This window comes from Humulus lupulus, chromosome 6 (assembly GCF_963169125.1).
Source record: "Humulus lupulus chromosome 6, drHumLupu1.1, whole genome shotgun sequence".
NCBI classification, from domain to species: domain Eukaryota; kingdom Viridiplantae; phylum Streptophyta; class Magnoliopsida; order Rosales; family Cannabaceae; genus Humulus; species Humulus lupulus.
In genome coordinates, this window is record NC_084798.1 from 114,270,977 (window position 1) to 114,343,065 (window position 72,089).

The following is a 72,089-nucleotide window of genomic DNA, read 5'->3' on the forward strand; positions in this document are numbered from 1 at the left end:
TCGGCTGAATGAGTTAATGTAATGTGGTTCATATGAACTGGTAATGGGGCAGAGCATTGATAATGCTGAGTTGAGACCCTATAGTTTTCCATGTTTTGGAAAGAAACTAGAAAACAAAGAGAATAGAGTGGGAACCTTGAGTTATTGGTTGATTGTAGACGGAATAGCAATCTGAAGACTTAACAGTTATCTTAAGGGATTAAGCATTGAGTGTGCCAATATTTGAGATATTAAGGAAAGCAAAATCCTTGATGAAATAGTCACAGTGATGAATGTTGGGGTACAGCTAAGATGACACGGTATAGGACATGGTGAGATAAAAAGCAAGGGGTACTGTTCTGAGCAAAGAAATGAAGGGTAGTGGTTACTACGGTTCAATATTGGTTCTGGGGAAAACCAAAGAAGTTGTTGGAAATTTTAAGGCAGGAGTATCTGCCTATTTGAAAGGACATAAGAGCTTGTAAATTGTTAACTTTGGAATACAAAGTTCCAGGATGCGAGATTTTTATTTCTCCAAGTAGTGCAAACAAGGAAGAGTATGATATTTTGGGAAAGAAAGGTGAATTCTGACTCCCGATTCGACAGGAATTCTGAGATTGTACCGAGGGTTAGGGCAGGGGCCTATAAGCTGATCTTGCCCTGGCAGGGATGACGAATCATAAGTATTTTTGGTATCAATGATAAGACAACAAAGCGACCGTTGATGAAATAAGCAGACCCTGGAGTTTCAGTAATTTTGATGTGCAAGCGAAGGTTAACAAAAGTATAGTTATCAGACAAGATCTTGTGGAACAAGATTGTTACTATCGTAAGAGTGGTATCAAAGAATAAAATTAAAGATGTTGGATCTTGGGAATTATAGATAGAGGTACAGGGTTTATTATCTGATGTGTGCGAGTAAATTTCGAGGACGAAATTTTTATAAAGGGGGATAGTTGTAACGACCCAAAATTACTAATAAGGCTTAAAGGCCTTGATTAGTGTGTCGGGAGGGCATAATTGGATGTTATGTGAATTACTGGAAAAAATGCATGATTATATGATATGCATGATCCTATGACTATATGGATATGTGGAATGCATGTTTATGAGTATTAGATAAGCATACGGGCCCTGTTTAGCTTGTAAGGGCATAATTGTAATTTTGGCCCGTTAGGGCATAAATGTGATTATTTGTGATAAACTGTTGAGACCACATTATTATGTGGATATATTTATATTTGCAGCATTCAGCACGAGGCGATCCTAGGGAGCAAGTTAGCAGGAAAGTCACAACGGGACCCGATACCCGACTTGGGGCGAGTCCAGGGGTATTTTGGGTAATAGATATTTAGTTGGGTTATTGAGTTGTGAAAAAAAATAATTGGAGATATATTTGAGGTTAGGAAGCTTAGGACGGAATACTGGGGAAATTTACCATTTTTCGCTCGGGGACGTTTTTGGTACCCCAAGCCTTGGGATTAACTTAAGAGGCATAAGTTAGATAAGACAAAGGCAAAAAATGTTTAGAAGTCTGCCTAGAACCGACTCTCTCTCTCTCTCTCTCTTTCCTCTCAAGGAGTCTCTCAAGCTAGCCATTGAACCAAGGGATTTTTTGGCTGGGTTCACAAGAATTGGAGCCCTAGAATTGGAGATTAGCTCAGTAATTGCTAGTGGATTCAAGCAGAGTTTGAGGTAAGATTCGAATTAAGGTTTTAATGTTTAAGTTCTAAGTTTTATGTGTTTTTGGGTCTTTGATGTTGAGAGTTGAATTGAAGCTTTGGGTGAGGATTTGAGCTGATTTCTTGAAAGGTTTTATTGCTAGGAACTTGGGTATTAGCTTGTTGACCCTCGTTTTGGTCAACGACACGGAGTCAGATAAACGACAGGAGATTAGTACAAAGCTTCAGAAAACAATCTAATGGAAAGTGAAGAACACAAGGAATTCTAGTGGTTCGGCCCCAGTGATTGGTAATGACCTACATCCACTTGATACTATTATTAATATTGATCTTCAAAGGTGTTATCAAAGAACTAGGGTTCCCGAGTTTCACAGACCTTAGAAGGAGAAAACAATACAAACGATGGATAATAGTAATGAAATTTGGAAAAAGATCGAAAAGATCCCCCCTTGAGCTATTTCTTGTATATTTATAGGCTCAAGGAGGGTTACATGAATCAATTAGTCATATCTTTCCTTAATAAACGGATCTTCAGGTTATAAGGAGGAAATATTCTCGGATATCATTACAACTGTACAAATTTGTTCATAAATAAACGGTGTATACGACCAGGCTGGTTGTATATAAAACTTGAACTTTGCATATGGAAATATCTCTGGTCGATAGGCGAGCAGCATCTCTGCCACATGTCGGCCACGTGTCGAAAATTCTTGCCACATCATCAACAGCTATTTTTTGGATAAACATTTCCCCCCCCCCCCCAAGTTTATTTATTGCGACCAGCAATAAGTAAAGTTAGGAAACTATCCCTTCGTATGCCCCACAGAAATCTATCAGAGTCCCTTGTGCGTTCTCAGAAACTGTAACCTAATCACGTCCAATCATGCCTTTTCGGTTTCCTAGTAATCCCTCTGACGGCTATTACACTCCCCCATGCCTTGAAAAAGGTAACTCATGATTACCTCTTTTCAACATATCTCAGCCATTATAAATAATCTCCAAATTTACCTTTTAACTTTTTACTAGCCATTTTCTTGCCAAGAACCTTCAAGAACTCCATCTCAGAGCTCAAAAGTTTTGAAGACCTTCCGTCGCTGTTCTAAGGATCCTTCGTTTGCACGTCCAAAGTCGCTTCATTTCAGAACCTCCAACCTTCATCTAGGTAAATTTCTTCAACTTTTAAGCCCTTTGACATGCCATGCATACTGCTATACGACAGTTTTGAGTTCTGAAATTTTTTGTGTTCTTGGGTAGAAATGCATGAGGATTGTGTGAATACTGATTGATGCTTGATAGGTTAGTGTATTTTTGCTCTGTAGGAGTTAGGAGCCAGTTTGATAGTCAAAATCGTAAGTTTAAGGCTTAAAATGAAGTAAAAATTCTATTTTTAGGCTAGCTGAAAAACTGGGTTTTTCTGGCCCCTTCGGAGTCGAAAAAGCTTTTTTCCAAAAACTTTTTATTTCCGCTTTTTGATCTGTTTTTCAAATTGCTCGCATAGAACTTAGTGTTTCCGTTAGAATGCTGCTAGTCGTAGACGCGAGCAACGTTATTCCAACTTTCAACATAAGCTCCCAGGATGTGCGTCTTATCTCCTCCTTTCTCTATTCGCAGTTTACATGCAAGATCCGTGGGGAGGAGAAAGACCTATAGACGACGACCTATTGGCTCAACTGCTCGAGGACAAAGAGCAACCATCGTCACTGATTCCTGACATCCCATTCTCTCGTGTCAATCCAAACACTTCACCTATCCCTGCTCAAAATATGGCTCGTACCAAGACCAAAGCCCAGAAAAAGAAAACCCCCATTCCTTCACATCAGCCTGCTCCTCGGGCTGAAACTCCCTCGACCAGCGGTCGAGATGAAAATGCTCCTGACCCCAACATCCAAAGACACGCCCGACCCCGACATGCCATTCAGCCAGATGTTGAGTGGCATTTAGTTCCTGAGAGCAGAGTGACGATCAGGATGATCGCGAATTATATCAGGAAATACGGTCTCACAGGGGTGACCTTAGTCAGGCCTAACCAAGACCAAAGGGTGAACCTTCCTGGATGCGCCTTCAGCGCCTGGTCAAGGTTTCACATCGAGGTAGGGGTTACCTTGCCTCTTCACTCATTTTTCCAAGGGGTGGCCAACTATTTCGGAGTTGCCTCTTTTCAAATAACCCCAAACGAATATAAGATGTTTGCTGCGCTCTATATCCTGTACAGCCACAAGAAATGGCCCGTGCCAACTCCTCATGAGGTCAACTACTTGTTCGACCTCAAGTCTAACCCCAACCAAGAAGGAACGGGGTTTTTTCACTTCTGCCATCAGGAAACCGGGCACACCTTCCTGAATGACACCACTCATATATCAAATGTGGGGAGGTACTGCCAGGAGTACTTCCTCACAACTGACATGATCGCAGACAACCTGGCCTTCACTCAAGGAGGTAAAACTTTCGTACCACTAGCTGTTATTCTTTACTTAGTGTTCTCCTTCACCATCTCTTAAATTTTTAATGCTTTCAAGGCCCATGGCTGCGACCAGACCCAACTCCAGATATGGAATTGAGGTCTGCCCTCTTGGCCAGCATGACTGACGTAGAAAAAAGCGTCAAACATCTGGTCATAGAGGAAAATCTCAGGCTGCTTGGCCTCTTGGCCCCTCATCAGGACACGAGGGAGTCAACTGTAGGGAGTGCCACAGCTGAAGAGGAACCCGATCAGCAACCACCAGCGTCGCCTCTACGAAGGAGGCTGACCGGGGTCACGATCAGGGAACCTGCTAGCACACCTCCAGCAGACTGGCCCTCTGTCCCCCTGGGGAAGGGAAAGAAGAAGGCTACCGAGCCTGTCGAACACTCAGAAGAGTCCTTAGAAGAGAATGGTATAATTATTTCGCTTTTAGATAGCTTTCCAATTCCCTGTCACCTATTCGACGGGGACGGCAATTTTAAATATGCTCCAAATTTAGGCCCAGACTTTTTCATGTCAGAGAGTGAGTATAAGACTAATAGAGTCTATAGGATAGCGACCAGTAATAATAGCTCGGGTATTTGACTTTGCAATCTTTCTTTATTTCTTTTCCTGATGTTATACACTGAGTCATTTATGCTATCTCACTGTTCGACATTTTGCTTCTTTTTCAGACATGGACTCCGTAAATTTCTTCGATATTTACAGCACTCCTGAGGCTGTCATGGCTCCTCCGAGCAAAAAGAAGACAAGCAAGAGGCACCACGGGGAAAGCAACAAAGCGCCTTAGGCGAAGAAGCCTCACAATGAAGGCCCTCTGGAGGATAGGCCCTCCGCCACCAAAACTCCATCCTCTCCTCGCGAGCAGCAGATTCCTCCTGCTCCAGCCGGATTGACTCCACCTCCTGCGGCCCCGACCGACCAAACCCAGCAGGCCAATCCTGCTTCAACTGGGGGCGACATAACTAGTTGTGCCTTTAAATTGGTCAAGGAGAGGGTCGCTAAGATTGTGAATCATGACCGCTACCGAGAGGCAATGGCTGCGACAGAGGTGATGGATGTTGACCTGATCCTGAACCGCGCCCTGAACAAGTTCACCAGTGTAAGTCATCTTTTTCTGAGAAAACAGGTCTTCTTTATTTTATAGTTAGTCTAACTTCTACTCCAACTGCAGGCCATGCTGACCCTCACTGCCGACCGTATCCGCTCAGGTTCTTTCACCGAGCTGGCCAGAACTTTGGAGAAACGGTACTAGGATGAACTTACAGCTGCCAAGGCAAAATATGCTGAACAGCTGGCAGTGGTGCTTGAGGAAAAGGATAAGCTGGCTAACGAGTTGGAGGAGAAGCAGAGGTCTCTTGACAAAGCTCGTGAGCAGAGGGACCAATTTAAGGAGTCTAATCGCTTCAATTTTCGCGCGGCCCAATAGCTCGAGGTGGACTTGGTTGCGAGCAGGCAGGAGAACATTACCCTGGAGGGCTGGATTGAGGAGTTGGAGAAAGCCAACGCCAGCAACTTGGAAAGGTACAAGAGTTCCACTCTTCGATGCTTCTATGATTTCTGGAAGCATAACTAGGATGCCAACTTTGACTACCTTCCCGAGAATGCGAGAGATGCCGAGCTTACTCGCTACGCTGCTCAGCTGGCCGAGGAAGAAAGGTCAAGGGTTCCTGCTTCCCCTGAAATCTTGTTGGCCGCTGGGATGGATGGGGCAGACAACGAGGCTGCAGGCATCATCGATCAGAACCCTCCCCAAGATCCTCCGGCTCCTCAAGATCCTTGAGCTCCTTAGTCTTTTTTGCTTATATTTCATCTTTTTAACTACACGACCTACGGGTCGTGATGTAAAGACAATATAACTTTTTGTTGCTGCATGGGCAGCTTTTACTTTTATTTGAACAATTACATCCGAGCAGCGACTACTCGCGATGTAAAAGGATTCATTTTGACATTATAATATATTTGCATATTATTATAACATCTTCTTGCATGACCGAACTTAGCATAGCACTTTGGTTTGATTTAACAAAATAACAAAATTTTGAAAAATACTCTAAGTGCCCTAGCATGCTTTCACTTATTTTGCTCATGTGTTTACATACCTTTTAATGATATGCTTTGCTTACGTGTACCTTATATGCCCCCCAAGTGATCGAGGAGCTTTAGGTCCTTGGTCACTTGCCTTGACCAGAACCTGTTCGAACATTACTACTCGTAGCAATATGATTAGCATTCTAATACAGCAAAACAACACACGTAATGAGCAAATACTTGTAATAAATACAATAGTTGGCAAGAAATGACTGGCTGAGCACAGTCCCTTTTATTTCTCGTAATAAATGGACTAAACATGTCTGTACGAGTGATCTATAAGATCTTACACTATTTCAAAACTTGTAAAAAGTAAAATTTATACAAGCCAATTCTTTAAGAAGAATTGTTCATTGGTAATACTTGCGCAGGTGTTCTCCATTGCAATAGCAAGGAACGAGATCTCCATTTAAGCGTGCAAGTTTATAAGTGCATGGGTGAAGGACCTCATCAATCTGGTATGGCCCCTCCCAATTAGGCCCGAGTACTCCAGCAGCTTGGTCGCGGGTGTTCAGAAAAACTCTTCGGAGTACGAGGTCTCCAACACTGAATTTTCTTTCTTACACTTTAGAGTTGAAATACTTGGCGACCTTTTGCTGGTACGCAGCTACTCGGGGTTGAGCTTGTTCACGCTTCTCGTCAATTAAGTCTAGGGATTCTATCAATATCTGGCTGTTAGAGTCTTGGTTGTATGTCAATCTGTGGTGCAAGGGTGGATCTAACTCAACAGGCAACATAGCTTCATACCTGTACGACAAGGAAAACAGGGTATGACCTTTTGCTGTTTGGTGGGAAGTTCTGTACAACCAAAGAACTTCAGGCAACTGCTCTGGCCATGCTCCTTTAGCTTCTTCAAGTCTTTTCTTCAGGGTATCCTTCAACATTTTGTTAACTACTTCGACTTGCCCATTCGCATGGGGATGAGCGACTGAAGAAAAGCTTTTGATAATATCATGCCGTTTGCAGAATTTCGTGAATAGGACACTGTCAAACTGGGTGCCGTTATCCGAGACTATCTTCCTTGGTAATCCATAGCAACAAATGATGTTTTTGATTATGAAGTCAAGCACTTTCTTGGTCGTTATGGTTGCGAGTGGCTCAGCCTCGGCCCATTTGGTGAAGTAGTCGACGGCAACCACTGCATACTTTACACCACCTTTTCCTACAGGCAAAGATCCGATAGATCTATTCCCCAAACTACGAAGGGCCATGGACTCTGCATTTTCTTTAACTCGTTGGGAGCTGCTCGTGGGATTTTAGAAAATCTCTAATACTTGTCACACCTCCGCACGAACTCCATTGAGTCTTCATTCATGGTTGGCTAGAAATAGCCCTGCCTTAGGATCTTTTTTTATAGACTTTGCCCCCCAGCGTGGTCCCCGCAAAAACCTTCATGCACCTCTTTCATCAATTCTTTGACTTTTTCCTTGGTAATATATCTAAGTAGTGGCAGTGAGTATCCCCTTCGGTACAGGATCCCATCGACCAGGATATACCTAGCAGCTTGTCGCTGAAGGGTCCTGGCTTTGTTTCTGTCCGCTGGCAGCACACCGCTTGACAGATACTCTACATATGGTGCCATCCATGTATCTGCCATCTGGATGACCAGAGTGGTTTTTGCTGCTTGGATACTTGGTGCCGATAGGCGCTCGACTGGCACTATGTTCAGAGTATCAGCATCCTTTGCACTTGCCCACTTTTCCAAAGCGTCTGAGTTGGAATTCTGATCGCGAGGTACTTGCTGGAGAGTGTATCTGTCGAACTGGGATAATAGATCCTTTGCTTTGTTTAGATAGGCGACCATCTTCAAACCTCGTGCCTGGTACTCTCCCAAGACTTGATTCACCACTAGTTGTGAATCGCTATAGACGTCAAGCACTTTTATGTTCATATCCTTGGCTAACCTCAATCCAGCTAGTAGTGCTTCATATTCGGCTTCATTGTTAGAAGCAGTGAAGTCAAATCTGATTGCACAGTGAAATCGATGCCCTTCCAGCATTATCAGTATCACTCCCGCTCCTGCGTGGGATTCGTTGGAAGAACAGTCTGTAAACAATTTCCACAAGGGTGCTTGGATTTGACACTCAGGCTCGCTGGGCTCTTCAGTCTGCTCGCCACCCGCGAGCTTTGTGAATTCGGCGATGAAGTCAGCCAAGGCTTGTCCTATTATCGCTGCTCATGGCAAGTAAGATATGTCGAACTGCCCTAGTTCGACTGCCCACTTTAGTAATCTTCCTGCAGCCTCTGGCTTTTGCAGGACTTGTCGAAGAGGCTGGTTGGTTAAGACCGTAATTGGATGAGCTTGGAAGTAAGGCCGCAGCTTCCTAGAGGCCAAAACCAAACAATAGGCTAACCTTTCAATGGGGGGATACCTCAACTCTGCTTCGATCAGCCTTTTGCTTACATAATAGACAGCCTTATGCACACCTCCTTCTTCTCTTACTAGAACAGCACTAGCAACGTAATCCGTGATTGCTAGGTAGATGAACAAAGTCTCTTTATCGACCGGCTTTGATAGGATGGGTGGTTGCGCCATATGCATTTTTAGTGCTTGAAAGGCCTGTTCGCACTCATCTGTCCATTCAAATTTCTTATTGCCTCTAAGTGGATTGAAAAATGGGACGCACTTGTCTGTCGATTTCGAAATGAATCTACTGAGAGCAACAATCCTCCCAGTCAGGCTTTGGAAATCCTTAATCTTTACTGGCGACTTCATCTCGATCAGGGCTTTTATTTTCTCGGGATTAGCTTCAATTCCTCTTGATTTAACTATAAATCCAAAGAACTTCCCTGATCCTACCCCGAAGGAGCATTTAAGGGGATTTAACTTCATCCTATATTTATTCAGGACATTGAAGCATTCCTGCAAATCCCTTACATGCCCTTCTGCTTTCTTCGACTTAACCAGCATGTCGTCGACGTAAACCTCCATGTTTTTGTCGATCAGCTCCTTAAACATGTGGTTGAAGAGTCTCTGGTAAGTCGCACCAGCATTTTTCAAACCAAAGGGCATCACCTTGTAACAGCAGAGCCTTATATCAGTTCGAAAGCTCGTGTGATCCTCATCAAGGGGATGCATACTGATTTGATTATACCCAGAGTATGCATCCATGAATGAGAGGATCTCATCCCCTGCAGTGGCATCGACCAGTTGGTCGATCCTCGGGAGTGGGAAACAGTCTTTGGGGCGGGCTTTATTTAGGTCTGTAAAATCAACGAACGTATGCCACTTGCCATTCGGCTTGGGCACTAGTACGGTATTAGAGACCCACGATGGATAAAATACCACCCTGATGAACCCATTCTCCTTCAGCTTTTCGACTTCCTCCTTCAAGGCCTTTGATATATCTTTGTCGAGCAGCTTTCTTTTTTGCTGCACTGGTGGAAAGCTTTTGTCAATGTTCAGGACATGGCTGATGACTGCAGGATCTATCCCGACCATGTCTTTGTGTGACCAGGCAAAGACATCCTGGTTCCTCCTTCAGAACTCAATAACACGATAAGATAGATGCCCTAGGTAACACGATAGTTATCCTTGATGGGGATATTTATTGGCTAGATCTTAGTGTTGAGACTCGATTCTCCCTTACAAATTAGCATTTATATTGGAGGGCGTGTTACGCCCGAATTGTTTGAAATTGTCGAGCGTTGGTGTCGAATTATATTGTGATATGATATATCTCCTTGCTCTGGGATTTTTTGAGTGCGGGGATATATTTGTTGATAAGATATCATTGTGAAATAATATATTTGCTTGCTCTGGGATTTTCTGAGTGCAGGGATATATTTGTTGATAAGATATAGTTGTGATATAATATATCTGCTTGTTCTGGGAATTTCTGAGTGCATGAATTTATTTGTTTATAGAAAATAATTTATCATTGGTTATCAGGCATGACCATAAGTTTGCCAAGACGCTTTTGCGTTCTTGAAAATGATTGTGTAGGGTTTGGATGTATCTGAAACCCTAATTCTCTGCATGCTTTTGTTTTAAAGTTGAACTTACTAAGCATTTTTGCTTACCTAGTAGTTTCCTGTTGTAGGTAAGAACAAGGGCAAGGCAGAGCAGTGAGCGCTGGAGTATACCTTGCAATTGTACGTGTGGACCGACCCTTTGGGAAGCCGTTTTATTTTTGGAAATGTTTTGTAAGTTTCCTAAACTAGGCTCACTCTACTCTTTATAAAATATGTTTGTAATTATATGTTAAGTACGGCCATACGACTTTTAAAAAAAAAATTATATGGGTTTTTGAGACATTTTGTTAAATGAAAACATTTATATTTCCACATTATCGAGTCTTGAAAATCCGGGTCATTACACTTATCACAATAAAAAACCTTAATATGTTATGATTTAGAGACATATTATAAGCATAACAAATTGTTATGATTTATATAATATAACAAACTAAAAACACTATCAAAATAATTAAATGTAACAGTTGAAAATTGTTATGCAAAAAGTATAAGATTAAACTTCAAATTTATAACCAAATACTCTAACTAAATGTATTTGAATATTATAGCAACTAAAAATGTGTTATTGAATAGTTTAAGATAACATCGAACATAACATTCGAATACTGTTATAAAAAAGACAGGACTTTTAATAACAGGGGCTATGTTAGCGTTTTTAGAAGCATTATCAATACTCCCGGTTAGCAGTTTTTAAGTGTTATGAATATTGTTTTATCTTGTAGTGTATTCACTTTTAGGGTGAACCCTTCGTCCCCTTGCTTCTACCAGCTCCAAAAGGTTGTAGCTCTCACAGAGTACCCTCTCATGGAGGGCTCTACTCCAACAGGGTTTCGTGGAAGAGTGATTTTTTCTTTACTGATAGTGTTTCCACACGACATACCCATTTTCACCAGTCACGTAAGCTCATTTTCTTTTACTTTTTTCGTCATTTTTATTTCCCTTTATCCTTTTCTAGTCTTTCTTGTACAAAAGTTCTTTCCTTTCTTTTCTTTTCAGGTGTTGAGGGGGTAGTTGGTCCTGACTTGGGTCATGTGGCATCCAAGCATGTAGCAAGGGTCCTGGCCGAGCAGTCCACAAGAAAGTAGGCTAGTAGTCCCTTCACTGAGGGCAACCTTCATTTATATGGGTTGATGCCCTGTGATCAGATAGTTTTCTTGTGTTCCAACTCGTCCACACTTTCTAATCTGGAGGGTGCAGATGACGATGATGGCGATGAAGACTACCACTATTCTGAGGATGATCTGATGGATACAGAGAATGAGGTTGAGGTGGACTCAGAAAACTACCCATGCTTAAGGTCCACAATTAATAGGGGTAAGGAGGCAGGAGATAATTGATGTGCTGATGATGTTACCTCTCGAATTCTATCATTAGAAACAGGCGACGAGTTTTTCTTCGTCACTCCTCCTCCTTCTTCCTCTATCCCAAAGAGGAACTTTGTCCTGTCCTCTTTTGATGATACTCTCCCTCCTTCGGGGGCACACTTGGGATGGGGATCCTCAAGTACCTCACTTCCAAAGGAGGTTACTCCTTGCACTTTTTCCCCTCGTGCTTACATTGATGGGTCCGGACTCTCCTGATCCCCTTCTCTATCTAGGCACGCGTCCACAGGTTTGCATACTTCACCTCATCAGGCCAGTACCTTTAACTCTTGGGGGCATCCTCTGGAAGGCTAGTATGGAGAGGCCATGAGCCATCAAATGGAGAGAATTCCTAAGGAAGAATGGAAATCCATGTATGATGTCTCAGATATCGATTTGGGCAAGGATTATTTGTGAGCTTCTATTCAGGTATGCGTTGAGACACTCACTATATGAATTTTGTCTTTATTAGCGCGTAATTGTTGACATTCTGTTTTATTTTCTTATTTTTACTCAGGCTTCCATCTCGGGGCATTGTTTCAGTGCCTTAAGTTCTTCCTCAACGCTTCATTTTTAGTCCAAGCTTGAGGTGGCAATGAGGGACCTTTCCATGGTTAGGACAGAGAAGGATGAGCTAAATGCACAGGTTAGTGATTTGGAGGGCCAACTTGCTGAAGTTGTTCACAAGTGGAATGATGCAATAGCTAAGGCTGATTTAACCTCTCAATCCAACACTAGGCTTAAGGCTACCATCCAAGCTCTCAATGAGAAAATCGATGTCATTGAGATCGAGCTGGTGAATGCTGAGAATAGCATAATTAAGCAAACATTACATGTTGTTTGGAGGACCAACCCCGACGTTAACCTGTCTCCCTTTCGTGACTGTGCTGCTGAGAAGGTTGTTGAATGCAGAGGCTCATCTTCCATCTTTCTAGAACGGGTGTCGTATGACCATTTCCTTTTTATCTTATGCTTTTTTATTTATGCATTTTGTAAATGTATGGAACTTCTCAAGTCCATTATCATGTGTGGAAATTTTATGTTTGGGGATCATTTTAAGTCCGCTTTCATGTGTGGAACTTTTTAAGTCCGCCATCATGTGTAGAAGTTTTATGCTTGGAACCCCTTTTTAATTTTGTAATGACTTTGAGGATGTATTGGCCTCCTAAGCCTTTATCATCCTCCTTTGATATTGTGCGTAAGGAACTTTGATAAGCCATTATTTATGATGATTCTTTATGTCTTCTTTTGCATGATGATGATGATAGTATTTTTTATGCTCCTTGACTATATTTTCTTTTGTAAGGACATGTTAACCCTTCGGGTTTTTTCCACCCTTTCATAATTTTTGCGCGCGCTTGGTATTTTTGTTCAAGAAGCGTCATTCTCATTATTAGGCATGGACGTCATTTGCGCATGCTTGTACTATTTTTACAAGCGTTTCTTTTAGGACCCTTTTTGAATAGACAACTTGGTGACCGCTCTAGGCTTATCGGCGGATGTCCTCCTTGAGGCCTTACTCCCCGTGGAGGTATTAGCCTTTATTAGGAGATTATCCTTGTGAAACTTTTTTACTCCCTTGATATCCATAAGGATAGCTAATCCTCATGAATTCAAGAGATGTTTTGCAAGTTTTTTTTTTCTTTTGCTATGTACCCAGTCCCCCAAGTGGTTGGCGAGATTTATCTCATCAGGAACTTTGATAATTTTGCTCTTGTATACACTTTGACGATTTCAATTGGCAATGGGTACATAAGAGTTAGATACATGTTTGCATAAATGAGAAATGTAATACGCAAATAAGAAACATGTTTCATTGAGGATGAGTAGAATACAAAGGTATGTACATCAATAATGCTTCTACTACATCATGAGGGCAACTAGGTGACCTCTTTAATTCATAACTAACTCGGCATGAAAGACTTACTACTACGTTGGGAGATTAACTAGGGTAACATCTTTGATTCATCATACCAAACATAAAACCTTACTAGATATTCTCTCCCATGTGCGTGTGTTGGTGGGAATTACTTGGGTTGCATTGTAGGTCTCTTCGCCCTCACAACCATTGACATCACGAGCTTTCAGGACTTGGTTAATCTTCATAGTAGGATGTTACAATGTTCTCTAGTTTCCTAGAGTGTTTGTGGGTCTTTATTTGGGTTGGCTTAAAGGAAAGCTCCAGTCTACCTATCCTTAGGTGGTCGTGGCCATCTTCCACTCGGATGTACTTTAAAGCCCTTTCATAGAAGTCACATATCTTCTCTATTTCTCTATTTGGCATACTATCTCACATTCCGCTCTTCGAATGTACCCCTGCGGTGATGGCCATTTTTAGCTTGTCATTAGATAACTTTCCCACTTTACCTCTGCATTGAAGCATTGAATGTACTTTCTCAAACTTTTGTTTTCATCTTGCTTTTCATAGACGAGGCTCGTAGTGGGTGCCTTGTAGTCATGGAGGGAGTGGTGTTTCCAGAGAAATTCCCCTTCATAATTTGTCATGTGTGGTTCTTTGAAGTGGGATGGGAGAAGTTCTGCTTGGATCTCCCTCAAAAGTGGAGATTCTTGTTGAACTCATTGGCTCCAACATTTCCTCCTTGCGCAGCCACTATCTTTCTTCTGAGATCCTTCATTTTTTGTGTCTAGCTTCTTCCTCCTCGCGTTTAACGAGTTCAGAAGGTCATTGGTGGGCAGAGCTTGTGTTTTATTCTTCTTCACGAAAGAAGTTGTGGGGACCTTTTATACCTTTACTCCATCTTCTCTTTGTTGGGACATATCTCTATCTACATCGATGTCTTCTTGGAGGCGGAGGTGTTTGAACCATGTGTTCGCTCCCAATTTCTTGGTTGCATCTTTAGCATGGAACCTCCATGGTGGTCCAAACGTGGGGAATTGCTCCTTGAAATTTGGGGCCCTCCACCGCCAACGGGGAAGGTTGTTTCCTTCCTTCCTTGTTCCTCCCCTGCGTACATGGGGAAAGGTACGTCAAACTTTGTTTGTTCCATGAAGTTGAGTACTTCTAGCATTTTTTGCTAAAATCATTGATTTTTTAGGAAAATGTCTGTTTGGGGAGTAGGAAAATGATTTTAGGTTTCGGGTTACCCTTGATTTTGTTGTTGGCTTTGAAAGGATTATTTGAAAACTCAAAGAAGTATTGTTTACCTTTTAAATCCACACTAGTTTTTGCTGGAAAGTAGAATCGGGTTTCTCGAACTGCTCACACTTAGTTAGGGGCACACATAGGTTGGTCGAACAACTCACCTCTCCTCCACTTTTCACCAGATGTATGCACACGATCATTGGGGGAGTGATTATTCTATTGACCCGGACTTGCTATAGACATTGGTCCATGAAGTGGAATGCATTCGATTAGAGATTGACCTCAATCATGATATTCTGGAACCACTTGATGAATCTGATGAGCACTCTCATTATGATTTTCATTTTTTTCCCAATAAGGAATATTGTTAGATGATTGAGGAATTAGAACAAGGAATGAGGAAATTCCTTCCAAATAATTGGACTTTTATTGTGCTTCCTGACTCTGTTGATCCATTCCCGGTCTAAATTCTGACTACAAGGAGGGAAATGAGCAGGACTTCATTTGTTGAACATGCCATAACTGTTGCTTTTTGTTCTCCAGATATGGCTAAGATCAAGCAAATGACCAGACATAGATCTGTTACAGATCCTCAGGTTTCTAGGTATGCGACCAATGGAAAAAATGTTGAGCATCCCATACAACAACAACCCGAACAGCTAGAAAGAGAACAGCCCAAGCAACAACAACAACCACAAGAGAAACTGCGGGCATAACCCTACGATGTTCCTTTTAATGAGAATGATTTTGAAGTTGAGTAGTTAACCGATGTCATAAGACTCGTCGTGAAGAGAAAAGCCCACTTGAGGAGGCAGGTTAAGTGGTATGTGGCTCCAGCCAGTACCCTCTCGAGTCGGTTACTTGGGGAGTATCCCCAAAGATATGGACATACGGGGGAAGATTTAGTTCTTCCTCAACTTAACCAGTGAGCGCATAGTCATGGTGGTGCATATAATGCTTGGTCGAGATATAATATTTAGGCAGGTGTCAGTCTCCGCCTCCATCTTTCCTTTAAGAGCATCGCAAATTACATTAACGTCACTCCTTTTCAAATAACCCTAAATGGATATTTAATTCTCTCAACATTATTTATCCTTTATCACGAACAAGGATGGGTCGCTCCTACTCCTTATGAGTTCCATTACTTATTCGATTTGAAATCGAACCCATACCCTAAAGGTATTAGGTTCTTCTACTTCTGACACCAGGACAAGACCAATGAGTTCCTGACTGAGCTAACGTTTAGGAGAAATGTGGGCAGTTATAATAAGGAGTATTTTCTAACAACTTACCTGGTCGCAGACAATCGAGCTTTCCAACAAGCAGGCAATTATTTTAGTTTGTGAGGTCGCATTCTTCGTTTTCCCTTGCTTTCCTTGGCCTTATATTTTATTGTTGCATTTTAGGACCATGGGATAGACCCATTCCTACCATGGACATAGCCAGGTGAGCAGTGGTCTTAGACCGGCGTCCCTTGGAAGCAAGGGACTATAGATTGCTCGTCACCAACAAGAATCTGAGGAGAGTTGGTCTGCTTGATACCCACCACGCCAATGAAGAAGTCCTGGCTAGTGGAGGAACTACTGAGGAAGTAGTTGAGGAAGAACTGGGGCATTCCAACTAGTCTCAGGTGGTCCCTGTCCCTCTAAGGAGGACAATAGGGATCAACATATGAGATCAAGGTGATGCTCCTCGACCTCGAGCCTCAAGCACCTTTCATTTACAAGGGAAAAGGCAAGAAGGTGTTGGAAGTGGAGGATGACGAGCCTATGTCTTCTGAAGAGGAGGAGGGGATTCCACGTAATATAGTTATTTCTTTTTATTGTGTGTGTATGTTGTGGTCATAGGCTATTTTGAAAAGTCTTCTAAGTCATATAACATTTTACATAAATGTATTACTTATTTATATATTTCCATAATTTTATACAATTACATTTTTTTACTACAGCCATGTTTGATTCAGAGAAGTTCAATCTTTATGCTTCCCCTCAAGCTTTCACCAAAAAAGGTACTATGAGGAAGGTGGCTCTAGGTGTTGGTTCGAGCAACAAGCCGACAGTAAAGCAACAAAGGAGTGATCCTCCTACTCGTAAATCTCCTGTTGCTTCTCCGACAATGTCGTCCTGCCAACCAGCAGGGCACTCCATCCCTTGGCCGTGGAATGGACCCCGTCTCAAATGAGAGGGAGCGAGTAAAGGAAAGATTGAAGACAACTGCTTGCTTCATCTGCTCCTGGGTCCAGACCCTTGTTCAACACCCGATGAGTGTTGATGTTGCCTTTAAGCATCGAAACCCGTTGATCAACTCCATTCTTGGTAGAGCACTGTCCGAGATCCTTTCAGCAAGTCTTATACTCCATTATTCCTTTATGTGCTTAATCTCGTCTTACTTTGTTTCTGTAGGGTGTTATTACTCTCACCAACACTTGCACTGAAGCAGTATAACTCGAGGAGGCCTTGAGGAAATCGCGGGATGTCGTGAAACATTTTAATGACAACCACACTACCCTGTTTCAAGCAACTCGAAAATTGAACTAGGTTATTGGTCATTTATTAAGGGAAAATGTGCTTGATAACAACATAACTAAAAAAAAATTATCTTCGTAATAATTGGTTGTAAAAAAAATGGACAATATGTGCCTTACAACCAAAAATAACAATTGGGCAATAATTGTGCCTTTACAATTAAAATGGATCAAGAATAATGCTAGTCAGAGTAAGTGGGCAAAACGTGACTTCGACAAGTATTCATTGATAATATTTTCGCAAGTGTTCACAATTCCAATATCATGCAATTAGTTCAACATTCAGTCAAGCATGTTTGTATGTTCATGGTTGTAGTACTTCTACGATCTGATATGGTCCTTCCCAATTTGATCCCAAAACTCTTGTTGCATGATACCCAGAGTTTTTGTTAACGACACTGAGTCAATTTAAATGATAGAAAAGAATTATAATGAAATGAAATCAAGAAAATGACACAAAATATTTTATAGTGGTTCGACCCCAAGAGTTGGAAATGACCTGCGTCTACTTGCACTTTTATTTATCAAAAAAGTCGTAAACTCAAGATCAAGAAGAAACAAGGTTCAATTGAGTTTTTTAAGCAAAAAAAAAGAATACAATTCGAAGGGTTTTGTACGTAAAGTTCTTACAAAAGAAATCGCTAGCTTTTCTTCTCGTAATTTTTACTTAGCGTTAATGATTGAATGAACCCCTTATTTATATAAAGTCTTAGTGGGCTATGGGCCCTTACAAGCAAATCTAGGCCATACACATGTAGGTGTGGGATCAGTACATTCAGTTACATATTCAAATAATATAGGAATAATACAATTTAAATATCAGTTACATAAATATCTTGGGATATTTGATGGTGTCTTGTGAAACACGGATCTTTGGGTTAAAGCGTCCTGCTCATCGAGCAAGTATTGTACTCTGAGCAGCTTCATTGGATGATACTAGTCTGCTCCTTCATCGAGCAGGTTACTGGATTTTTGCTAAAAAAATCTTTTATATTTCTACGTTGCCTTCTCGAGCAGCTACTCCTTCTGACCAGCTCTCTGAATTTAATGTTGTGTGACGCCACATGTCTCTTTCGTAGAAGCCACGTCATCAAGTCAAAATTGGGTTAAACACAGTCAATTATCTCAATTTCCCTATCACAATTAATTAAAGCTAAGCACTCATTAATTAATTCTTTTTACCATTCAATAAACCTATTAAGCATGTGGTTTATTTAACTCAGGAAAAGTATTACATTCAGTGGAAACAAGTTAATATAGGAATCAAATTTATTAAGCATGCAATTCATTTAACCTAGGTTCTATTTTCCATCATTATTAAAATACTCGTCACAATACTTAATTGCAATTTATCACTCTACTTTGAACCCTAAATTATTAGGTGAATAGCAATCCTAAGATGATAATAGAATGATGCAACACCCAAATTAGTTGGCCACATAACAAGATATCACAAGATTCATAACATTCAATTAAAAGAATAGAAGCAATTTAATTCAAGGGAGTATAAGAAAAATGAAAATGATTAAAACCAAGAAATCATATTTAGGGCTTTGAAATTAACCTTGAAAATAAACACAACAATAAATAAAAAAAAACTAAATTTACTAAAAGAAAAAGAGTGGAAGAGAACGTCTCTCTAGAAGAGAGAAAGTAAAGAGTGTTATGTCAAATAGAGACAGATCTCTATTTATAATACTCTCATACTAACTAAAACTAATATAAATAAAATTTAAAATTTAAAATCTAAATCTAAAACTTAAACTTAAACTAATAGATATTAATTTTCTTTTAATATTGATGTGATATCTCCAATTTTCGAATTTGGAGTAAAAATATATGGCAATTTGTTGCAAAATTTGAGTTTGAATCTGTTATTTTGTATTCCTCAAGAAATTGATTTTTCTAGCGTAACTAATCGTACTCTAGCCATATCTCTCTTGGTATAACTCGATGTTGGATGATTATTTTGGTATTAAAAGAGCAACTCAAAGAAATGTAGCGGGCAATGGGCCCTTTTAAATAATTATTAATACCAGTCAGGATCATACACACATATATACATTTATATAGTAAATCACATACAATCACATTAGAGATTACCTCTTGTAGCCTATCATGTATCCTCGAAAATTTTAGTATAAAATCAACGATCTTCCTATCCAAGTCCTGAAACCCCACAACTTGATCTTCCAGACCAATCCTCAAACACACAAGGACGTGTGTGGGCACGTAGGATTCAAAAGGTTGATTTATGACTCTCTAGATGTACTCAACACATGAGATCTAGACAGGTTTGATAGAGAGAAGAGGAATTGAATAGTTTTCAGGTTTAGAAAAACTATTGCATCTATTTCATAATGATAGTCTGAGAGTCTATGAAAAACAATGACTTCATTAAAAGTATCACTTCTATTTAGGTTTATAAAGATAATTATTTAATTCATTTTTATTTTATTAAAATAAAAGTGATCAGTTATAACCTATTTAATTATTTTATTTAAATCATATTTTAAAATAAATAATTAAATATAGATAAATAAATAAATATTTTATTTGAAATTCAAAATTCAAGTCCCAGGGATAGGAAATATCCCTATGTGGCGCCACATTAGGGTTTTCCCTAATTTTCTCATTTGCTTATTTAATTAATATTTAAGAAAATATATTTATCCAAAAAAAAAATATGAGTTAATTCAAAATTAATTTTATCTTAACATATCAGTTTTAAATAAATAAATAAATATCTTATTCAAAATAAGACAATTATTAATCTCTCTTTATATATTAATCCAAACCAGATTATTATTTATTTTAGCCTATAGTTTTCCAAATTAAAAACTATATAGTTAAATAATTAATTCATTCATAATTAATCAATTGCCCATAACTATCACATAATTATTTCATTGCCCTAGAAAATTGATTTCTTCTCTATACAAATATTTCTTTTGACATCCTTACCCTTGACAGTGTAGGATAGAGCTGATTTGAGGTTCATGGACCTATAATACAAAGCTCCAATAAACCAGATTATTAATCAAACTCTTTAATCCAATAATCGTATTTATTAATTCCATGATTACTCCACTATAAATATGGAATTTCACTCTAAGTATTTATAGAATTATATTTACATAGTTTTCTCCTGTAGTCCATTGATATAATCAATATATATAGTTTTGTCCTCCATTATTGGTTCGTTAATTAGAGCTGGTCAAAATTACCGTTTTACTCTTATAATTACATCTTGATCCTTAAGTACCATTAATTCACTAGAGAATAATTAATCTATAATTAAATTATAGATTTGATCTCAATAACTATTCAGTTCTAGAATTAACCCTTAAGGGAACCAATATTCGATTTGTTCAGAAAATATGGATTCCATTATTATAATTCATGTTCCCAGCCATTCATGATATTGAATCTCCACAACAAAAGTCATTAGCCTCATTATACTAAGAAACCTTAACGAGTGAATCAAAATATCCAACAAACACAAACAAGAGTTCATGAATACTGAGTTTTTACACTGATCTACAAATGATCATCTATTATGATAAGAATCAAATCTTTATGTCAAACAGAAAGTTTATAAAGATAATTAATTCTTATCGATCCTATCATATATAATCTCTATTATATACAACACATTTACTAAGATGTCTATCCACATCAGTAATTTGAATCTAGATCACTTGCATTATGTATGCTTAGTAAACCGCACTAGTAACCATTCATTTAAGATTCCTTACTTTAATATATTATTGACTATTTTATTCATTATATATGATCTTGATTCTCTCGTACTAATACAAGATCATATTCTCCTGAGTGAATAAGGAACTTTCTTGATATTATCATATAATTAATTCAAACAATAATTATTATATTCAAATATAATAAAATTGTTCTTTTTATTTAATTCAATAAAATGTATTTACATGCTTTTAGGGCATTAATCATAACATATTTAATATGATATGGAAAGCTAATATAAATATCTACAACTTTTATGTGTGGCAGATTTCCATAATATGGCTACAATAATATCAAAATCGCTCATGAAGTCTCAGCTCCAGCTCTGGCTCTGGCTCGAGTTCAGACTTTAACTCTTATATTTTCTTTATTGAAATATTAAATCAAACTCAACTTATTTTTATATTAATAGATGTGTATTTTAAATGATAAAATTATTCATAGCCAAAAATTCATAAAATAGCAAGAAAAAAATTAAAATCATTAAAATAACTATAAAAAAAAAATTCTAAGCTTATGGAAATTAAGAATATATAATTAAAATTGCAATTATCACCGACTATGAAGTGAACGGCTAACCAAGCCTTCTCCATGGTCCTGAGCCTGGGGTGGTCATTATCTTCCCTAGTTTTGATGTTGAGGGGGTTGTCACACATAGGACTAAGATCTCTCGGGATTCATAGTGCTCCTGGAGTGACGAGGGGTCCATTGCTCCACCCCTTCTCCGTCCAGGGCATGGGGTTTTCCTGAAGGATATGGGCAATGCCTCACCGACATACATACTACTGTCCCGAAGGTGAGGGTAGTCTCATGTTGGCGTTGCTCCATGTCTCATTGTTGGGCAGTCATTTTTGCTACAACAGTGACAATCATGGTGTGCAACCATTCCATCTCTTCTCTCAGGGTGGCGACATCCTCCCAGGCTGCCTGTGGCTGTTGGGGGATGTGGTCGCCATTGCCTTTGTCTAGGTTCTCATGAGGGTACTCCTCAATGTTCTACGGAGGAGGAGGATTTAGTGGGGTTGTAGGGCCGTTTTCTTTTGTTGGACCAAGCCTAGGTGCCTTGACTAGCGAGGGGGTGGGCAACCTTGGGTGGTAGGTGAGAAGATCGCACTTTGAGACTCACACTCTCAATGAAAGCACCAAAATGTTGACTCGGTTTTTCATCAACTTGCACAGAGCAATAAATGAAGAGTTATTTTGTGTGTAAAATCTCAATGCAGAACTTAATGATGAACAGTGAGCCAAAGAAAAGAGAAATAACTACAGTAATAAATGAACAAGACAAAGATTTATAGTGGTTCAGCCCGAAAAAGATGATCTACGTGCACATCACTAAGTATTATTTTTGATGAACTTTGAACCCTCAATAATAAGTTGAGTTTGGTCTTGTTCTTGGGGCAGTTACAGTAATGGAGAGAAGGAGCTCTCTCCAAAAATGAACAATTACTGACTTGTTTTTCCTCCGACCCTTGTTACATTTCAATTTTCCTTATTTATAGTCTCAGAGATGGGAAGAGCTAACAGTGGCAACTTATTTCCCAATCATGATAAACTTCGAAACACTTGGCAGGAGACAAGTTTCTATCTCACCAAAAATGGTAATCAAATGTGTCCTGTTCATTTAGAAGGTTGAAGGCGCACTCTGGTGCGAAAGAAGGCTCGGGTGGCGAGGGCCACTTGCAACCAGCGAACGTGGTTGACGACCGGCGAGGGCCTTGGGCGACCAACTACAGTTGATGATGACTTAGCTGGTGCTTGTGATTTGTGTTATTCCCACTTGTGCATCCGGCTATGACGATTGGCTGAAGTAAGTGGGCTTGGCGAGTCATGCCTCGTCTGAAGTGTTGAGGAAGTGGCGAGGACCCCTCCTCAGGGCGGCTAGTGGTGACTGTTGTGCCTTGCCTCTTTGTCTTGACACGTCATCACTTCATGAGCTGACATGTAGAAGTGTCGAATTTGGGGTATAACAAATACAACATATTAATATCAATAAAATCGCCCAATTGTCTATAAACCTCTCTTTTTTAGAATTTCCAATTAAATCCAAAACTTTTTCTTATTTCTAATTCTCACCTAATATCAATAAATAATTCACCACTATTTATTTATGTTGACCCAATCGACTCGATATTACTAAATGATAATTAAATCAATTATTTGAAACTATTAGATCTAATTTTATTAGAGACGCCATGGGGACCATGGATCCATGAGCCCAAGCTACAATAAGTTTCCGTGAGTGTATTTATGGTAAAAAATTATCTCACAACTTATTAATTCTTCATAACTAGACCGTAAGGTAAGATGGTAAATAACAAGTCAAAACATTTAAATAATATATTTAGCATAATATTATCACTCAAAATTTCGATCGACTTGACCTATGGTCAATGTTGTGACATTGAATAGATTTGATAACAACGATATTTATTTATCTATCAATAATCAATATCGATCCTTGTTTGATATAAACAATTACATCTGATCTTATCTACTTGGTCAATGCCTTGGACAAGACATCACACCCTGAATGTGTAAGTAGATCATATAAGCTTACCAAATCAATGAAAATCCAATGCAATGATTTAATCTTAGGACTCATTCTTTTGTACACATAATTACAACTATAATACACTATGACCTAGTCACTGTAATTGTAACTCTCCATATGTTTAGGATTTTATGAATGGTTGTATTAGTTGAATAAACATGTAATAAAATAGGTGAACAATGCGATTGAATAAACAAAATGATTTCTAATATGAGTGGTTTATCCATTTCTGGAATAACACCGAGATCCGTGTAGAACTTCTTTAGCAAGAATATTTTATTAGTTGCCTCAGATGCAGCTATGTACTCATCCTCCACGGTGGAATCTTAAATGGTCGACTGCTTAACGCTTTTCCAAATCACAGCTCCACCCCCAAGAGTAAACACCTTTCCAAAAGTAGACTTCCTGTCATTGATGTCCATCTTAAAATTAGAATTTGTGTATCCTATCGGGTCCAGAGAACCACCCAAATAGACCAACATATAATTATTTGTCCTTTGTAGATACTTTAGTATGTGCTTGACCGCTGCCCAATGTTCTCTACCAGGATTTGACTGGTACCTGCTCACAGCTCCCACTGCATAGCGTATGTCAGTCTAGTGCACAATATAGCATACATAAGACTTCTAACTGTGAATGATAGGGAATTTTTTTCATCTTTTCTTCCTCTTGAGGAGTTTGTGGAGACTGCTTCTTAGAAAGATGAACTCAATGTCGGGATGGCAACAATTCTTTCTTCGAGTTCTTCATAGCAAAACCTTCAAGAACCTTTTATATGTACGTTGTTTGAGATAGCACTAACATCTTGTTCTTCCTGTCCCAAATCATCTAGATACCGAGAAAGTAACTAGCTTCACCCAAATCTTTCATATTAAATTTGGTCCCGAGCCAGTTCTTTATGTCTGATAATTTCTTGACATTGTTGCCAATGAGCAAGATATCATCTACATAAGTACCAAGAACACTATCCCGTCATTTTCCTTAGTTGGTAAATACAAGGTTCATTGACGTTCTGATCAAAAGCATAGATCTTAATTATTTCATTAAACCTTAAGTTTCAGGAGTGTGAAGCTTGCTTAAGTCCATAAATGACCCTATTTAGCTTGCAGAATTTCTTTTCTTGTCCAGCTACTACAAACCATTCTGGTTTATACATATAAATGGCATCATCAAGAAAGCCATTGAAAAATCTTGTCTTGATGTCCATTGCCAAATCTCACAATCAAGAGTATGTGAATGGATTTTAACATGGCCATCGGAGAGAAAGTGTCCTCATACTCAACTCCTTCTCTTTGGGTATAACCCTTTGCCACGAGTTGAGGCTTATATGTCTCAACCTTTCCATCAACTCCTTTCTTCTTCTTGTAGATCCACTTGCAATGGGCACTTCTACAAGATCCTAAATGGATTTGGAGTACATGGACTCCATTTCCTGGTTCATGGCTTCGAGCCACAGATCCTTTTCAGCACTAACCATTTAATGTTTAAAGGATAGTGGATCATGCTCATGAGTGTTTGGGGGGAAAATATTGTACTTAAAAAACACGAGCTGATGTGTCTTGTTCGTGGTACAGTTGTCCAGCATTTAATGAAGCCTTTTTAGCTGGTACTGACTTCAAGATGTTTAGGTTTGTCCAAGCACATGTCGTCAAGAAAAAGAGGAGATTATTTAGGTAGATCCAAAGATCTCCTAAACTTAGCTCATGCGACTTAATAAGTAGATCGAACTATCGTAGAATGTTTGAGCTCGTGCAGTAATATTTCAGGTCGTGACCGATAGGCTGGAGGCGTAGATACGAATCCTTGAAGATTCTAGATTTATATCCATATAAGGATTAATGCAACTTTGCGTAGTCAATGTAATCAATGTAATAAATGGTACTTACCCATTTTTGTAAGTTACCCAAACCTTGCCATTTTCTCCCTATAAATAGAGAGGGAATGGACAGGAAAAGGGACGAAACTTTTGTATTTCGAAACTGTGGAGAAATTGTATCAAAAACTTATCTTGAGAAAATACAGCAATAACATTGACTCTAGGTGGATTTAACCACTCAACCATGTAAAAAATGTGTGTTTATTATTTACGGTTTATAACAATCCTAATTCTCTCTCTTTTTACTTTCTTAATTCTCAGTTGACGAAAAATCACATAAACAAGTTACCTTTCAAAATTTATGAAATTTTCCTGTATTAAATTTTGATTGAATTTATTTTACTATTCCAGACTTCATATGGCTTTTTCCTTTAAAACTTGCAATTAAAGTGTTAAAGTTTTAATATTATTTAAATTTATATATGTACATATATATTTTTATCAAGAGTCATTCAATGCACGAAATAAAAAAGGAAAACCACCTCCGACATCTCCACTGATCACCTCAATTATAAGTAGCTCCAACATCCATCATTTCCTCTCCTTCGATCTTGTCATCTTATCCTTCTACGACAATTCAAATAAATATATAAAATGAAATATCTATATTTGAATCTAGAAGAATCATCCAAAATTTTGATAGATTTATATTACCTATTATCATGATGAGTTGATTTGTAATTACTGTAAAACAATCGGAATTGACAATCAATTTTTGAGTTGAATTTGAATTAAAAAAAAAATTCCATAATTTGAAAACTACGTCAAAGTAACCAAACTAATTTTTTAATTTCAGAGTAGTAACTAATTACTAGTCTACGAAAAAAAAAGTGGTAGTTGCTAATTAACAAGTAAAATAATATTAACTGGTTACTAATGTTTTTAGTAATAATATAGTAGTTGGCAACTATTTTTTTTTCTTAGCAACTAGCTACTATTATGAAACTATTTAATTAATAGCCACCACTTGTTTTCTTTCGGTTGCAGACTAGTAATTAGATACCACTCTGAATTGAGAAAAGTTGTAGTTGGTTTCTGTGAGTGGATTTCTAAATTTTAGAAAAATAAACTTCAAATCTAAGATTGAACCCATAAATTTGTTGTAAGCCTCAATTATTTTGTAGGAATTTCATATCGATTAATCTTGTTATTGACCTATTGAAAATAATAGTTTAAAAATAGAACAATTAAAAACAAAAGAAGAAGAAGAAGAAAACAAAAGAAAAAAAAATGACAGATGAAGAAAAAGAATAAGGACAACAATAAAAAATTAGAGAAGAAGAAAATGAAGGGGGAAAAGGATAGAAGAAGTAAAAGGAAGAAGAAAGAAACAAGGGATAATGTTGAGTGCATATTTTATGCACTCATTTATGGCTCTTTTATCTTGGTTTGGTGTACTTACTTCAAGTTTTTATGTGGATTTGATGTATTATCTTAAAGTGTGTAGTATTAAGCTTAATTGATGATTTTGTGGCCAACTAGGAACTTCAAACTGAATTTTAGACCATTATTTTTTCACGTTCTAGAAAAACTCCTATAAAGAAAAGTTGTAGATCTTTCTCTTAGATATCCATCGAATCGTTATATTTGGAGTTCGGATGAAAAAGTTATTTATATTTTATAGAACAATGTCAAGTCAGGTGGAAAAAACCGAAATCAAATGATGATGCACTGCCACTTGCACCACAAAAGATAGGATTTTTGTATTTTGCACACGTTTATGTAAAGCGCCTTATTCTATTACTTTCTAAAATGTCTCACAACTCATAAATAAATAGAAAATACCACTTAACATATAAAATTCAATGGGGCCTTGATAAAACATGCAAGTTGGACCCAATAGTTTAAAATATAAAAAAAGTGTTCTTATGCAATGTTTAAAGAAAAATAAAGTTTAAGTCCCACTCATAGTTTTAGAATTAAAGTCCATAACATCATTCTTTAAAACTCGATGCTTATGTTGATCCTTTATTCGTTCATAGGATATCCTCATGCCATACACACTCAGATGTCGAAACTTCCCACATCACAGCGCGTGCCAAAGAGAAACCCTATTTATTACCTGAAAGGGGGAAAGTAAGGGGGTAAGCTAAAAGCCTAGTAAGGAAGTACAAACAAATACAACAACATACAAGGAACCACAATATGAACATATTCGTATCATAAAGCTCATAACATATCATAACCATACGTCATAATCATACATCATAATCATACAACATAATCATACTCTTTATGATCACGGCGCCATTATTGTCCATGTCACATCTTGAGGAAACCAGTAAAAGCATAAAACTGGAAATACCTCCTCTGTGAAGTAAGCAGGATCTCTGGTCCTTGAATAACCTCGGCGTGTCCGCCCTATGAGGTAAGTCATATCCCTTTTACCTCCTTTGTTGTATCGCGTTCAGCACACTAGCAACCATTTGCTTTTTCATACATCATAAAAACACATGAAATCCATTTAATACACAACAAGGAAAAGGGGCTTTCACTTCGGTTTTTAAGCTTGATTTACTTCGGTTTTCGCTAAAATTCACAACCACAGTAGTTCGGAGCGAAGTAAAAACTAGCTAAAAACCGAAGTAGAATCCCCACTTTCTACTTCGGTTTTTACATAATAACCGAAGTAGAAAGTGTATATACGCTAGCATCCTGGGCACTTTCTACTTCGATTTTAGGGAAAACCGAAGTAAAAGGTGTACTTTCTACTTCGGTTTTATCTAAGAACCGAAGTAAAAGGGCACTTTCTACTTCGGTTCTGAGGTAAAACCGAAGTAGAAAGTGCACATTTTAGCACATTTTACTTCGGTTTTACCTAAAAACCGAAGTAGAAAGGTAAAACCGAAGTAGAAAGTGCCCGCCTTTGTTATTTAATATATGTTTCTAATTATTTTTAAATGGATGGTTTCTATTTTTATATATATATATTTTGGCCTAATTTTATTTAATTGATCTAATTTTTTTTTTTTTAGCCTAATTATTTTTCAACAATTTAATTATATGATATTACAATTATATATATTTTTACAATTGAAATTGGTTAAGAATTTTTTTTGAATGAAAATATGATAACTTTTATTAATTAAAAATGTTGTACATAAACATATAAAATACAAGTACTTAAGTAAGATAACTAGCATTAACATTAATACATTTACAAAAGACTAAACTTACAACTAAAAAAAAATAGGCTTACTGATAAATGTATGGTATCAATTTGCCTAACCATTCGTGTTGGATTGGCAAGAGGTCTGCAATCTCACAATATTGCGTCTTCCCACCAAACTGTAAAATTAATAAATATAAATTAATTTCATAGATTATCGATAGCAAATAAATTATAAAAAATGAACTTACTTTTTCTTTTAGGGTAGTCATTGCATTTGATGCCCGTACAAGATCTCTAATGTACTTCAAGACATAAAAACCACATTCATGACTTTGTGGTTGTCTTGGACATGTAACATTGAATATCTTTGTGGGATTGCCGAGTAATGCATTGGAAGAAGCTCTATAATATGCACTATTTAAAAAGAAAATTAACAAAAGTTATTAAAATGTAGTAACATGTAATATTTGTTGCATATTAAGAAATATTTTAAAAATTTTAAAACTTACCTCATTATCATTGAATCAATTTCTTCTGGACGTTTGTGTGATTTCAATGGATCTAAGAACACGATTTTTCCTTTTGGCATAGCAATCACCAACATCCAATGTTCCCTAAAATAAGAAGCGTATGTTAAGTAAAATAATTAAATTTTTAATATATGACTAATCAAATAAGAAAATTTTACACTATTTCTTACCGTATGTTCCAAGGTATAAAGTAAAGTTGACCAACTCTATCCATGGTCATCAACCAATTCGCCAAGTCAATGGTTGATCGCTCTACATCGTTAACATTATTAATGCTAAGACGTTCAATGTCATAATACTTGTAATAGACACGCTGATTTGGAAATAGGGACTCCCAAATGCATCTGCAAAATTTTCTTTAGTGTTAAATATTTTGAAAATTTTCGGCAGAGTTTCCCCTATAAATAGGACTTCCCAAACCTGTAAACATTCAATGTCTATGAAAATTTTCAACAGATCACAGAGCAGTACTCATAACTGATTCTAAATTCCTATCATTCCAAAGAATTAGTTTAAGGGATACCTTAATCCGAATATCATTGCTGAGCCTCCAATCATATGCAAGGTAGCAACTTGTTCCACATCCTCTGAAGTTAGGAATATTGACTCGCGATTCATGAATGTTGGGTCCACTGGAATGGAGACGACTGAGTTTATTCCCTTAACTCTGCAAAATTCTCTCACCATAAACTAAAGGCTAACATGGATGTGATTCATGATGTGATCGGCAATTGGTTGGCCTTCGGTCAGAGTGTTTTTTGGATTAACATGAGACCCAGCTGATGACAGATGCGGGCTAGTCATAGGAGGTTTTGACATATCCTTGGATGAACTTTTTGACATAGGAGGTTTCTTTCTTAGAGGACCCTACGCAACATCAAGTAAAAATAATATTAAAATACTGGACCAACAAATATTTTAATAGGTAACAAATTAAAGAATTCGTTTATACCTGGTCAGTCATAATTAAATCTTTTGGCCAAGGAAGGAATGTGTCATAAGTATCTCGAACATAGTGTATCTCCCCAACAGAACATGGGATTTCAGCATCCTCTTGTAACATTTTGGTGACTCGCACCCTCGCGTATTCGTCTGTCAGTTGAACACCATGAATAGTCAATGGACCCACCCCATCAATGATAACACCCTCTGCCACCACATTATGAATATTATCCGAACAAAGTAACACATCCTGCATGTATGGTGTGTCATCCTGCATGTACGGTGTGTGGTATTCTTCGTCGCTCTGCTCGTCATCATTGTCGTGTTCATCCATATCATCTATCCCACCTGCTTGTTTAGCTTTTTCCTCCTCTAAAGCTTTAAGTTCTGCTTTGAGCCTCGCAATTTCTGCATCTTTCTTACTAACAACATCAGCCATTTCTGTTGCTATTTTTGGTTTTCTTCCAAAGACGGACGAAATCTTCGCAAACGACCTACAATAATCAACCAAATTTATTTTAAAACTAAAATATTATAGAATTAAGTAAAATGCAACAAATAAAAAATAATATCATACCCAAGTGCTCTAACACGCCCTGGGTGCTCAGGTGTCCCTAAAGTTTGCATTAATATGTCATTCCGACCCTTTGCAATGATTTCTCCACTACTAACTTTTTCTTTCAGCTCATTCTGTGGAACAAACCAGTGGTCACTTATATTAGTGACTTATAAGAACTTTATCATTCCTAAATTACTTTAAAATACTTGCTTGAAACCACTTACAATTCTTGCTTCAATTTGTTTGTCCAAATCTGTGACAAGAACCTTCCTCTTTTCTCGTGCTCTTATCCATACTTGGTACCGTTCTACATCTGCCACACCTAGTTCAGTTTTCTACAACATACAACAATTAATTAAAGTTGGTGAGTGTAATATTCTTCATAACAAGTTGACAGTTATAAAATAGTGATGCGAATTACTTACCAGGTCCTCTCTAACATTAGCAAGCCCTCTACGAGATGTACGATGCCTCGAAGTATATTTGAGAGCTCTTTCACGTTGTGCTTCCCGCAAAGCCTACATTAAATAGGTAACAATAAGTTTTTAAGCAATTATTAGTATTTCAAAACTAATAAATCATATACATAATAGATATACATAATAGTACCGTAAACTCAGGAGATAAACGGTGGCTAACAAATGTCCTCCAATCTTCTAGGTCAAGTTCTGGATATTTCTTAGGAAGGATTTGGAGTTCATCTATCAGACCGTCTTCTGCCAAAGGGTAGATGTAGTCACTAGTGATGTTGGTCTTAAAATCTGTCATCATTCTTCCCGCACTTTTCATTAATTATGGTTTCCAATTTTCTGGAATGTTAAAGGCACCCTGAAATAGAAAGAAAATGATTAATGAAATGCAAAGTAATTCATGAAAATGATCAATATATTAAAGTAATTAAAATATTCATAAAATATTTTCTTACATATACATCCTCCCATATTCTATTCTTCAATTCTTGTGGGACTTGTCTCCAATCCTTATAATTGAGAGAGACCGTTCTCTTAGTTTTAACTCCAAGGTACGATTGCATCTCACTATATGCTTTCCCTATAGGTTGACCTTTATCATTAAACTGAATATTTCTCTTTATTCCCTTAGCTTTTTGATTATTGATATTGTTCTTCTTTGTTGGGCCTCGCCTATTTGGTGTGTTCTCCCCTTCAGAAATTGTCATCTGCACATAAACAAGAATTAACGTTACAATTATGACATAAATAAATACATATTTAACATAAAAATGAATACATTACTCACTGGACACATTTTCTTTTCTTTTTTCTTTTCTTGGTTGATCCACAATCTACCCATATTCCGTCTCTAATATCATTTCTAATGTATTCCCCATCATCATCAACTTCATGGAAATCATGGATTTTCTCAACTTGCTCATGTATTGGTTGTCCAACAATAAAATTGTCATGGAACAAATTGTAACGTCCTGCATTTTCGGGTACCTTTAAACGACTCGAGTCGGGATTTTTCCCCCGGGTTAAGAATATTATTTTAAATAATATTATATTTTGTTTGTAAGTATTCCATGAGTTATTGCTAGCCAAAAAATGAATTTTGTGATTTTAAAAGTCAAGATAAGACTTTCGGTCCTGGACCGACACAAAAACCCTGATCGGGTAAAAATCTCGGAAAATAAAACGAAAAATCATGGCAATTATATTTTGGGCATAAAATACATTCATAAAAGTTAAGGTTTGGTCAAAAATAATAAACCTAAAAGAAAATGGAAATTTTAGGGCATTTTGTGTTAAATGCCTAATTTTGCCGAAATGGGGAATTTTATTCCATGAATGGACCTTAGGTTAAATTTTATTATGTGATTAATTAAATTAAATGTGAGAGACATTTAATTTAATTAATTAATGTTAAGTTTGGTGATTAAAACTTAATAAGAGTGAAAAAAGGTGTCAAAAGTCAATTTGGACTTTTCTTCTTATAAACCTTTATTAACCTTTATAAAAAATTAAAAAAAATTAAAAAAAAATTAATGGTCACATATATGGAAAAGGGTGGCTGGCCATGTGCTATTTTAGAGTGGTGTGAACCCAATTTTATAAAATTCAAATCCCATTTAATTAAGAAGTCAAGTGGGCAAGTGGGTAGAAAAGCACTCAAGTGTTTTGTAATATTTTGAAGAGTTGTGTGAGCCATTCTAACCCCCAAATCCGACCACTCTCCCTCCCTCATTCACTCTCATCTGATTTTTGAAGACTCTCTCAAGTGTTCTCTCCATTTTGAACCCCAAGAACACCAAAGAAACTTGGAAGCTAAGTCTTGGTCTAGGAAGGGTTTTCCCTAAGGTAAAGTTTCATTAATCTAGACTTTTGTCAAGTTTTAATCATAGAGTTTCAAATAGCTAATTACCTATGTTGTTGGAGGAAGTTGGTTAGGGTTTTTGAAAGGTTTTGAAGGAGTCAAAGCTTATAGGAAGGTCCAAACCTTAAGCAAGAACACCAAAGAGGTAAAAAGTTTACTTTTGATGATTTTGTTGTAGGGTTTTTAGTTTTAAGCATTATTTTGTATATCTAATGCTTAGAGTTTCTTGTTGATGATGTAATAAGGTTATGGTAGTTGTTTAATAATTTTTATGATGCATGTGTATTGATTTTTGAAAATGGGAACCAAAACCCCCAAGGGTTTTGTAGGATACCCTAAAACAAAACATGTTTTGAGCTGTGACTTCCAAGGGGTCAAGCAGCCACTGTATATTGTTTTTGTAAAATTTAATTGTACTGTGATGTTGTTGAGATTGCGTACATAAAATTGAGCTTTTGAAACACTAAAAAATGTTTAGAAATGAGTAAGTTATGCTATTTCAAAGATTAGGTAAAAAACTGTTTTTTCGTATTCTTATTTTCGGAACCAAGTTTGGACAGCCACTGTATAGGGCAAATGAACCCAGTTTTTTCTAAAATTTTGTGGACATATTTCTGGCATAACCTATTAGTCCACTGTAAAATTTGGTAAGAAAATATTAAACGGTTTGAAAGTTATTAACTGTCAAAGTTTGGAAAAAATAAGGACTTGAAAATAAGGTCATTTTTACCTCATTGTTGGAAAATGATTTCACCAATCAAAAATGCTCATTTTGACCTAAGATTTTACAAAGACCTAAATGGCATAACAAAAATGGAATTGGGAAATTTTGGTAACAATTGGGTAAGTAAATTTCAAGTTATGAACTAACGAAGTATGTAGTTAAAAATGTGAAAAATAGGTTTTTCACACTTAGTGTAAAAATGAGATTTTGGAACATAAGGTAAAAAGTAAAATTTTGTTTATTTCAAGATATAAAATGGTAAGTCTTGAAATCATATTTTCACTAAAATTTACCCTTTGAGTTTAAATGAATTATTTTTATTAAAGAGTTTTTATTCTTTCTAAAAATAAGAGATTTAATTTATTAATAGTTAATAAATTAAAAGAGGGATTAAAACCCTATATTTTGAGAAAAATAATTAAATAAATTATTTTCCTAGTAAGTAAAATTGATTAATTGCTTTTGGAAAATTAATTAGTCAAGATGAGAAATTTATAACGGTTTTCCTAATTAAGACAAATTAGGCAATTTTCTTAAAACGGTTTTTAGATATTAAAACCTTAAGAAAAATAAAAGGAAAATTTAAAGAGTTTATTTTCTTTAAAAATAATTAAGGAATTTATTTGTATTTTCTGGATATAATACCGGCTAAAATCTTACATATTTTAACCGACTAGTCGAAAGTGCGGGTTAATAGCGATACCTGGAAAGAATAAGATTTTTAGCGGATTGTGGGAAATACCATTGTGATACCCGAGCCTAGGTATCGAGACCTTAGGATAGGTCTCCCCGAGACTTAGGGTTTAGTCTCGAATATTTTGTATAACTTTCCTTAATAGGTTTAAAACCAAATAAGGATTGTAAATCCTTACAAATGACTTTTATTAAAATGACCAAACTGCCCAAAATAATAATAATGAATTATTAGTGCCATAATTAATCCGAGTATACTGTATGGATAACTACAGTATTGGCTAAGCGTAACTGGACTGAACGTTGGAGGGTGAAAACCTGCTGAGCGCTAAGGACTCCAAGTAAGTCAACTTATATTGTATGGCTGCAACATGAAATGATTATTGTCTTGTATGTTAGTATAGGGATACATGCATATATATAGGCTGTCATAGAAAGTTGCTTAGAGACGTTAGTCTAGTGAGTGCTGATTTAGAAAATATGAACGGTAGAAGTCCGTCATATCCTAGACGGTTGATCCCCGTCACACTGCTTGATTTTATTTATGTCCGGTTCATTACCGCGACGAGTGGCCATGAGATGAGGATAAGCTGGTTAAACCTAGGGGCGCCAAGATAAATGGGACCTAGGGGCCCTCATGCTTACTTAATCATTGGACGGTTAGAATCCGAGCAAGTGCTCTGATAAGTTATTCCCGGATAGCAGCCGTGAATATTGGCCATTCCGTGAGAGTGCCTATAAATACTAGGGGTTGCCAAGATTGAGTGAGGTTGAACACCCTAGGGGCAGCTGCTCACCAGCACCACTGATTAACATAGAAGTCTCCGTAAAACCGTGTAAATTGGATTACACTCTTGGATAGATCGCGATGCCCTAGGTAACACGATAGTTACCATTGTTGAGGATATTTATTGGCTAGATCTTAGTGTGGAGACTCGGTTCTCTTTTACAGATTAGCAATTATGTTGGAGGGCAAGTTACGCCTGAATTGTTGGAAATTATCGAGCGTTGGTCTCGAATTATATGGTGGTATAATATATCTGCTTGCTCTGGGATTTTCTGAGTGTAGGGATATAATTGTTGATAAGATATAGTTGTGATATAATATATCTGCTTGTTCTGGGATTTTTCTGAGTGCAGGGATATAATTGTTGATAAGATATAGTTGAGATATAATATATCTGCTTGCTCTGGGATTTTCTGAGTGTAGGGATATAATTGTTGATAAGATATAGTTGTGATATAATATATCTGCTTGCTCTGGGATTTTCTGAGTGCAGGGATATAATTGTTGGTAAGATATAGTTGTGATATAATATATCTGCTTGTTCTGGGATTTTCTGAGTGCAGGATTTTTATCTAGTTACGAATTAATTTATCATTGGTTATCAGGCATGACCATAAGTTTGCCAGGACGCTTTAGCGTTCTTGAAATTGATTGTTTAGGATCCGGATGGGTCCGGAACCCTAATTCTCTACATGCTTTTTTTGAAAGTTGATCTTACTAAGCGTTTTCGCTTACCTAGTTGTTTCATGTTGTAGGTCAGTGCAAGGGCAAGGCAGAGCAGTGAGCGCTGGAGTCTTCCTTGCAAATGTACATGTGGACCGACCTTTTGGGAAGCCTTTTTATTTTTGGAAATGTTGTGTAATTTTCCTAAACTAGGCTCACTCTAATCTTTATAAAACATGTTTGTAATTAAATGTTAAGTATGGCCATACGACTTTTTAAAAAGTTTTTTTTTCTATGGGTTTTTGAGACATTTTGTTAAATGAAAACATTTATATTTCCGCATTATCGAGTCTTGAAAATCCGGGTCGTTACACAAATCATCGTTTTCTTCGTCATTTTCATCTTCTACAAACTGCCTTTCCGGGGTTCGTAAAACAACTGACCATTTATCATCAGCAGGATCAGTTATGTAAAACACTTGTTTTTCTTGGGTAGCCATGATGAAAGGATCATTCTTGTGACCTTTCTTACTTAAATCAACCAAAGTGAATCCAAGTTCATCAATTCTAACCCCAACATTGTTGTCCACCCAAGAACACTTGAGCAGAGGAATTTGAAATAAGGAATAATCAAGCTCCCATATTTCTTCAACAACCCCATAATATGCCATAGTACCAGCAACTGGATTATTGTCTTTTGCACTAGCGAAATGCACTGCTTCTGCCACAATACTTACTCCACTATTTTGAACCATTCGAGCATCATCTCGTGACTTTGTGTGAAATCTTTTTCCTCCAACAATGTAAGCATTGTGCTTTATTACATGAACACTTGGTCCAAATGATATGCATTTTAACTCTGTCGACACTCCATGGTTTTCTTCTCCCAACCTTGCTAGAATAATATTTTTCAACCATCGACTAAATGTTTTATTGTTCTCATCTATAATCCATTTCTGTTTATTTTTAACCTTGTTGGGAATCATTGATTGTAATAACTCCATGTGCTCACTACAATACAAAGTACAACATATTAAAATTTCAATTATACATAAAAATGAGCATAATGTTTATTAAATCTATAACTTACGTTATATAGGGTTGAACTTCGGGATTGTTTTCCAACACAACTAAATGAGCTTGATCTAATTCTGCACGAGATATGGTCACTACTGTTCCTTTCCCTCGTAATCCTCTATCAACTCCATCCGAGTTATTTCGTGGTTTGCTAATTCCGATTGTGTCGATTCCAACCATGTACTCTGAACAAAATTCCACAGCTTCTTCAGCTAAATAACACTCAACAATACAAGCTTCAGGGCGATGGTGATTACGTACATATCCTTTCAACACCTTCATATTCCTTTCAAATGGATACATCCATCTCGCCCAAACTGGCCCACACAACTTGGCTTCTCTTACTAAATGGACCATCAAATGTATCATGATGTCAAAAAATGATGGTGGAAAATATTTTTCAAGCTTGCATAAAGTTTCAACTATTTCATCATGCAATGCATTCAACTTCTTCATTTCCAATTCTTTTCCGCATAGTTGATTAAAGAAGATGCACACACTTGTCACACTATCTCTAACTCTTTTTGGTAAAACTGACCGAATGGCAATTGGAAGTAATTGTTGCATTAATATATGACAATCATGTGATTTCATTCCAATTAACTTCAAATCTTCCATAGACACCAAGTTTCGAACATTCGATGAGTAACCATCAGGCACTTTCATCCCTACCAATGATTGACATACGGCTTGCTTCTCTTCTTTAGACAATGTAAAACAAGCAGGAGGCAAATATGTGCGAGCCCCTTTTTCTTCAGGTGCCAAGCGGTGTCTTATACCCATTTCAACAAGATCTAAACGACTAGACAAACCATCTTTGGTTTTACCTGGGATATCAAGTAATGTACCGATTATACTTTCACATACATTTTTTTCTATGTGCATGACATCCAAGCAATGTCTAACGAGTAAATCTTTCCAGTAAGGAAGTTGAAAGAAAATTGATTTTCTTTGAAAACATCCATTGACTTTTTTGTTTTTATTCTTCTTCCCATACCTAAAGTCAAATTTTTCTACTTCCTTAAGAATTTGCTCACCTGACAATGGCAAAGGAGCAATGTCTCGTTCCACAGTACCGTCAAATGTTTTTTTTTTATTTCTGTCAGGATGACTTAAATGCAAATATCGTCTATGACCCATATAACACATTTTGCGTCCATTTGACAAGCGACGGGCCCTTGTGTTGGTGCAACAAATTGGACAAGCTTGGTAACCTTTTGTGCTTAAACCTGATAGGTTACCATATGCTGGAAAATCATTAACAGTCCATAACAACACCGCTTTCAAATTAAACACTTCTTTTTTAAAACCATCATATGCCTCAACACCATTTTCATACAACTCTTTCAAATCATCAATTAATGGTGCCAAGTAAACATCGATATCATGTCCTGGTTGTTTTGGGCCCGAAATCATTAATGAAAACATCGTGAACTTCCTTTTCATCACCAACCAAGGAGGAAGATTGTACATAACCAGGAAGACAGGCCATGAACTATGCCTACTACTAAGAGATCTGTGCGGGTTTACTCCATCAGCAGCTAAACCAAGACGAAGATGTCTTGGTTCATTTTTGAATTCTGGATTGATATAATCTACCTTCTTCCAGGCCTGTGAATCTGCAGGATGCCGGAGTTTACCATCTTTCACTCGTCCAGTCTCGTGCCATATTAAGTTCTTAGAGTGTTCTGCACTTCGATATAATCGCTTCAGCCGCGAAATCAAAGGTAAGTACCATAGCACTTTCTGAGGAATAAGTTTCCTAATCTCTTTACTTTTGTTAGGTTTGTACCGTGATAAACCACATTCTGGGCAAGCGTCCATGTCTGCATACTCCTTACGATATAAAATACAATCATTCGGACATGCATGAATCTTCTCATACTTCAACCCTATCAAACTTAATGTTTTCTTTACTTCATATGTAGACTCCGGAAAACAATTTTCTAGTGGCAAAATCTCCTTGAAAGCAGCTAAAAATTGACTGAAACACTTATCACTAACTCCATTTTCTGCTTTTATGTTATAAAATTTAACCATTGTGGGCAATCTTAGTTTATTGCAACCACTGAACAATTGTCTGTCTGCATCTCTAACCATACTATCAAATTTTTCTGGATTATGAAAAAACTCTTCTTGTGCTTCATCAAGCAATTCTATAGGATGATCATCAAAATCATTACTCTCAAAATCATCTACACCTCGCCTACCTAATGGATATGGGTCATCATTTAATAATTCTCCATGCCAATACCATTTACTATAACTCATATCAAATCCACGACAAAATACATGATCCTTTATCATGGTAATATTCCCCTTTACTCAATTACCACAATCGATACAAGGACAACGAATTTTTTGTGGATCACTACAATTCTTTAGGCAAAACTCTAAAAATTTGTTGAATCCATCTTGAAATTGTGATGTTTCTCTCCTCTCAAGCATCCATGATTTATCCATACTAATAACAATATTCAATTCCTAATAAGTTAGAAAAAAAACTTATATTAGGTTCTAGTCTTATAAATTTTTTTAAAAATTCAGCAGAGTATCCTCTGTTTCTATAGCATACCGTAATTTCATAATTACCTATAAAATCAATACAAACAAACACAATAATCAAGTATATATGAATCCATCATTATTAGGTTCTAGTCTTATAAATTTTTTTAAAAATTCGGCAGAGTATCCTCTGTTTCTATAGCATACCGTAATTTAAAAATTACCTATAAAACCATTTAAAACAAACACAATAATCAAGCATAGATGAATATATCATTATTAGGTTCTAGTCTTATAAATTTTTTTAAAAATTCGGCAGAGTATCCTCTGTTTCTATAGCATACCGCAATTTCAAAATTTCCTATAACAACAACACAAACAAACAAAATAATCAAGCATAAATCAATCCATCCTTATATCACCACAGCACGCAAATTTCCCAGAGCCTACTTCACTAATTTTCAAACATAACTTTCACTAAATCTAATATGCATGATTACATTAGTCTTATCTTTATACATAAATCTTATAGTAATATAAATACAAAAAATAACTAACCTTCAATATTAATCTTCAATGCACCCGAAATGAACAACAAAGTTCACCACTCAATCAACGACCCTACTAAAACATTACATAATTAGTAAACTACATAATTAATTATCAAATCAATAAATAAAAAAAATCAAACTAGTTAATGAAACTAATGAACAACACTTTGATCATCTTCAAGCTATTTATTTTTTTTCAAATATTTAAAAAACAAATTTATCTATTGTCAAAATTTCTAAAATTAACTAATATGCATATATATATTTATAATAAACCTAATTTTTATCACATTATTTAAACTAACAAAATAAACAAATAATTATAAAAATTAATAAAATATTAATTATATTAATTTTAAATTCGGAATAATAAAAAAAATTAAAAAAAACATAGAAAATTAAAAAATTATCATCAAAACCACATTTTAGTAATCTATACCTGTTTTGAAGCTCAAAATCCCCTTGCAATGTCAAAAATCCGGTCAAAATCCGGCAAGAAACACCACTTTCAAATTGATAAAAAACCCACGGCCAAATGCTTTTTTTTCTCTAAAAAACAAAAAAAAAAAAGATTTTTGGACTATATTTCGGTTTATAGGGTAGAAATATTGCAAGAAATAAAGAAAAAACAAAAAAAAAAGGTTTGGAGAATCAAAATGGGTGTTGGCTCACGGTGGTTAATGGAGGTTTTGGGGGTTTCTTTTTGCAGAGGGTAGAGAGGTTTTGAGAAGATGACCGTTCGGGTCTAGGGAAGGGACTTATAAAGCACTTTTAACTTCGGTTTTTGGTAAAAACCGAAGTAGAAAGTGGACTTTCCACTTCGGTTTTTACCAAAAAACCGAAGTTAAAGGTCCATAAGTCATACCCCTTGTGCACTTTTAACTTCGGTTTTTTGGTAAAAACCGAAGTGGAAGGTACACTTTCTACTTCGGTTTTTACCTAAAAACCGAAGTTAAAAGTGCACAAGGGCCGCGTTTGGTTTGGCCAGTTTTTTGCATTTTTACTATCTCTAAACATAATATAAGGGCTTGTGCAAACAAACACGGCCCTCTCCACTATGAATTTTTCACTTCGTTTTTTTAAAAAAGCGAAGTAGTAAGTAATTTTTTTCAGAGCGCCAATTTGAAAAGCGAAGTAAAAGAGTTTGAAAAGATTTTTACTTCGCTTTTTTTGTATGCTCACTATAAAAACCGAAGTAAAAACCTATATTTCTAGTAGTGATATCAACACAAAGGAAACACATGTTGCATCATATCCATCATGGCATTTCAATATAGAATTTCATACTTCATATCACATGGTCCATCAACATACATAGCATATCATTGTCCTCATAACATACCATTTCATAGCATAAAACATAGAAATTCTATCTAACTTCCTTACCTCAAGTCCGAGCAAAGCAAAATGAGAAAAACTTCACAACGAGCCTATAATCATAATCAAACATCTCCTCTTAGAATCACATGTCAATATTCTTGCCCAACACATACACCCCACGTGAGCTTGGGTCATGCACACATGGTACACGTTGCCCAATAAATCCATACATACACATGTTCACATAAAATCACAAAAGAATAATGTCAATTCTACCTATTATCCCTTCATGGTTACAAAGTAAGAACTATATGTTTTAACAATAAGCATATATTTGAATGTAAAAATGCATTTGCATGTGACATGCATACGTGAGAGCGTTGTTAAAAAATGACGTTTTAAAACGATAATTCCTACATGCTTATTTCTTACTTTTTCAAATAAAACTCAGCAACATAATTTCTTTACCATTATTTGTTTCTTTAAGCCCCAAAGTTTGATTAAACCATTTAATATATTATTTTACTTTATAAAAACAATTCATTTAGCATTTTTCTTAATTTATCATAAAATAATAATCTCATTTATTATTTTAAATAACATAGAAAATAACAAAACTTGTGCACTTAGAAATATTTAATAAATTTCTTGTTTACTTTAAAAAATTACTTTTTCTAAATTAATAAAAATTACATGATTAATATGATAATTTATAATTTTAAAGTGTGGGAAAAATATATTTTCACTTATATTATTTAAGACTTATATTATGTAGGTGTAAGACCCATTAATTTTAAACAAAATAATTATTTTAACTTAATAACATAAATTTTCAGCAACTTTTATTTTGTTTAAAAATCATAAGTGAATTTAAACCCAAACATTTTCTTATTTAAATAAAAAAAAAACTGCACTTAAATAATAATGTGAAAATTCATGGTTACATTTTAAAAATATCATTTTTACATATACATAACTTAGGGCATGATTTATTTGATACACTAAGATTATTTATCTCGTTTAAAAGATGTTTCTTAATTTTTAATCAAAAATTCCAGCAACTAATAATTCATTCAAAATCACAAACTTAGATTAAAAATCACATTTTCTTCATAAAAATCAGCATGTGTGTGGCGTCCCGTAAAATCTCTTAACATAATTTGCGAAAAAACATAACCATTTTCTAAAAATAAGGTAACCAAAAATCAATATAAAAATTTTTTTTTCAAAACATGCAAGAGTTCGAAAGTATATGCATATTTAAAGGTAATTTAAAGTGTCATAATTTTAAGCCATTCAACAAGCCCAAAATTATTTCTTAGTTATCATATGGGTTCGAGCCCCCAAAACATGAATTCCCAAAAGGTTGGTATGCATGTACATCCTCGCTGATTAACTCTGGTGCTCTCTGATCCACTTTGCCTTTGAGCTTACCTACAAGACGAAACAACTAGGTAAGCAAAACACTTAGTACAAACAACTTAACAATTATAACCACATAAACGAAGCAAGAACTTAACTAACTATAACTAGGCTAATAATCAACCAAGAATAGGATTTTGATGAAACTGAACCCTAACATACAATTTAATAACGTGTGAACGTCCTGACAAACTTATGGTCATGTCTCATAACCAAAATTTATACCCTGAAAGTATACCTGCACGCAGAAAATCAAAGAGCATACATACAGTCTTAACTGGTAACATACATACTTACTTACTCAGTCATATCTTAACATACATACTTAATTATTCATTCATATCTTAACATACTTACTTACTTAATCATCTTAACGTACATATTTACTTAGTCATTCATATCTTAACGTAGATAAATACTTAGTCATTCATATCTTAACATACATACATACTTAGTCATTCATACCTTAACATACCTACCTAGGGTTCTAGAGGAACCATCAACATAACTTAACATATCTTAGCATATCTTACCATAGCGTCGATGAGTGTAAACTAGTTACACTAGTTACCCAGACTCCTAGAAGAATTCAGCATACTTTCTTAGTCATAGAGATTTGATTCCAGAATTTACTTTCTTACGTCTCACTGGGTTTAACCGGACTCTTATGTCACAGGTGTTAAACTGGACTTCTTACATGTTGTGGTGAACAACCGACCTTAGTTACATAGTCACCGGTGGAAAACCAGTTTTCTACTTAGTTCCCCGATGGCTAGCCGGAGTTCATAGGTGTCACGGTAGCTACCAAAAATTGGAATTAACTTAGTTATTTATGTCACCGGAGATTAACTGGACTCTTATGTCACAGGTGTTAAGCTGGACTTCTTACATATTATGCTAGCCAACCAACCTTAGTTACATAGTCATCGGTGGCAAAACAGTTTCTTATTTTGTTCCCCGGTGGCTAGCTAGAGTTCATAGTTGCCACGCTAGCTAGTCGAACTTCTTACCATAGTCATGAGTATGCAAACCCTCTAGGACCACGGTCTTGAGTAAACATTCTAACACTAGTTCAAATTATTAGCTTATAACTTAGTTATCTAAACTAGTCATTAACATGTTGTAGCCAAACATATCATAAGTTGCCATACCCCGCTTGTCTTCCCGGTGTCCACGAGTTTTCCGATCTCTCCTCGAAGTCCTCTCATAAACCTCCATACTTTTGTTGATTCAGTACTAACCAGATCTGGTGCAAATCTGCATAAGTGATCAAACTTCCTAGTATATTCCTGGATTCTCAAATTTCCTTGCATCAAAGTCGTAAACTCTACCACCTAGTGGTAAATCATGGTACAACTGTAATACTTAGAGTTGAACAAGACTAGGAATTATGTCCATTCCATTTCAACCACATTATAACCCTTCTTTGCAGTATCCCACAAGATGTGGGCATCTTTTCTCAACATATAAATTGCACAAACCACCTTTTCATGTTAAGCAACTTCGATGAAATCGAATATCCTTTATAGTATGCTGGTCCACTCTTCTGCCACCACTGGGTTAGCAATACCTTCAAAGGTGGGTGGCTTCTGGAGACCAAAACGTTCAGTTATGGGATTCTGTTGGGCCACCCTCAGTGTCTCAACCTGTGGTTCTACCCCTTCCCCACCAGCCAGTGGATCCTAGTTCATTAATTCAGCTGCAGCTACTTCTGGTTCGTTCCGGTTGTTATCTTGAGCTGCTGGGAGGCATTGAAGTAATGTCTAAAACATCTCTGTTTGGTGGGCATCAGAGTCCACCTGCCTTATGGTCCTGCTTGATGCGAGCATTCTAAGCTTCCATATCTCTATGGAGCTCCTCCATCTGAGCAACAAGGTCAGGTCCTTGATTTGCCCTTTGACCTCGACCTTGGCCCTTCACTCAGCCTCAACCTCTGCCACGACATCTACCTCGACTTCGACCTCGGCCTACCGGAACTTGCAGGTTCAGAGCCGATTTCTCTACTGTATCCTGTGCCTTATCAGCTTGACGATCTACCAGCTCTGGTATTAGGAGCCATGAAGAGTTCCTACGTATATAGACAACGACGAGCGATCACTAAAAGTAACAATCTTGTAGAAGTATAAGCACGCTACTCTTTACACAAGTGATCAACAATGAATCATGTGTAATGACCCAACTATTTCTAAGACCTTGGACCATTAAAACTACTAGACATAGCTACTATTTTAGATAAAATATACATAAGAAATAATCATAACTTTATTAAAACCCCAAAATAATAATATTGTCCATATTATAAAATAAAATATAAAATACGGTATGGGTACCCATTGTTTAATAAAACATAAACTTTATTGCTAGTGTCAGCTTCTCCCTGGGTTAAGGCAAAGACTCTAGCAGGAACCATCTTGTTGTCCTTTTTCTCCTCTTGCTTGAGTTGGGGACATTCTCTCTTCCGATGACCTTCCTGACCACAATTGAAGCATCCCTTGGTGTTTGCACGACACTCACCAGGATGTTTCTTTTGGCACTTAGCACATTGCAGGTATTCTACATAACCCGACCTACTACCTCCATTGTTTTTTGTGCTCTTTTGTCGTTGTCGGACTGCTTGTTGTCAAGATGCCTTCTTTTCTGAAAATTACTATTGTTGCTTGAATGATGGTTGTTGTGGTTGTTGTTCCGACCATTCTGAGGTTGACTCTGCTGCTTAAGTTCTGGCTTACTGGCCTCCTCTTTACTAACATTCGCCTGAAGCCTTTCTACTTCTATCATCGTTTCTAGAACATCGACATAAGTATTATTTCCCAGGTTTGCTAGCTTAACCCCTAGCTCAATCTTTGGTCTAAGTCCTCTAACAAACTTGGTAACCCTCAGAAAGTCAGTTGGAACCAACTCTGCTGCAAACTTGGCTAGTCGGTCGAACTGCCAAGCATACTCTGCTACTGATAAGTTGCCCTGGTTCAGACTAGCAAACTCCTCGACCCTTGTAGCAATGACTGCCGAGTTGTAGTACTTTTTGTGGAACATCTCAAAAAATCTAGTCCATGTCATGGTGGTGAACTAAGTCCCACCATATTCTAGCATCCTTCTTTAGTAGGGATGAAACGCAAGATATGTGGTCCGCGTTGCCGAGATTCATGTGCGCTAGGATCTGCTCTACATTTCTGAGTCATTCTTCCATCTCGAAGGGGTTGTCCCTTCAAAGTTTGGAGCATGTTGCTTATGAAACTGCTCGTAGATTGGCTCCATGTGTTGAGCTGGGTAGGGCGCATAGTTTTCCATTGGCCATCCCCCATAAGGACCTACTTGATGGGGTGCTTGAGCCATTTGTTGAGGTTGCGGCTGAGGCGGAGGCTGAGTCTGAGTCTGAGGCTGCGGCTGGGTCTGTTGTCGTTGTTGCCACAACAATTCCTCCACTTGTTGTCAAAGTTTGATAATTTCTGCAGTGTTGTCAACTGGCGGCGGTGGGGCACTTCGGTTAGCAGTAGTAGTGGCAGCACACGCTCCCCTTCTGCGAACTGGAGGGGCTTCATTAGTCTCAGGAGCGATGCTAGAGGCATTAGCGTTGGTGCGTGCAGACCTTCTGAGCGACATCTTCAGCAAATTTCTAACAATCGAGAAAAACATGTTATAACTTACCCTAATAGGCTCTAAGGCAAAAACTTAATCTAAGCGAACATAACTCGAACCTATTAATTATGATTTCTTATGAAAATAATTATATAAGCCTTCTTTATAATTAGGGTGTGTTTCTATACTTAGAAAAATAAGCCATCTTTATTATTTTCTAAGTCTATTTCTAATATGACTTAATTCTTAGGCTCGAAACTCGTTGTTGTTCCAAAGTTAACCATATTGAGGGAGGGCTGGGATCAGTAAAATTGTTCTCACTACTATGGCCCCCTAACTCTCAATATAGAACCCGGTCCATTGATTTGTATCCACTCTCACTAAACTTGGTCATTATTTATTCAATTTATTATTTATTATGATTGTAAAAAAAATCAAACTCATACATGTCATTAAAAAATAAATATGATATTTATTTGGAAAAAAGGTTTTCACTATATACAATCATAAATGCAAAGATAATAAATAAAATAAATAAATAAATAAACTAATCTAATCTAAAAATCAGGATGTTTTACATCTGACCCTTCATCTAACATATCATCATATATCTCCTCATAATCATCATTATCTTGAGCCTCAAAATTTCCTCTAGGAAGATTCGTAAAGATTCTATGTTTTTGCTCACTTGTGAATTGGAATTCCATCTTAGAGGTGAACCTAAGTATGAGAAAATAATATCTCATAGCTACTGGTAATTCATCTTCATCATCTATAGTCTCCCATATTTCTTCTAAAGCTGCAATTACAGTAGGATAATCTTTAAAAAGTCTAATCACTAAAACATATTGCTTCGTTGCTCTCATCATGATTTGTTTAGTTGTTTGGAGGTGACCTATCTCATTGTGGAATAAGAGTAATTTCTGATTGATTCTTTCTAGCACTCCTACTGTATTTCTTTGCTCTCTAATTCTTTTCAAGGCCTTAATGGCTCAGATATCCTCATAGGTCAAGGCTCCATCCATTCTTAACTAAAAACATAAGGCTAAAACGTTAGTTATACATATAAACATAATAACTATAACATAAACACTTACTTTGGCGGTTAGATTCAGAGCTTGAGCGTGTGTATCAAGTAGAACTTCATGCAAATGAATCGTTGCTCTGATACCAACTGTAATGACTAAACTATTTCTAAGACCTTGGACCATTAAAACTACTAGACATAGCTACTATTTTAGATAAAATATACATAAGAAATAATCATAACATTATTAAAACTCCAAAATAATATTGTGCATATTACAAAATAAAATATAAAATACGTTATGGGTACCCATTGTTTGATAAAACATAAACTTTAAATACTAGTTGCGGAATTACATCCAAAAACATAATTTAAAAAACTAAAAATAAATAACGTCGTCCTCGATTGACACGCATTCCATTGAATTCCCTTCATCCTTAACACACAAGCCAAACTACCAAGAATCCTTCCGCCTCCATATCTATTTTTCTGCATCACACTAAAGATAAAGGAGTGAGCCTAATGCCCAGCAAGGAAAATCTACTAACAATCATATAACATATATCATAAACATAAGACTATATCATAAACATATATCACATAGGACTACAATGGCCATCATACTTCTTGGGGCTTGTTAACTAAGCAAGTCATATGCCCATAAATTTGTGGGGCTTGCTATCTAAGCAAGTCATATGACCATAAATTATTGGGGCATGCTAAATAAACAAGTCATATGCCCAATGACTATAAAACATATTCTTGGAGCTTGTTATCTAAACAAGTCATATGCCCAAGGACTATAAAACATATAACATAACATATAGCGTATCATAGCATAAAACATATCATAACATAAACATATAAACACATATATCTAGCCTATTTTCCTTACCAAAAGCCGGGATATTTGGGAACAAGAACGAGATTTAGAAACTCCTATAAACCAACAGTAGAAAAGGGTGAGAATGTTTAAGAATAAAGATGAATGTGGGAACTAAACCATCAAGAAGAAACTTACCAAGAAGGACCTTAAGTTTCAAGAACTTAAATACCTAATCAAGAATCAATAACAAGAGTTAGGATCTGAATAAAAGAAACTAAAGAATTATAAAGAACTGGACTTAAGGAATAGGAATACCTTGAATGACCTTATGAATTGGTCTAAACCTCAATACCGAAATCACATTATTTCTCACTTCCCAAGTGTTTATAAAAGCTTAGAATGATAAAGCTTTAATCAAAAACCCAAGTGTATCTCTCTATAGTAACACTAGCACCTTGGAGGCTCTGATCAAATTCTTGAAGAATGAAGAAAATGGCTGAGTACTAAGTTCTATTTATAGAGTTCAAGGAGTGAAACTAACCCATTTTAATTTGAATAAATAAATGATTATAAAATGAAAAAGATTTGAATTTTCGTTCAACTGACGCCCAGAACTCGGTCAAAATTGTTCAAAGGCAGGTCTAAGTGGTTAAGGGTATTTTTAAAATTCAAAAAGTCAAACTTTCAAAACTATACTCATGGAGCTGATATATCGCCCACCCTAGGCGATATATCGGCTCCCCCTGTATTCCTGAGGTTTGTTCGATTGTTCATGCAAAGTCGACGTGTTTTCTGTATCTTCCGTAGGCGATATATCGGCCCTTATGCTGCGATATATCGGCATACGAAGATATATCAAACACGTATTTGCACTTTTTCAGCATAATTTGAATTGGATAAACAACTTTAACTAAGTCATAATACGATCCTATTAGCTGCTGGAAGGTTCTAGAGCTTCTAGATCTTTCTTTTATTAAAACTATTCATCAAAAATATTTAATTCCTTAATAATCATGATTATGACAAGTACCATGCTCTTATTGGCTTTATCTAAACCTTAGGCTATAATAAATAATATATTTAGGACCAGCAATATTAATCAAACCTTATGTTATAATTAATATTCTTAAACTATAGGTTAAACATATAAAATCCATAACTGTTGCTATGAGTTTCCAACTAAGTCCCGACTTGAACCAAAATCCACGATAACTAACATACTACTAACTAATACTACTACTACTATCTTGCTAGTCTAAGTAAACATTCTGGGACTCTACATCATAGAACTTAGCAATTAGACAAATGATTGCATTTAAACATATCAAACCATAACATGACACTCAACACAAAGTCTGAAAGGGTTTACAAAAGTAAATAAGAAGGAAATTTAACCCTAGTTGGGGCTCAAGGTTTCTTAGCATAGGACCCTTAATCAGAAGTGATACAAAATAGAGAAATTACAAAAACCATAGTGTTTTTCATGAAAAAAAATGGACGATCACTATCCTAATCGACACGTATGTCCCCATCTGAATCATCATTTGAACACTCCAAGACTTCCCAAACCATGCCATTCCCAGTTGCCTCATGTTCCTGGCCCTTAGTCGGATCCTCCTCACAATCTTCTTCGGGATATTCTTCAAGATCTTCTTCTGGTTCAGCTTTGGCCTCCATGACCTCTCAAGGGTTCTGATCTACCATAACCCTATCCTCAGGTTGGGCTCCTGCAAACACTGGATAATCCAGCACCACCAGTTGTGCCCAACGATCATCCTCTGCCGCGTTAGGAATGTGTTGCGTTATTAGACGCTCACAATACTTCGCATACCATGTTGATACGTCATTAAAGAGGTCGAATGCAAGCTAAATGGATGCTTAAAGCTCTGGGCAAGAGGTAGTGGCCGGTCTCAGATGCCTTATCTAAAACCATCAAAAAGCCTTGTCTCGCGGGTAGAAGATAGCAAACCTCACCATGAAGGTCGGAGGAATCTCCATATCCTCGAAGATGATTTATAGTGAACAAGTCCGAGACCAGACTTCATATGAGTTGTCGGCTTCCCCAGTGAATACATGGGGACAGGCGTTATGAATCCTTGATAGAATCAAAGTTTATGACCTAAGGTATATACAATATGTGGGTTCACTAGGATGGGATTATCTACATCGGGTTGCACAACCATGTAACCTACAATTTATTGAATTCAAGCAGGTAAACAAATAGAAATCACATGAACGAAACTTAAAGGCATTACTTACAGTGAGTGTCGGTCTATCTTTGCGAATGTACATGTAGGTTTGTCTACAGATCCGGTTTAGCCCGGTGCTCTGATACCAATTGTGACGTCCCATAAAATCTCTTAACATATTTTCCAGAAAAACATAACTATTTTATAAAAATAAGGTAACCGAAAATCCATTTAAAAAAAAAAAATTAAACATGCAAGAGTTCAAAAAAATGGGCATACTTAAAGGTAATTTACAATGTCATAATTTTTAACACATTCAACAAGCCCAAAATAATTTCTTAGTTAATATGGGTTTTAGCCCCCAAAACTTGAATTCCCAAAAGGTCGGTCCACATGTACATCGTCGCAGATAAACTCCAGCGCTCACTGATCTACTTTTCCATTGAGATTACCTACAACACAAAACAACTAGGCAAGCGAAAAACTTAGTAAGAACCACTTAACAATCATAACCACATAAACGAAGCAAGAACTTAACTAACTGTAACTAGGCAGATAATCAACAAAGAATATGATTCTAATGAAACCAAACCCTAACATACAATTTAAGAACGTGTGAATGTCCTGGCAAACTTATGGTCATGCCTCATAACCAAAATATATATCCTGAAAGTACACCTGCACGCAAAAAATCCTAGAGCATACATACAATCTTAATTCGTAACATACATACTTACTTACTTGGTCATATCTTAACATACATACTTAGTTATCCATTCATATCTTAACATGCATACTTACTTAATCATCTTAACATACATATTTACTTAGTCATCATATATTAATGCACATACATACTTAGTCATTCATATCTTAACATACATACTTAGGGATCCGGAGGAACCATCAACATAACTTAATATATCTTAATATATCTTAGCAGATCTTACTATAGCGTCGACAGGTCTAAACTACTTACACCGGTTACCCAGACTCCTTGAAGAAATCGACATACTTTCTTAGTCATAGAGATTTGATTCCAGAAGTTACTTACTTACGTGACACGAAATTTACCCAGAGTCTTATGTAACAGGTGTTAAACCGGACTTCTTACATGTTGCGGTGGCCAACCAACCTTAGTTACATAGTCATTGATGGCGAACTGGTTTCTTACTTAGTTCCCCGGTGGCTAGTAGGAGTTCATAGTTGTCACTGTAGCTAGCCGAAATCGAAATCAACTTACTTATGTGTCCTAGAGTTTAACTGGATTCTTATGTCACGGGTGTTAAGCCAGACTTCTTACATATTTTAGTGGCCAACTAACCTTAGTTACATATTCAGCGGTGGTGAACCGGTTTCTTACTTAGTTCCTCGATGGCTAGCTTGAGTTCATAGTTGTCACGGTAGCTAGCCAGATTGTTTACCTTAGTCATGAGTATGCGAACCCTCTAGGACCACGGTCTTGATTAAACCTTGTAAGACTAGATCAAATTATTAGCTTATAAATTTGTTATCTAAACTAGTCATTAACGTGTTGTAGCCAAACATATCATAAGTTGTCTTACCCGGATTGCTTAGCGCTTGCTTGTGGAAATCTTCTATCCTGAAGCGAGCATTCACACTTAGATAACACTGTAATGAAACCATACACTGACTCAAATTAAACAATGGCATATTATTATAGTTAATATTCCATGATAGCTACATGAAATAAATTATTCCAGAATCTATACACTTCACAGTGTATAAGACCGATTTTGTTTCAGTCTTTACAGTAATATGGGAAAATCAGCCTCACTGCAACACGCTCACCGTGCTGTGTATTTTAATATTCTTTAAATGAAGAACTCCCTTATCGGATAACTCGTATTTTGGTTTTAGGAAAAAGGATTTCTACTCAACTCATGTCTTTAGGAAATACTAACTTGTCGTCCTCTTATGAAAATTTACCGTTTTCTATCATTTACCAAACTACCGCTTATTGATCCGTTTCAAATAATAACTAACAGTGTTATATCGTTCTCTTAAAGGTTCTACAAAAGTCAAACTCTCATTCTTACCCATAACCTAGGATCTCTCTTTATGTTATTTTTTAAAAGAAGGGAAATTGGACCCTTAACTTATAGAATGGTAAAAAATCAATTTTTCGTTAAGGTTCGAAATTGCTACCTTTCACTTTTTTTTACTCGGAAAACTTAGAAACAGTATTTCTCTCAAACTATAACTAATTTTTCTCTCAAATTTTACAGGAGTCCTTATACACATCTTATCTAATTCCCTTCAAAATTGTATACTTTTTGGGATGGCAAAACCCATTCGAATTTTTAAAGCAATCTGAGCAATACTTGTTGCCCAGAAGTTTTTCCTAGTTTTTATGGTAAGTTTGACAATTTATTTCTCTTACACTATAGCCTAGTGCTTTCTAGAATTTTACAAGGATCTCAGGTTTGAAAGAAAAAGAGAAGGAAAGAATGTACTAGGTTCGAAACTTACACTTGCCTAGTGTGCTCTTGATTTTTCTTCCTTCCTTCAATGGAGAGTGAAAGCTCTTGCTAATTGGAGAGAAAAATAGTAGAAAATGGAGAGGGAAGAGAGAACTCTTGGTTTTGGGGAGGGAAATGAAGAGAGTTTCTCTTTTTTTTTCTTGAGAAAAAGAAGGAAATAAGAAAATGATTGGTGTGTACGAGGAATGATTGGAGTTAAGCCAATGAGTGGGTGAGGCTCTTACACTTCCTAGGGAAGGTTTCCTAGGCTCTTGAGAGCCCTAGGCACAGCCTTAACCGCCCTCCCTTCTCTCTCTCTACTTCTTTTACCCCTCTCAAATTCCCTAAAATTTTACCCTATAGCTTTTAAATATCACGAAGTCTAATTAATTAAATTAATGTGATCCAAAATAAAATTTTCACATAGCACATAATTTTGGTCATTTTCCTCAAATTGACCAAAATGCCCATAGAGGCTCACGCAAGAATTTATCATTCTTAAGCCCAGTTGATTGAGATTCAAATCTCAATCAATTTTTCTTAAACTTATTGGCTCGACTATAAAGTCCAAGTGCCAAAAAAATTAATATTTTTATGCCATAGTATTTCCTATTTAATTTTTAATGCCCTGGATAACCAAGACTGTTACACTGTGTCTAAAATAGTGCAGGACTTGCTAATCAAGTCTTTCAAACGAAAATGTGATCCTGTAGTCATAAACAGGTTAAGTTTAAAAGATTTTGGTCGTAAACAAATAATTTTCATGGGATCCCAAAACAGGTTTAAAAAGACAAATTTACAAAAGAAAAAACAAAAGTTATAAATAAACACTGCCACTCTAATGGAAAACTATACATTTTAGGTTTCTGTCCCTGTACAGACCCTTGACCGTGGCGACCAAGCAGATGACAATGTACACCTCGCCCCAGAGCACTCCAACTCATGGTTGAACCATCAAACCCTTGCCTTTACCTGCACCACGTAGCACCCGTGAGTCGAGGCCTAGCAAGGAAAATATAAAGCATAGCATAATAAAAAAATAGTAATCAAATTACTCACAAAGCATTAATCAAATATTCAATAGACTGCATCGTTCACATAATCAGTAATATCAGTCAACAAACCAATAATTAACCATCCAGACAATTAGCATGCCACAATCATCAGATTAACATCCATAAACCTTTCACACAATATCTAGGGTCGGCGCCCTTAGGCCGCACCCTCTGTTGAAGTCACTGTCTTTGGCTCACTTAGGCCGAGCCCAGTGTTCAACCCACTGACTCTGGCTCGCTTAGGCCAAGCTCAGTGATTATTTGATTAACCTCAGCTACCAGTGGCCAAGCCGCGTCCTGTGAGCCAAATATTGATTATGACACTCTTAGGCCGTTTATTACATGTCCCCAAGGCGTAATACCATCTTTTGACATCACATACAAGTATAGGGAACTCTTAGTCCCAACATAACCACATAACTGGGTGCAGTTTTCTTACCTTTGATTTCGAGTGCTTTAGTTACCACGAACGGTTCTCGAGCACGATCCCTCTCCGAGCCTTGGCGTAAACCTAGCCACAACTGTAAACCATTATTAAATCTTAATTCCATAACCTAACTTCGGGACAAATCCCAAGCCCTTGGGAAGCCCAACTCCACCAAACGGGGTGGTGGAATTTACCCCCAAGCCCCCAAGCAAAAACCTTAAGAAAGATACCCAAAACCCACTCCTGGAGGAAGGGTAGCACTACAGCGCCACAAAGTGGGCGCTACAGCGCTATAAGTATAGACAAATGCCCCCCAGCAAACCATGCATAGCACTCTATAGCTAGCGCTACAATCAGCAACATGCAATCCTCTGGTTTTTCCTTCAAGCTTTCCCGAGCCAAAGCTCTACCAAACCACTCCAAACCTTATCCAACCTCAAAATTGACCTTACAACTCACTATAACTCAACCAAATAAACCCATCAACATCAAAAACCTAGCTAAAAGCATCATCAAACACATAAACTAGACTTAAGCTCTAAAGCTCAAGAACACCATCAGAAAACCCAGAAACCCATAACTTTAAGGTTAGAATTGGTTATCTTAGTTGAGAGAATTCGACCTTAGGTTGTCTTCTATGCCCTTCCAGCCTTTAGTTCCTCAAACCCCAAGCTCAAGCCTCTTGATTCCCATCCAAAACTCAAAACCAGAATCAAATTTAGAAAACTCAAACCAAACTCTTAAACCTTACCTTAACTTGAGCTCAATCCTGTTGAACATCTAGCCACTCCAGGGATCAAAGTCCTAAGACCTTGCCAAGACTTTTCCCTGAGTTTCCAGCTCCAAAATCCACAAGAAAATGGTGAAGAATAGGCAAACCATGTGGGAGAGAAAGAGGTAACTTAGGTGTTCTGTTTTCTCTTCTTTCCTTCTTTCCTTCAACTTCTAGCCTTTTCCTACCACTTCCACTAAGTCTAAAAGCATAATAACCTTTATCCCCTCTTAACCACCAAAAGACCATTTTGCCCTCCCAAATAAACCTAGGTCTTTAATCATTCTATCATTCTAAGGGCATTTTTGTCATTTATTCCCAATCCCCGCTAATTCCTCAAGTGTTCCTAATATTTACCACTTAATTCCCGTCATCTAATTAATCACCAATTTTTTTCTCCAATGTTTATTAATCCCTGATATAATTTCTAAATTTCCAGAAATACCCCAAGGCTCCCACCGAGCCGGGTATAAGTTCCCGTCGTGACTATTTTGCCAATCCGCTCACTAGGACCGTCTCGAGCCATAAGCTGCAAATATATCCACATAATAATGTGGTCTCAACAATTTATCACATATAATTACATTTATGCCCTCAACGGGCCAAGATTACAAAAATGCCCTTATAAACAAAACAGGGCCCACATGCAAATTTAATACTCATAAACATGCATCTAATCATATCCAATTACTCATATAATCATGCATGCCACATAATCATGCATTTAATCATTTATTCACATAAATACCAATTATGCCCTCCTAGCACACTAATCAAGGCCCTTAAGCCTTATTAGAAATTTTGGGTCGTTACATAATTAATCCGAGATTTTTACCCGATTACGGTTTTGACCTGGACCACGATCAAAGTTCTCGGTTTTTAAAAAAACTTCACTTACCACAGCATGGCTAGCATTCAAACATCACAACTTCTTGTAACATAAAATGTTCCCCTAACATATACATAATACGGGGAGTCAAAATACCCAAACTAAGGTTTACCCGGTGCCCTAAACGCGGGATGTTACAATACCTACAATTTATTCAAGTTTCATCCTCGAAACATAGAACAATTGTTGGTATAACTCTTTCATCCGGTCTTCGAGTTCCCACGTTTCTTCTTCTATCCCATGGTTACACAACTACACCTTAACCAAGGGTATAGTCTTATTACGCAACACCTTATCCTTATGATCCAGAATCCTCACCGGTTTCTCCTCGTAATACAGTTTCGGATCCACCTCCAACTGTACATAACTAAGTACATGAATCGGGTCTTCAAGATATTTTCTCAGCATAGATACATAGAATACTTCATGTACTCGAGCCAACACAGGTGGGAGAGCTAATTGGTAGGCTACCATGCCAATTGTCTCCACTATCTCAAAAGGTCCAATATACCTTGGACTTAATTTTCCTTTCATACCAAAACGCAGAGCTCCCTTCAACGGAGTCACCTTCAGGAGCACCTTATCTTTGGCTTCAAATTCCAAGGGTCTTCGGCGTCGGTCCACCTATTTGCGATATCGATCTATGGAGGTCTTCAGCCTCTCTCGAATCTTCTTGATATCCTTGGTAACTTTGTCCATTTCCTCTGTACCCAAGAATTTTCTTTCACTGGCTTCGTGCCAATGAATCGAAGATCGACACTTTCGCCCATACAGGGCTTCATACGGCACCATCTTAATATAGTTGTGGTAGCTATTGTTGTAAGAAAATTCCATCAGTGGAATTTTTTCACTCCATGACCCTTGGAAGTTGAGTACACAGGCTCTCAGCATTGAATCGTTCGTTCGCTCTTGCCTTCTGTCTGTGGATGGAAGGCAATACTAAACTTGAGTTTAGTTCCCAATCCCATTTGCATTATTCTCCAAAATGCAAAGGTAAATCATCCATCACAATCAAGCAGTATAGAGATGGGAACCCCATGTAATCGCAGTATCTTAGCAATGTACAAGTCTGCCAACTTATTTGCACCGTGTATTTTCTTAATGTGTCAGAAATGAGCAGATTTTATCAAACTATCAACAATAACCCATATTATGTCTTGACCCTTAGGAGTATTTGGCACTCCAGTGACAAAATCCATTGTGATCATCTCCCACTACCATTCTAGAATCTCTAGCGGTTGCAGCAACCCGACTGGTTGCTGGTGCTCTGCCTTGTTTTGTCGACAGGTGAGGGAATGAGAAATATATTATGTTACTTCCTTTTTCATCTTCGTCCACAAAAAATATTTTCTTAAATCCTAGTACATTTTTGTGCCACCGGGGTGCATTGTGTTAGGGGAATTGTGTGCCTCATAGAAGATTTGCTTCTTAATCTCTGCATCGTTGGGAACACAAATTCTACCTTTAAATCCTAACACCCCATCTTCAGATTTGTGGAATCTCGGTCGCATATCATTCCTCGCCTCATGTTTGATATGCTAATACCAAGGTTCCAAAAGCTATCCTCCTTGTATGGCTTCCATAATGGTGGGTTGCACCGAAAGATTTGCTAATTTGCCAACAGCTACCTCGAGATCCAACGTACAGATGTCACCTTCCAGTTCCAAGGGCATTTCCTGCACTGTCATCACATACGCCATCAGTTGTCGACTCAGAGCATCGACCACCTTATTGGTCTTTTCGAGATGCTATAGAATGTCACAATCATAATCATTGAACAATTCTAACCACCGGCGCTACCTCATGTTCAATTCCTTCTGGGTGAAGAAATACTTGAGGCTCTTGTAATCGGTGCAAATGTCGCAATGTATCCCATAGATAATGCCTCTAGATTTTTAATGAGAACACTACAGCAGCTAACTCTAAGTCATGAGTCGGGTAGTTGGGACGCATAACCTATCACCTTGCCATGTCACATCAGTACCGCCCCCAATCCTTGTCCTGAGGCATTGTTGTAGATCGCGTATCCCTCTGTCTCACTGGGGATAGTCAGCACTAGGGCAGTGGTCAACCTCGTCTTTAGTTCTTGGAAAATCCTCTCACACTGTTCGGTCCATACAAACTTAGCATTTTTACGGGTAAGAGCGGTCATTGGCGTAGCTATTTTCGAGAACCCTTCTTCAACTGCTTATAATACCCTGCTAATCCGAAAAAACGTCTCACTTCCTGAGCATTTTTCAGAGGTTTCCACTAACTTATTGCCTCTATTTTGGTAGGATTCACAGATATCCCTTCTTCTGACACCACAAGTCCCAAGAAGCTCACCTTTTCCAGCCAAAATTCACACTTGGAGAATTTGGCATAAAGTTTTTGTTCCTTCAAACATTGAAGAACCACTCCAAATGCACCACATGTTCATCCAAGTTCTTCGAGTATATCAAAATATCGTCAATAAACACAAGGACGAATTTATCCAGAAACTCACTATTCACTCGGTTCATGAGGTCCATGAATGCGGCAGGTGCATTGGTGAGTCCGAAGGACATCACTATGAACTCGTAGTGACCATACCGCATTCGAAACGTTGTCTTAGGTATGTCTGACTCCTTAACTCTGAGCTGATGCTAACCTGATCAATGATCTTTCTTGGAGAATATCGATGCTCCCTGGAGTTGATCAAATAAATCATCGATCTTGGGAAGTAGGTACCAGTTCTTAATCATCACCTTGTTCAACTCTCGATAGTCTATACACATTCTCATGGAGTCATCATTCTTCTTTATAAACAATATTGAGGCTCCCCGCGGAGAATGACTTAGTCTTATGAACTTTTTATCCAACAACTCCTGCAGCTCCTTCAATTCCTTCAGTGCCATCCAGTATGGAGCTTTCAAAATGGATGCCGTCCCCAGAACAATTTCCATTTCGAACACCACTTCTCGCTTCGGCGGTAGCCCGGGAAGGTCAACTGGAAATACTTCAGCATATTTTCATATGATGGGTTCTTCGACTAGTTGTAACGTGCCCTCTCTATCCTTACCCAAGACGTGTGACACATATCCCATGCAACCGTCCCCTAACACCTTCCTCGCCTTCATAGCGGAGATCACCGCGAATTTCTTTTCCTTGGCTGTTCCTTGGAACGTAAACGACTCGTCTCCTACCAGTTTGAAAACCACTCTCCTCTTCTTAAAGTTCACTATGGCACCATACTTAGATAACCAATCCATCCCTAATATTACATCATATTTGTGTAGGTCCAAAATCAACATGTCTACTGTCAATTCTCATCCCTCTACCCAAACTGGTACGACTCTCACCCAGGACCACACCAACATATCTTTGCCTGAAGGCAACAACACCCCATAGACACTAGGCATAGGGTCAGGCATTCTATTCAATTTTTTAACAAAAGAAGCAGCTACAAAAGAATGTGATTAACCTCTGTCTATTAATGCATATGTTGAGGTTTGGGCAATAGAGATTTGACCTGACACCATCTCAGATGGTCCAGCTTCTTTGTTGCCTTGAGTAAGAGCGTAGACCCGTGGCGGAGCTCCTATCTACTTTTGTTGGTTGTTTCCGTCCTTCGAGTTCGGGCTTGGGTAATTCTTAGCAAGGTGCCCTAGTTTTTTATAGGCATACCATGCCCCTACCTTACATTCACCCAGATGTCGATAGCCACACTTATTACAAATAGGCCAGTACTCGAAATCATGCCTGGGTTGTTTATTGGAACCCTCGGTTCGAATGTCTGACGATCCCCTTCTTTTCTTGTTATTCCCAATGCTACTTGGCCTTGAGCCTCCTTGGATTCCAAAATTCCCTTGATTTCAGTTGGTCCTGGGAAAAACCTTCCCTTAGAGCCATTCGAATTAGCTTGGGTCTGACCCAAATTGCCAAAGGTAAACTTTCTTTCTTTGAACTTCTGGTATTCCTTCTTTTCATCCCAGACCATGACTCTTGGCGAAGAGTTTGCTCCACTGCTTATGCATATGTTTCCGATCTTGTCTTCCTGATGTCCACGAGTTTTCCGATCTCTCCTCGAAGTCCTCTCATAAACCTCCATACTTTTGTTGATTCAGTACTAACCAGATCTAATTCGAATATGCATCAGTGATCAAACGTCCTGGTATATTCCTGGATGCTCAAATTTCCTTGCTTCAGAGTCGTAAACTCTACCACCTTGTGGTCAATCACGGTACAGCTGTAATACTTAGAGTTGAACAAGACTAGGAATTCTAGCCATTCCATTTCAACCACATTATGACCCTTCTTTTTAGTATCCCAGTAGGTGCAGGCATTCGTTCTCAACATATAAATTATTTAGTAACTTCGATGAAATCGAAGATCCTTTCTAGTATGCTAGTCCACTCTTCTGCCACCACTGGGTCAGTTGTACCATCAAAGGTGGGTGGGTTCTGCTGACCAAACCATTCAGCGATGGGTTTTTGTTGGGCCACCCTTAGTGTCTCAACTATGGTCTATCCATGCCCCACCAGCCAGTGGATCCTGGTTCACTACTTCAGCTGCAGCTACTTCTGGTTCGTTTCGATTATTAGCTGGTGTTGTTGGGAGGCGTTGAAGTAATCACTGAAATATCTCTGTTTGGCGGGCATCGGAGTCCACCTACCTCTTATGGCTCTGCTCGATGTGAGCATTCTGAGCTTCCATATCTCTACGGAGCTCCTCCATCTAAGCAGCAAGGTCAGGGCCTTGATTTTCACCTTGACCTCGACCTTGGCCCCTCACTCGGCCTCTACCTCGACCTCGGCCAGCTGGAACTTGCCAGTTCATAGCCAATTGCTCTACTGGTCCCTGTGCATTATCGACTTGACGACCTACCCTAGCTCTGGTATTAGGAGCCATGAAGAGTTCCTACGTGTATAGACAACAACGAGCAATTACTAAAAGTAACAATCTAGTCGCAGCATAAGCATGCTACTCTTTACACAAGTGATCAACAACCAATCATAGAACTCAGTCATTAGACAAAAGATTGTATTTAAACATATCAAACTGTAACATGACAGTCAATGCAAAGTCTGAAAGGGCTTACAAAAGTAAATAGCAAGGAAATATAACCGTAGTCGAGGCTCATGGTTTCTTAGGACGCTTAATAAAAAGTGATACAAAACAGAGAAATTTGAAAACCATAGTGTTTTTCACAAAATAAATAGTAATAAAAAAATGGGCGATCACTATCTTAATCGACACGCATGTCCCCATGTGAATCTTCATTTGTACTCTCAAGTACTTCCCAAACTATGCCATTCTCAGCTGCCTCATGTTCCTAGCCCTCAACCGGATCCTCCTCACGATCTTCTTTTGGTTCAGCTTTGGCCCCCATGACCTCTCCAGGGTTTTGATCTGCCGCAACCCTATCCTCAGGCTGGGCTCCACAGGCACTGGAAAATCCCGCACCACCAGTTTTTCCCATTGATCACCCTCTGTTGCATTAGGAACTTATTGCGCTATCAGACGCTCATGGTACTCTGCATACCAAGTCGATACGTCAACAAAGGGGTCAAACGCAAGCTTAATGGATGCCCGAAACTCTAGCCAAGAGGTAGTCGCTGTCTCAGATGCCTTATCTGAAACCATCGAAAAGCCTCGTCTCGCAGGTAGAAGCCACTACTACAATTTGGACATCAACCATCGGTCATGAGAGGTCAGTTCTGCTTAAACCGACTTAACTCGGTTTACACAGAACCGACCTATCATGTATGTCAAAGGTAAGCATGGGAGGTCGGTTGTGTAGGAACTGACCTACCATATGGACATAATAGGTCGGTCCACATTGAACTGACCTCCCATGATTGTAGATGTCATAATAGGTCGGGTCCTGCAAAACCGACCTTCCAATCTGTCATGCTAGGTCAATTTTGTGCGGACCGACCTCCCATGTCCTACCTTGCTGTCATGGTAGTCGGTACTAAGTGAACTGACTTAGCATGTCACATTATTATTTATATTACATTATTTGAATTTTAAAATACATTAATTTATTTAAACTATAAATATACATAAGCTATTAGTGTGTGAGATAAATATAAAAATTTATAATAATTAATCTACATTATAATGTTCTGAAATATAAATAAATGAATTAAATTAATCAATTATTTGTAACATAAAAAAGTAATTATATTTTATAAATAAGACAATATTTTAATTTAATAGTATTAATATTTTAAAATAAAAAACTTTATAAAATAATATAAATTATCTCTTTAATAATTTTTTAAATGACATGATACGTCAGTTGTGTGGAAAATGACTTCTCATGTGACATGGTAGGTTGGTTGTGTGGAAAATGACTTTTCATTTAATGTGGTAGGTCAGTTGTGTGGGAACAGACCTACCATGTCATTATAAAAATATATTAATAAATATTTTTTTTTAGATTATTAGAATTTTAACATATATTAATTTATTTAAACAATACATATATATATATATAATTTATTTGGGTATGAATTCAGTATTAAAAAAATATACTTATTAATATTATATATTATGATTTTTGAAATATAAATAAATAAATTATTAATAATTAAAAATTTTAATTTAATTTTTATAAATAAGAAAATATTTTTATTTAATAGTATTTGTAATTTAAAATAAAAAAAACTTATAAAACAATTTAGAGTATCTTTTTAATAATAACATGGTAGGTCGGTTGTGTGGGAAATGACTTCTCATGTGACATGGTAGGTCAATTGTGTAGGAACAGACCTACCCTGTCATTATAAAAATATATTATTAAAGATGCTCTAATTTCTTTTAGATTATTGGAATTTTAAAATATATTAACTTATTTAAACAATACATATATATAATTTATTTGGGTGTGAAATAAATATTTAAAAATATATATACTTAGTAATATTACATATACTATCATTTTTTAAATATTAACTAATTAATTATTTGGAATCAAAAAAAATTAATTTAGTTTTTATAAATAAGAAAATATTTTAATTTATAAATGACATATTTATAAATATTAGAAAAGAAATAAATTAAATATATTGGAGATTTATAACTTTAAATTTTAACATTATAGGTTAGTTTTAGAACAGACTTTTTGTTTATCCAAAAAATAGTTGTGGATGACGAGGCAAGAATTTTCGATACGTGGCAGAGATGTTGCTCACCTATCGACCAGAGATATTTCCATATGCGAAGTTCAAGTTTTATATACGACCAGCCTGGTAGTATACTCCGTTTATTTATGAATAAATCTGTACAGTTGTAATGATATCCGAGAATATCTCCTCATTATAATCTGAAGATCCGTTTATTCAGGAAAGATATTATTAATTGACTCATGTAACCCTCCTTGAGCCTATAAATATACAAGAAATAGCTCAAAGAGGGATCTTTTGATCTTTTTCCGAATTACATTACAATTATCCATCGTTTGTATTGTTTTCTCCTTCTAAGGTCTGTGAAACTTAGGAACCCTAGTTCTTTGATCACACCTTTGAAGCTTAATATTAATAATAGTATCAAGTGGACGTAGGTCATTACCAATCACTGGGGCCGAACTACTATAATTCTTTGTGTTCTTTATTTCCCATTAGATTGTTTTCTCAAGCTTTGTACTATTTTTCTGTCATTTTCTTGACTCCGTGTCGTTGACCCAAATGAGGGTCAACATTCTGGTGCTTTCACTGAGAGTTGAACTCAAGATCTAATGGCGAAAACTACCAAGAAGACTGGACAGGCTGCCGCTGGACCATCCTAGCCTCCTCCCCCAAATGTGGCTAAAGACAAACCTCATTTGGAGTTTGATGAGGAGGAGTTGGATTCTGAGACCCTGAAGACAACACTAGGGGTGCTGCAAGATGAGTTGGCCAGTCTGAGGGCCAATCAAGAGAATGCTACCGAGATAATGGCGTCGCAGCAAAGGGAGATAGAGCGCCAATGCCAGGAGCTGAGCGAGCGGCAGGCAGAGATGGACCGTCGGCAGAGGGATGCCATGGCATCCCTTGAAGCAGCCATCCAGCTGGCTAGGAATCATGCTGCGCTAGCCTCCCAGCCAGATCAGCCACCAAACGGCCACCTCAAAGGGGTCCCAATCCTAGTCCTCTGCTCCAGCCAATAAGCCCTCAGAGGCCGGAGCAGCCACCTATGCCTCAGGATGATGTCCCACCTAGGGATCCTGAGACACAGCCTCCTTCTCAGGCTGGTCAAGACAATCACCCGTGCCCGAGGCAGAATAGGGCCAGCAACAGCCCAGCAGCACTAGACGCCCAGGGGGTGAAGAGCTACACCCACCGAGCAGGGGACAGCGTCCTTCTACCAACAGGAGGAACTCTGAGACAGGCTCTGCGGTCAGGGGCCCCCCACGGCATGAAATGCACGAGGACCCACTGACTAGCGCAGGCCTCCCCCTAACGCTCAGGAAATGCCAGCCCAAGGAGGCAACAGAGGGAATAGTCGGTCGCACCATAGCCAACCACAATTTAGAGATGGCCACGGCTACAATGAAGCCGACTCAAGCAGAGGAAATGCTGACCAGAGGAACGAAGAGAGAGGTGGAGGCAGGAGCCCCCCACGTAGAGAGGACCGACCAGCAGGTCATAACGCTGGGGGGAAGCCCAAGCAAAATAACGTCTTTAGTCGGCTCAGAGCCAGCGAGCAACGACGAAGAGACGATGATTTGAGGGATGTACTCAACGACCGCAGTGAAAGGCACGATGAATACATTCCCCCGGCACCAGAGGCCCCAGCAATCCTAGAAGCCATTCAGGCTCAAATTGATGCCCTGAACCAGGCTGTACAGCAGCTGGTCGGGGGGCGGACATCACACATTGAGTACGATCGGAGGAGAGGCACCCCTTTCATACAAAGGATTGCTGTGGCAGAAACCCCCAGTAAGTTCAAGATGCCGACTCTGCCAAATTTCGACGGGTATGGAGACCCGGTATCTCATGTCAATAAGTTTGAGATACAAATGGGCATTCAGAAAGTCTCTGAAGATGCTCGCTGCAGGATCTTCCCAGCGACACTTTTTGATGCCGCCCAGGAGTGGTTCTTTAAGTTCCCTCCTGCAAGTATAGTATCCTGGGAGATGTTCGTGAAGGAGTTTTATGGACAGTTCTATGCGGGTCGTGTGCACCCCATTGAGGCAAACCAACTAGTCAAGATACGCCAAAAAGAGGGAGAGCCCCTGAAGGAATACGTTCAGCGCCTTATGCGAACCGTAGCTGTAGCCAAGACTGTGGGCAATGAAGGCAAGATGATGGCCCTAATTTCTGGGGTTAGGCGCCATTCTCCCCTCTGGAGTAGCCTCAGAAAGCATGGGGTTAAAAGTACCTAGGAGTTTTTAGATCGAGCTGATCGGTACATCAAGCTCGAGGACGTGATTGCCAACGAAGGGAAATCGCCAGCAAAAGACAAGGGGCCCAAGGAAGAACCCTCCAAAGCCGCCAACGGGTCAAAGCCCAATGGCAACGGCAACGGCAAAGGCAACAGGAATGGCAATGGTAAGATTGGTGGAAAGCGGGCAAGCAACGAACCCTCGACCTCCAAGAATAAGTGCCCCAAAGGTGGTGGTAATCGGTATGAACCGAGATTCACCAATTACACTGCCCTTGTTGAAAGCCGAGCAGAGGTTTACCAGGCGACCAACTCGAGCGTGCCCTATAAACGACCCACACCAATAAGAAAAGATATCTCCAAGATAGATTCAACAAAGTTCTATCATTTTCATAACGACTACGGGCACAACACTAATGAGTGTAACCAACTAAAGGACGAAATTGAGTTCCTGATAAGACAGGGACATTTAAGAAGATATGTACGAGCCGCGAAAGGTTCTCAACGAGAGGCTCAAGGTGGCAACGAGTCGGCGCCTGCACGCCAACGCTCGCCACCTTTACAGCCAGCTCCCGTGGCAAGTTCCCTACTCACCATCTGCGGAGGCCCACATCTTGCAGGAGATAGTGGGTGTAACCACCCAAAATCACTAATATGGCTTAAGGGCCTTGATTAGTGTGTCGGGATGGCATATTTGGTCCATGTGTGGATTAATTGATTAAATACATGATTATATGTTAAGAATGCCTGTTTGATTATATGAATTGTAAATTGTGATTAAATGTTATAATTGTGAGAACCACATTATTAGGTGGGCAAATCTGCAGCGTGCGACCTGAGGCGATCCTAGGGAGCCAGATAACGGGAAAGGTCACAACGGGGCTTAATAGTTGACTTTGGATAAGTCAGGGGTATTTTTGGTATCGGGTAGTTATTTAGACTATCGGGTTATGAAAATAAATATATGGAGATATATTTGAGGTTAGGATGTCTAGGCGGGAATATTGGGGAAATTTACCGTTTAGCCCTCGGGGATGTTTCCGGCACCCCGAGTCTCAGGATTGACTTAATAGGATAAGGGTGGACTAAATTAAAGGAACACAGTAGAACACAAAATAAACCGACCCTTTATTCTCAACCTTTTCTCTCTATTCTCTCTCAAAGGAACTAGGAAAAAACACAAGGAGACAGAGGAAATTTGGAGGATTTGAGTTGGGATTTCTGAGAATTGAAGGTGGGATTTAGCTAATTAATTCAAGGATTATTCAAGGAACTTAATCAAGACTAAGGTAAGCATTGAATTCCCTTCTTTGTGGTTAGAAATTCTGAGTTCTGGCAGGGTATTGAGATAATTGTGGTTTTGGTGTTTAAGGGCAGAATTAAGGTGGAAAGCTTGGGAATCAACTTGGGTTTTTCTTGGAGAAGTGGTTCAGCAGAAGAGGTAAGCTTCAATTTGTGAATTAGAGGTTTGAATTTGAGTTTTACATGGCTGGTTTTAGTGTTTGAAGTTCTTGAGTTTCAGAAATTGAAAATGGGATTTCCATGAGTTTTAGGTTGAGTTTCCAGTTGAATTATGTTGTTTAAGCCATTCTAAAAATGTTGGGATTAATTGGTTTTGAATTAGGAAGCTTTGGGATGATTTTGGGTAAGGTCTAGGTGTTGAAAATGGTGAAATTTCTGGACACGGAGGGAAGGGCCACGGCTCTGTTCTAGAGCGCTGCGGCCCTAGGATGCAAAGGAGCCAAGGAGGCTCGGCCAGGGGTAAGCGTCGCGGCGTCCAAAGCAAGGGTCGCGGCGCGTGTCTTCTTCCAGGGATGCCTTAGGTTCTGTTTTTAGGGCAGGGCCATGGCTAGGCTTCAAGGGCCGCAGCCCTTAGGTGTGTGCTTGAACGTTTAGGGTTTTTAAGCACGGGAATCTAGCCTAGAGTGCTCGGGATCTATTTCACCACCGTGCTTGGTGGGATTCGATTTCCCGGAAGCTAGTTTTGTACCCAAAAACCTATATTTGAATATTAATGGAACCCAATACCTTGGTTGTGATTAGGTGCTAAAGATAGGGCTCGGGAAAGGATTGTGCTTGAGGGACGTCGCTTGTAGTTAGTAAACGAAGAAGTTAAAGGTAAGAAAACTACACCTGGTTGTATATTTGAAACGGGACTAAGGGCTCCCTAATATGTGTATTTGAAAGAATGGTATTATGCCATGTAAATAGTAAACCAAGGGCCTAAGCGTGCCAAGGTTAAACTAGCACACAGGGCGCGGCTCGGCCACTGGTAGCCGAGGACAGCTTATTATGCACTGAGCTCGGTTTAAGCGGGCTGGAGTCAGTGAGTTCAACAGAGGGTGTGGCCTAAGTCATCGGCCTTGATTATTGTGTATTTTGGCTATTAAAGATGATTAATGTGATTATTGAGTAATCTAATTGTTAATGGTGTTTACTTGTATCTTGAATTATGATTACATGCTATAGAGTTGATATGAACACTGAGTGATTGAACATGCTTAAAAGGTTACTTGTTTGCTAATACTGTATATGATGTGTATTGTGTTTTCTTGTTGGGCCTTGGCTCACGGGTGCTGCATGGTGCAGGTAAAGGCAAGGGAAAACTTGATCAGCCCTGATTTGGAGAGCTCTGTGAGCTGAATGTACATGACCGGCTGCTCAGCCGCCACGGTTGAGGGAAAAGCAGGGACGAGAGGACCGGGAATGTTTATTTTGCCTTAGTATGGCCAATGATTGTCTATAATTTTTGAGAATTTGTAAATCAACTTTCAAACACTATTTCCTTTTTCGGATCCCTTATGTAAAACTGTTTAATTTTATAAAATGTATCTCTTGAGACCAAAACTTCTTTTAACCCTAGCACACCTATGATTAGTAACACAATTTTATTAAATGACTTGATTAGAAAGTCCTACACCTTTACAAACACACAGTGTAACGGTCTTGGCTATCCAGAACGTTACAGTGGGAAAGTGAGGGAATGATATGCTCGAACCCTACACCACGACCAGGACATCGAGATGATGAGCGTTGAGGATCGAGCACCAAAAAAGGCTCGAACAAAGGAGGAACTGATCACCTTCTCTGATGACGATGCCCAGCACGTGCGATTCCCACACTTCGATCCGCTGGTCGTGGACGTACAGATCGTGAACATGATTGTGAAAAGGGTGTTGGTCGATACAGGAAGTTTGGTCAACATCCTATATAAGTTCTCGCTGGAAAGGATGAAGTTGTCCGCGAAGGACCTGGAGTCGTGCAACCAAACCATTTATGGTTTTTCTGAAGAAGGGCTCGCCCCAGTAGGGTCGATTAGACTCCCAGTCACAGCAGGCACTGCACTTGCTAACAGGACATTACTCACTACTTTTATAGTAGTTGATTTTCCTTCAGCGTACAACGCTGTGATAGGGAGACCAATCACTACAAGAAAAAGCAGTATTCATAACACTTAAAAAGTGCTATCTGGGACTATTGATAGCACTTCTGAAAATGCTAACGTAGCCCATGTTATTAAAAGTCCAGTCTTTTCTATAACATTTTTTGAATGTTATGTTCGGTGTTATCTTAAACTATTCAATAACACATTTTTAGGTGCTATAATATTCAAATAATAACATTTAGATAGAGTTTTTGATTATAAATTTGAAGTTTAATCTTGTATTTTTTTCATAACACTTTTCAACTGTTACATTTGATTATTTTGATAACATTTTTAGTTTGTTATATTATATAAACCATAACGATTTTTTACGCTTATAATATGCTTTTAAATCATAACATATAGTAATAAAATTTTAAATTTTATTTTGATAAGTATACTTATATGGTTTTTTTTTAATTAAAAGATTTTCATTATTGTATTTTGATAAAAAAATTCAAAATTAATCATAAAATGTAATTCTCAATAGATTGATAAACCATAAGTATTACATTAAACAATAACTAATTCAAACCATAAATGTGTCTACTTCATGAGATCTTAGTTCTAACTTAAGTTTGAAAGTATAACATAATAAAGTTTTATAATCTTGAACAATTTTTACTTCAAAAATGAAAAATAGAAACAAAACTTTATAGTAATTTTCCTAAACAAGAAAAGTTTTTGGTCATTGAAGATGAGAGAAATACAACATCCATAAAGTTGACCATTACAAAAACAACAATAACAACAACATGATACCAGCCTGCCATCATTTAATTTGGAAAGGCTGAATATACATGCCATTCTCAACATAGAACAAACACTTGTGCAACATTTTCTCAGTAAATTCCGGGGATGACCCTGTACCGAACCTTCTCGCAGTACGATTTCCAGTATTTTCCATACCTACAATAACAATCACATGTCAAGATTTTATGCCTTTATCTGTATGAAAACGCGCAAACCATTATTCATTTCGTCTACTTATTTATTTTTCTCTACACTGGCATCGGTTTGTAAATTGTCTACACCTGTTGGACCAGAAACCACTAACATGATCAGAGTTTGTCTCTCCCATACAAGCAAATAAACTAGTAGCACTCGTAAGGTAAGTTTTAACTAATGAATTACCTCAACTTCGGGATCTATTTGAAAAACTAAATTTGGAAGGTTTACCTTTGCAATTTTTAAGGGACATAATTTTTCATAAACAAATGATGAGATTGTGTTTGCTTACTTGGATCGGCACCGATCATCATCCCTTTTCGCCCGGACGAGGAGAAGGATTGAATCCCAATAACTTCCCATCACTTTGTCTCCTTATAATGCAATTAACAGCTCCTATTGACTTGTATGGTATCAAGAGATAAACCATTCACATATGAGAAAATCTTGAAAATAAAAATAGAATACACTGAACAATAAAAGATTAGAAATTTAGTCATACTACAAATTATACGGTCAGACAACACATAACATGAATGATTTGCCAATTACCTTGGCAACTGGATCAACCTCATCACAGCACGTGAGTGCAGCTTCCTTGTGAGGAATGGTGACACTGTATTTGACAGAATTAATTTTAATACAAGCATGCCATCAAAATTTCACTTCCAACTACACAAATTTTTTTTTCAAATACATCTCTCCCATACAACACAAGTTATATATAAATATACATATTTATAATATCAATGCTTATCAGTGGTCATACGAAAATTCCAGAAGTATGGGCTTTGTTTAACGAGAGTTAGAACAAGTTTTGTTAACAAAATACTTTAATATTAAAAAGAAAAAAACTGAACCTGAATCCCGCAAAATCTGCAGACAAGTAAGTTTGGAGAAAATTTGCAATGTCATCTACCAACAAATGCAGATAAACTCCATTAAAACCAACTGACTTGAAGGCCTCATTATACAAAATTGGTGATTTGCTTTGGCCAACTGGCTTTCCAATAACACCAAACACTTTTGTGTCGGGCCCTATCTGTCTGAAATTGTATAAATGTAGAAGCTCATAACCAGTGCTATTATTGGAACCTGAATTTCCAGTTAGTAAATTAATGTGTTCACATCATATAAAGAAGATGAAAATAAGAGGTACAAAAGCCAGCATTAATACTAAACAGAAAATTTCCTAGAAATGGAAAAAGAGAGGAAACTTTAAAATTATATACTCCTATCCAAAACTTTTAGACATAAACTAAGGTCAATTGATTGAGGGAAGCTATGTTTTCTAACCAAATTACCATACTAGCTAACGTTCCAGCCACCAAATAACTTGATTGGATAAAGATATTCCTCAATAAGAAGAAAACAGACTCGATGTCCACTCATAACTTGTATAGAACTGCTAACAGGTATTAATTTGGAATATATGCTTCTTGCACTAGTCATACACACATCTAGTGTACAGAGGAACTGTAACTTATGATTAAAATGCAGTCATAAATTGCTATAAAGTCGTAGCATCTGTCATAAACACACAATATTGACAAATGTTTCTGGATTTACAGAAACAAGAAACTAGAGAGAAGCTTGAATTTGGGATACCTGAGAATGCACAGTTATCTGGAAAACATGTGCCGCATCAGTTATATCTAAGGCAGATGTTCCAAACTTCACTATGTCAGCTCCAGTTGCTTGTATTTTTGCAACAAGATTACCAAGATCCTCCATAGATGGGGTATTTTGATAATTATGAGAAGAAACAACAATCTTAAAATTTTCAGGCTTCTTTCCAGCTATGGATTGAATGAATTCATGAGCAACCTTCACACAGAGGTAGCAGGCAAAAATCAATCATGGTACCATAGTGGTGGAAATCGGGTTAATAAAAACTGTACACAAAATAACTTCCAAACATCTTGTGAATACAACACTTGCTATGAGCCGTATGTATTCAGAGACATTAAAATAATATACTCCACTTTTTTTGGTCTGTTTTTGATAACTAAGCTTCCGTAAATCCTACTACTGTGGGTATTGTTTAGATATGAAACAAAAAATTATGTTATACCTGCAGTTAAAACTTGTAACTGACAAGTGAATGACACAAAGACTCGCATAAAAATCAGGTAAAGGATTCTTGGACAGTTCCTTCAACCATCAGGGAGCATTATAAAATCCATGAAGGAAGAAATGGATACCAATATGGATCTATATAAACATATGTGCGTGCGTGTATTTTTTTTAAGTCACCAATGAAAATATTTCTATGATGTGATCATTTTTACAGGAAAAATATGCAACATGAGAATCATTTTAAAGTTGTAGATTTCATAAAAGAAGTAACCTGGAGCTCAACATCAATGTAATCAGCCCCGTATTCCATGGCCAATCGAAGTGCATCCTGTCACATTTTTTCATCGCCATTGTACTGACCACCTTCCCATGTTGGTCTAAAAAAGTATAACATTAAACAATGGTGAGACTCTATCAAAGGTAATGCAAGGAGATCATAGAATAAAGTTTCTTGCTAAGAAAACCCAAAAAGAATTTA

General features: G+C 37.5%; 3 long non-coding RNA genes across 4 annotated transcripts; 1 reads left to right on the top strand and 2 right to left on the bottom strand.

Moving 5' to 3' along the window:
• Positions 1-32,662: 32,662 nt before the first annotated feature.
• LOC133784160 (uncharacterized) lies at positions 32,663-36,007 on the top strand. Of its 2 annotated transcripts, XR_009871169.1 has the most exons (4): positions 32,663-32,829; positions 32,912-32,990; positions 34,538-34,603; positions 35,805-36,007. It is a non-coding gene; the product is annotated as an uncharacterized LOC133784160 (long non-coding RNA). The 2 variants fall into 2 exon arrangements; XR_009871170.1 differs by lacking the exon at positions 34,538-34,603.
• A 33,239-nt stretch (positions 36,008-69,246) lies between these two features.
• LOC133784161 (uncharacterized) lies at positions 69,247-69,862 on the bottom strand. The gene is made up of 2 exons (XR_009871171.1): positions 69,825-69,862; positions 69,247-69,493 (listed from the first exon to the last, which is right to left on the bottom strand). It is a non-coding gene; the product is annotated as an uncharacterized LOC133784161 (long non-coding RNA).
• LOC133784162 (uncharacterized) lies at positions 69,855-70,677 on the bottom strand. The gene is made up of 3 exons (XR_009871172.1): positions 70,393-70,677; positions 70,085-70,148; positions 69,855-69,935 (listed from the first exon to the last, which is right to left on the bottom strand). It is a non-coding gene; the product is annotated as an uncharacterized LOC133784162 (long non-coding RNA).
• Positions 70,678-72,089: the final 1,412 nt, after the last annotated feature.